This window comes from Salmo trutta, chromosome 14, assembly GCF_901001165.1.
Source record: "Salmo trutta chromosome 14, fSalTru1.1, whole genome shotgun sequence".
Lineage (NCBI taxonomy): Eukaryota > Metazoa > Chordata > Actinopteri > Salmoniformes > Salmonidae > Salmo > Salmo trutta.
The window spans coordinates 75792666-75864754 of NC_042970.1; the positions used below are offsets into that span (position 1 = coordinate 75792666).

The window sequence follows — 72089 nt, forward strand, 5'->3', positions numbered from 1 at the left end:
CGAAAATATTCAGATTACAAAGTTATAATTTTCCTAATATAACTTTCAGATATTTTAATATCTGATCAATTAGTCTTCTAATTAATGAATTATTCTTTACCTCACGTTAGTCTCATTCCAAACGTCGTAAATTGTTGATTATCTGCACGAACCCAGTCTTCACTATGAGTCATTCATACATCAATTGTCTTAAAATCATTTATTTACTAACTAACTAAATAATCACAGAAATGCACAAACAAACAAGTAGATATGGTTACAAAGAAATGATAGGGGAATGTGCCCTAGTGGGCTAAACCGGCATGGCGGCTTGTTAGACAGAGGGACTGAGAAGGGCGCGAAAGATAAGAGACTACAAAGTTGATAATTATAACAATTGAAATGCTAATCCTTTGCACATGAACGCTCACTCATTCAGGAATAATTGCAATCAATATATATATTTACGCTCAGTGTGTCGTCGTGGTCTCTGTTGGAAAGTTAGTTTCTGTTGGAGAGTTTGTCCGCCCTCTCTCTCTCTGCCGTGGTTAGAATGGATAGTTCAGAATAACATTCAGCAATGTTGTTATAGAATAGATGTTTCGGCGGTTGTCAGCCTTTGCATTCACGGGTCTTAATTTCTAGCTGCAGACTAGTAATTAGTATCGAAGAGTAGCTCTTATTCTGTCGGATTGATAGTCTCAGAGTTTAACCACGTGGTATGGTTAAGAATTCAGCAATCTACTCAAACCTTAGCCCTCTCGGTTATCGAGGTAAGCTGGTCTGGGCTCAAACCTTAGCCCTCTCGTAATTGAGGTAAGGTTGGTCTCAAGATAAATTCTGAAGGTGGGGGTTATATATTCGGAAGAGCAGAAAGGGGCTTTCCCATGATGCCAGATCAATGTCTGTGCTCATGGGGCGGGCCAATGACTTAGTTAAACTCCCAAGGGAATTGGAGTTTCCTTCATTAAACAGTTTAAAATCACATTAAATAGTTTTTCATCTTTACTCATTGATTTTATACAACAATTAGATGTAAGCCTCACAACTGAGACTCTTGTATAAAAAGAGTTATGGTAATGTGGCTGTATTGTCTCTCATGAGTTTCACAAAATTGTACAAAACGAACAAGTTCGTAGCTGGCTACTTCACCGACTGTTTATACATTCTCCAGAACATGAATATTGTTCAGTTCTCAAGTTCTGTGATGTGGAAGAAATTCCTTTGTTCTCTCTATGAAAACTCACTCTCTCTTATACTCTGGCCATGAGGAGAGAATCTCCTCCAGGAATTTACGACCTGAGATAACAGCAGCCTGGGTGTAGGAGAGAGAGAGAGAGGGGGGGAAGGCACGCTATACCTAAAGAGGGCCACGTCATGACACCAGAGATGTTCGATTGGGTTCAAGTCCGGGCTCTGGCTGGGCCACTCAAGGACATTCAGAGACTTTTCCCGAAGCCACTCCTGTGTTGACTTGGCTGTGTGCTTAGGGTTGTTGTACTGTTGGAAGGTGAACCTTCACCCCAGTCTGAGGTCCTGAGCACTCTGGAGCAGGTTTTCATCAAGGATCTCTCTGTACTTTGCTCTGTTCATCTTTCCCTCAATCCTGACTAGTCTTTCAGTCCCTGCCACTGGAAAACCTCCCCACAGCATGATGCTGCCACCACCATGCTTCACCGTAGGGATGGTGCCAGGTTTCCTCTAGACGCTTGGCATTCATGCCAAAAAGTTCAATCTTGGTTTCATCAGACCAGAGAATCTTGTTTCTCATGGTCTGAGAGTCTTTAGGTGCCTTTTGGCCAACCAAGCGGGCTGTCATGTGCCTTTTACTGAGAAGTGTCTTCCGTCTGGCCACTCTACCATAAAGGCCTGATTGGTGGAGTGCTGCAGAGATGGTTGTCCTTCTGGAAAGTTCTCCCATCTCCACAGAGGAATTCTGGAGCTCTGTCAGAGTGAACATCGGGTTTTTGGTCACCTCCCTGACCAAGGCCCTTCTCGCCCGATTGCTCAGTTTGGCCGGGTGGCCAGCTCTAGGAAGAGTCTTGGTGGTTCCAAACTTCTTCCATTTAAGAATGATGGAGGCCACTGTGTTCTTGGGGACCTTCAATGCTGCAGACATTTTTTGATACCCTTCCCCAGATCTGTGCCTCGACACAATCCTGTCTTGGAGCTCTACGGACAATTCCTTTGACCTCATGGCTTGGATTTTGCTCTGACATGCACTGTCAACTGTGGGACCTTATATCATGTCCAATCAATTGAATTTACCACAGGTGGACTCCAATCAAGTTGTAGAAACATCTCAAGGATGATCAATGGAAACAGGATGCACCTGAGCTCAATTTCGAGTCTCATAGCATAGGGTCTAAATTCTTATGTAAATGACGTATTTCTGTTTTTTATTTTAAAACATTTGCTAAAATTTATAAAAACCTGTTTTTGCTTTGTCATTATGGGATATTGTGTGTCGATTGATGTGGATACATTTTTTTTAATCCATTTTAGAATAAGGCTGTAACGTACAAAGTGAAGGAGTCACTGTACATGAACGCTGTTACAGTATCTATGGTTCTGTGGGAAAAAAAATCTACATACTGCTCCCTGCTGCCCGTTTAAGGACCAGATAAACAGACATACAATGGAGAGGCTTCCTTATTTTATAGTTACTTCACAGCCAAGTTGGCCAGTGGAGACAAGACAATATACCTATTGAATAAGAACTACACAACTAACTACAGAATAGTTAAAAAGCATAGAATTATATACAATTATAGAATCACTTACGATTCACTCATTCCAATACTATCAAAAGGCCCCTCGCTCTGAGACTCCTGCTCCAAGTCGGCAGTGGTCACGCACCCTCTGGTCTCTTTTTTGCAGACGCTAGAGATGAGAGAGATGGGGCGGGACGGGTACTCGGACACTGAGCCCTGTCACCCAATGCGAATGGACAGGCATGGTCGGACCATCTCCATGCCCCGCCTCTCAGACGACAACCAAGTGAGCACCTTCATCCCCATCATCATCATCATCATAAACCCTCCATTCCTCCTGCTCATCCCTCTGTCCTCCTCCTTTCCCTCGCTCTGACTATCCACTCTGACCTGGGTTTGTTTATTTTTGTCTATTTGGATCCCCATTAGCTTTTGCGGAGGCAGCAGCTATTCTTCCTGGGGTCCACAAAACCACTAAACAAGTAACTAAACAGTGATACACTGATAGAGAAGGACAGCCACACACATTTAAAATACAACCATATACAAACAATACAACTAGAAAAATACAAGTAATAATACATTTAAAAAAAGAATGTGTGTGTGTGTGTGTGTGTGTGTGAGTGTCTGTGTGTATGTCAAGCCCCTGTTTGTTAAGACTATTACTGGTAAAGTGATATGTCTTAGAAACATTTTGGAGTGATGTATCATTTTAAAACTAGTTTCCTTACACTCTTAACAGGGTGGTGATAACAGTGTGGCGCATGCTAATGCTAACTTAAAGAGCTAAATATTAGCATGGAGCTATGCTAATGCTAACTTAAATAATGAAATATTAGCATGGAGATGTGCTAATGCTAACTGAAAGATGGAATCTACAGTAGGGGGAAACAGCCCCATTGTCCGTTGTTATTGATTTTGTTGCCGAGCTGAGGAGTGCAGCAAAAATTCCAGTACATTCTGCCCCCCTTCTATCGCGCATGCAATGATGTCTGAGGGGAAAAAACAGTATTCAATGTTTGTGGTAACTTCTTTGTCGTTGTAAAATTATAAATGGGCGTGTCAGTTTCACCATTAAGGATTCCAGCTTTAAAGCAGCCAGGTCACTCAAGATTCACTTTGAAATTGAACGTCCATCCATGTCCCAAGGATGTTGGGAGATGCCTTCAAAACCTGCCACTAGGGCAACTGTGAGCACCGTTACCAACAAGTAGGCTTGGGTGTTGGGGATGGGTCAGAGGGTCACATGTTCAATCCCAGTGCTAGACACCATTTTTTTTAATGTTGAACTCTATCCCAAACCCTTAACCATTCAAAATGAATGCCTACATTTAACCAGACGCAAGGCACCTTGCCAGGAGGCTCTACCCATCAACCGTGTCAAAAACAATTTAGAAATGTAACGTTTGGACCAACTTGGAAATTTGACGTTTTGAGAAACGTGGATAAACGTCTGAATCTGAAATCAAATTGGTCAAACAGTGAGATCTTGTTGCTTTATAGAGTGAAATATTAGCATGGAAACATTGGGTAACAGAGCAGTCTGGATATGTCTTTCATCCACAAAGCACATACTTGCCTAGCCCTCCTCATCTCACATCCTCCCTCCCCTTCTCCCTCCTTCCCCTAGTGTGCTTCCCATCCCCAATACATCCATCCTATCCATGCTCATTCCCATAGTAGCCTTGGTGTGTCTGTCTGCTGTCTGCTGTGGCCAGAGGTCTTGGTTTGTTGGGAGAGGGTGTGAACTGAGAAGGACAATACAGGTGGTACCTCTTTTACCTCAAACATCTGTCTAATTCAAGAAAAGCTTTCGCCAAAATGTCCCGCAATCCCCAGGACAGAATCTTGCAGCAAAAACACACGCACACACCCACATGGAACTGTTTTGTTTACGTGTTCACAGTACAATAAAGCATCTGGCTGCAGTCGTACACACACATACACTGGCATGCACACACACACACACACACACACACACACACACACACACACACACACACACACACACACACACACTCACCCACATTGTCATCAAACCATGTACTCTCACTCTGGTCTGGTGTCATCAAGTCTGTTGGTTACTGTTAGACTGTAGCAGTGTGTTGTCTGTTGGTTACTGTAAGACTGTAGCAGTGTGTTGTCTGTTGGTTACTGTTAGACTGTAGCAGTGTGTTGTCTGTTGGTTACTGTTAGACTGTAGCAGTGTGTTGTCTGTTGGTTACTGTTAGACTGTAGCAGTGTGTTGTCTGTTGGTTACTGTTAGACTGTAGCAGTGTGTTGTCTGTTGGTTACTGTAAGACTGTAGCAGTGTGTTGTCTGTTGGTTACTGTAAGACTGTAGCAGTGTGTTGTCTGTTGGTTACTGTTAGACTGTAGCAGTGTGTTGTCTGTTGGTTACTGTTAGACTGTAGCAGTGTGTTGTCTGTTGGTTACTGTTAGACTGTAGCAGTGTGTTGTCTGTTGGTTACTGTAAGACTGTAGCAGTGTGTTGTCTGTTGGTTACTGTAAGACTGTAGCAGTGTGTTGTCTGTTGGTTACTGTTAGACTGTAGCAGTGTGTTGTCTGTTGGTTACTGTTAGACTGTAGCAGTGTGTTGTCTGTTGGTTACTGTTAGACTGTAGCAGTGTGTTGTCTGTTGGTTACTGTTAGACTGTAGCAGTGCGTTGTCTGTTGGTTACTGTTAGACTGTAGCAGTGTGTTGTCTGTTGGTTACTGTAAGACTGTAGCAGTGTGTTGTCTGTTGGTTACTGTTAGACTGTAGCAGTGTGTTGTCTGTTGGTTACTGTTAGACTGTAGCAGTGTGTTGTCTGTTGGTTACTGTAAGACTGTAGCAGTGTGTTGTCTGTTGGTTACTGTTAGACTGTAGCAGTGTGTTGTCTGTTGGTTACTGTTAGACTGTAGCAATGTGTTGTCTGGTGTCATCAAGTCTGTTGGTTACTGTTAGACTGTAGCAGTGTGTTGTCTGTTGGTTACTGTTAGACTGTAGCAGTGTGTTGTCTGTTGGTTACTGTTAGACTGTAGCAGTGTGTTGTCTGTTGGTTACTGTAAGACTGTAGCAGTGTGTTGTCTGTTGGTTACTGTTAGACTGTAGCAGTGTGTTGTCTGTTGGTTACTGTAAGACTGTAGCAGTGTGTTGTCTGTTGGTTACTGTTAGACTGTAGGAGTGTGTTGTCTGTTGGTTACTGTTAGACTGTAGCAGTGTGTTGTCTGTTGGTTACTGTTAGACTGTAGCAGTGTGTTGTCTGTTGGTTACTGTTAGACTGTAGGAGTGTGTTGTCTGTTGGTTACTGTAAGACTGTAGCAGTGTGTTGTCTGTTGGTTACTGTAAGACTGTAGGAGTGTGTTGTCTGTTGGTTACTGTTAGACTGTAGCAGTGTGTTGTCTGTTGGTTACTGTAAGACTGTAGGAGTGTGTTGTCTGTTGGTTACTGTAAGACTGTAGCAGTGTGTTGTCTGTTGGTTACTGTTAGACTGAATGCAGTGTGTTGTCTGTTGGTTACTGTTAGACTGTAGCAGTGTGTTGTCTGTTGGTTACTGTTAGACTGTAGCAGTGTGTTGTCTGTTGGTTACTGTTAGACTGTAGCAGTGTGTTGTCTGTTGGTTACTGTTAGACTGTAGCAGTGTGTTGTCTGTTGGTTAGTGTAAGACTGTAGCAGTGTGTTGTCTGTTGGTTACTGTTAGACTGTAGCAGTGTGTTGTCTGTTGGTTACTGTTAGACTGTAGCAGTGTGTTGTCTGTTGGTTACTGTTAGACTGTAGCAGTGTGTTGTCTGTTGGTTACTGTTAGACTGTAGCAGTGTGTTGTCTGTTGGTTACTGTTAGACTGTAGCAGTGTGTTGTCTGTTGGTTACTGTGTGTGTGTGTGTGTGTGTGTGTGTGTGTGTGTGTGTGTGTGTGTGTGTGTGTGTGTGTGTGTGGGTAGCATAGAAGTGTAGTAGTGTTTAGTAGTGGAATATGTTGCGTTATACTGTATCTGAAAAGCTTTAGTGTGGCATCGGTAGTGTCTTAGTATAAGACCACATGGCACCCTATTCCCTTTATAGTGCACTACTTTTGACCAGATACCATACTGTAGAGCTCTGGTCAAAAGTAATGCATTTTGTAGAGATTAGGGTGCCATTTGGAACGCAGGCTAATGGCCTATAGACTGTATAGTATGAAACACCACCACCTGTGCTTTCCTCACTGACTGTGTCTAACACTGCTCTGCCCTACAGAGTGTACACGATGCTGCGGTAAGTGTGCGTGCGTGCGTCTGTGTCAGTGAGCAACGTTTTTTATTGTCTCTCTTTTCCTCACTCTCTCTCTCACCCTGCTCTCTCTTGTGTGTGCTCGTTGGCCCTTCACAATTAACTGGATCTCTCTATTGTTCTGCTCTCTTCTCTTCTTCCTTTTAACCTCCCTCCCCTTTGTCTCATCCTCCCTTCTCTCCTTTCCTCATCATGTTCTTTTTCTACCTCCTTCCCAACCTTTTGACCTTCCCTTCGTCCTCCGTTTCCTATCCCTCCCCTCATTCCTCTCTCCCATACCAACCCCACCTCTCTTTCTATACCAAACCCTTTCCTCCTCCCCATTCATCTTTTTCCCCTCATCCTTCTCTCCCCCCTTCCTCTCTCCATCGCGAACGCTCCCTGGGTCTTGGTGGCTATGCTGTGCCCAATGGCTCTGTCCTCCGGTGCTGTTTGTTTTTGTCTCTCCCTTCCTATCCTCTCCCTTTCTCTCCACTCCCTTCTTCTCCACTCCTTTCCTCTCCCTTCTTCTCCGCTCCCTTCCTCTCCTCTCCCTTCTTCTCCTCTCCTTTCCTCTCCCTTCTTCTCCTCTCCTTTCCTCTCCCTTCCTCTCCTCTCCCTTCTTCTCCTCTCCTTTCCTCTCCCTTCTTCTCCGCTCCCTTCTTCTCCGCTCCGCTCCTTTCCTCTTCTCTCCCTTCTTCTCCTCTCCCTTCCTCTCCCTTCTTCTCCGCTCCGCTCCTTTCCTCTTCTCTCCCTTCTTCTCCTCTCCTTTCCTATCCCTTCTTCTCCGCTCCCTTCTTCTCCACTCCCTTCCTCTCCTCTCCCTTCTTCTCCTCTCCTTTCCTCTCCCTTCCTCTCCGCTCCCTTCTTCTCCGCTCCCTTCCTCTCCTATCCTCTCTCTTCCCATCCCCTCCCTTCTTCTCCTCTCCCTCTCCTATCCTTTCCCTGCCTTCCTTTCCTCTCTGTGGCTTCATGACTGTGTGTGTGGCTCTCTGCTCCTCTCCTCTCTGTGTGCCTGTCTGACTACAGCGGAGACGACACAGGCCCCGCGGACATAACCACCTCAGTGTATGTACCCCTGTCTCTCCCTCTCTGTCTCTTTATCTATCTTCTGTTCATTTTATTTCTCTCTCTATCACTCTCTCTCTTTTTTAATGTACCCCTGTCTCTCCCACTATCTCTCGGTCTCTCTATCTCTCCCCTATCTCTCTATCTCTGTCTTTCTCTAGCTCTCTCTCCCTCTCTGTGTTTTCCCATCTGTCTTTCATCTTGTTTCTATGTTCTCCTGTACTCTCCTCTCTCTCTCTGATCCTTTTGTCCCAGTAATGTTTTGTGCTGCCCCCACCCCACCCCCACCCCACCCCCACCCTCTGTCCTGTATGCCTGTGTTGCAGTGTTGGTCCACACGGTCTAGAAGGAGGGTCTGCTTGTCTGTCTGTCTGTCTGTGATTGTCTGTCTGCTGTCTTTGTATGTTTGAGTTTGCGATTGCCTCTTGCATTGCCTTTGGGTCGACAGCAAATGTTGAAGCATGATATCGCTAGACGGAAATTGTTGACCATTACATAGACATAGTCTTGGCATGTCAGTCACACCGCATGGTTTACCATATTGGATATTGGACGCTCTTTGGAAGCCAATTGTGAGTGTGAGTGTCTGGTTACTGCACATGATATGCCGTGCTTCATAGCTAAGCTACATATGGAAGCCAGTCTGAACCACAGAATGCAGCTTGTGAGCTCAGTGGGTGTGTGTATTTCTGCGTGTGAGTTGAATGTCCAGCTACTTGAGGAGTACGCATGGCTTGTCCTTATACTCATCGGGCTTGTCTGGTCTGGTTTCCCCATTACATGACCGAGGGACTTGTAGACCTGAATGACTTGAAGAGGTCTGCTCCTAGGTCTGCCTGCTGATAAAGGTGGTCTTCATGCTACTAGATAGTGGATAGGACTGTGGGTGTCGGTATTGAATGCTACTACGATCTCTAAAAGATATCATTCTGGATGCATACATGCTTCTGCATACCTGCCATTGGATGCATGTGAGGCATGGTCTAAGCTTGTTCTCTCTCTCTCTCTCTCTCTCTCTCTCTCTTTCTTCTGTCATTCTGCCCTTTATGTCTCTCTCTCTCTCTCTCTCTCTCTCTCTCTCTCATAGTAGGGAAGCATGGTATTGTAGTTGGATGTGCTTGGGGTTGTGGGTTCAGTGAGGTCTGGCTGATAGAGGGATCTTTTGGGATGGTGTACTCTCCCACACAGACACTCCGACACAGACTCTCCCACACAGACACTGCGACACAGACTCTCCCACACAGACACTCCGACACAGACTCTCCCACACAGACACTCCGACACAGACACTCCGACACAGACACTTCGACACAGACACTCCGACACAGACACTCCGACACAGACTCTCCCACACAGACACTCCGACACAGACACTCCGACACAGACACTCCGACACAGACACTCCGACACAGACACTCCCACACAGACTCTCCCACACAGACACTCCGACACAGACACTCCGACACAGACACTCCGACACAGACACTCCGACACAGACACTCCGACACAGACTCTCCCACACAGACTCTCCCACACAGACACTCCGACACAGACAAGTGCATTAACACAAGCAGACACTCTCACACTACACACTACCACCACTACATATTCCTGTACAGAGTGAGTTTTAAACAGTTTGACTTTCTTATTTTCTGCCCGTTCTCTCATTCTCTCTCCCACTCTCTCTTCTCTCTCTTCCATCTCTCTTCTCTCATTTCCATCTCTCTTCTCCCTTTCTACATCTTGCTCTCTCTCCTCCTCCTCTCCTCTCCTCTCCCTCTCCGTTCTCCAGACCATAACAGACACCAGCCCCATGCGTCGGTCCACCTCCTCTCTGGTCCACGGGCGTTCTGGTAGGGAGAGGGGGGTGAGGCTGGATGACTACAGCCTGGAGAGGGTAGAAGGAGAGGGGAGGCACGGTGGGGGAGCAGGAGGAGGACAACGCAGGGACAGGAGGGACAGGAGCCACCGCACCTCTCAGAGGTCCCTGACCAGATACACAGATGCAGACACAGGTGAGAGAGATGAAGAGATGGAGAGACACATGCATGTCACACACACACACACACATACACACACACACACACACACATACACACACACACACACACACATACACACAAACACACTTACAGAGGTCCCTTACCAGATAGACGGACACAGACACAGGTGAGAGAGATGTTAGAGTATTTTGACCAGGTTTCCCATTGACCAAGGCCAGTATTCACAAAGTGTCTCAGAGTAGGAGTGCTAATCTAGAATCAGTTTTGCCTTTCACATCATAATGAACAAAATCAGATGTATGAGATAGAAAAGTCAAGTTCCATCAGATGTTTGAGATAGAAAAGTCAAGTTCCATCAGAGGTTTGAGATAGAAAAGTCAAGTTCCATCAGATGTTTGAGATAGAAAAGTCAAGTTCCATCAGATGTTTGAGATAGAAAAGTCAAGTTCCATCAGATGTTTGAGATAGAAAAGTCAAGTTCCATCAGATGTTTGAGATAGAAAAGTCAAGTTCCATCAGATGTTTGAGATGGAAAAGTCAAATTCCATCAGAGGTTTGAGATAGAAAAGTCAAGTTCCATCAGATGTTTGAGATAGAAAAGTCAAGTTCCATCAGATGTTTGAGATAGAAAAGTCAAGTTCCATCAGAGGTTTGAGATAGAAAAGTCAAGTTCCATCAGATGTTTGAGATAGAAAAGTCAAGTTCCATCAGATGTTTGAGATAGAAAAGTCAAGTTCCATCAGATGTTTGAGATAGAAAAGTCAAGTTCCATCAGATGTTTGAGATAGAAAAGTCAAGTTCCATCAGAGGTTTGAGAGTAGAAAAGTCAAGTTCCATCAGAGGTTTGAGATAGAAAAGTCAAGTTCCATCAGAGGTTTGAGATAGAAAAGTCAAGTTCCATTAGATGTTTGAGATAGAAAAGTCAAGTTCCATCAGATGTTTGAGATAGAAAAGTCAAGTTCCATCAGAGGTTTGAGATAGAAAAGTCAAGTTCCATCAGATGTTTGAGATAGAAAAGTCAAGTTCCATCAGAGGTTTGAGATAGAAAAGTCAAGTTCCATCAGAGGTTTGAGAAATTCAAGGAAGTAGAGTTTCAGAAGAAACTTTATGGCATACAAAATATGTCCCCCCCTCCTCTTGCAGGGTTGGGCACAGACCTGAGCACCACCACCCAGTCTGGAGAACTCCTCCCCAAAGAGCGTGAACGCGAACGCGGTCGAGCCAAAGACCGCAGGCACCACCATCATCACCACCACCACGGTGGCTCCATGGAGAAGGAGGGGCGCTTCGGGCCAGACAGACACGGGCCAGAGCACACCCACAGACACCCCCACGACCGGGGGGACAGACACTGGTCCCGCTCTCCTAGTGAGGGGCCCGACGGACGGGGCCACAGACAGGTGGGCACCACACAGCGACGGACGGGAGATGAGAAGCATAAGCATATACACACAAACATACACACACAAATGCATGTGAAAGTACACACATAGACTGCACATACTGTATACGGCCTCACACACACACACACACACACACACACACACACACACACACACACACACCGTTATTCCTCTCTATAGTATATCTTTCTCAGGGAAGTGGAAGAAGGCCTTCGTCAAGCACCATGGAGAACAGGTGGATTATAATGGTTCTTTCTCCTCATCCCATTGGTGGAAATCGAAAACTAACCAATGGAGAAGCAGCTGGAGTGATCTAACCAATAATCTTTGATTTAGAGTTCTGCCTTGTTGGTTAACTACCACTACTTACAAATATCAATTTCTCTTTTTCTATTATCCTTTTATTTTTATTTCTTTGTCACTGTTTCTCTCTCTGTCCATTTTTCTTGATGTGGCTCTCGTGGCTTCAATGTGTGTGTGTGTGCTCTTTTGCCTCATTGGCGGTTTGGTTGTTATGGTTTTCAATGTTGCTGTCTTTCCGCTTTTCTTTTCTCTCTCTTTATCTCTATCTATCTAACTATATCTATCCCCCTCCTCCTCTCTCTTTATCTATCTAACTATATCTATCCCCCTCCTCCTCTCTCTTTATCTCTGTCTATCTATCTAACTATATCTATCCCCCTCCTCCTCTCTCTTTATCTCTGTCTATCTATCTAACTATATCTATCCCCCTCCTCCTCTCTCTTTATCTCTATCTATCTAACTATATCTATCCCCCTCCTCCTCTCTCTTTATCTCTGTCTATCTATCTAACTATATCTATCCCCCTCCTCCTCTCTCTTTATCTCTGTCTATCTATCTACTATATCTATCCCCCTCCTCCTCTCTCTTTATCTCTGTCTATCTATCTAACTATATCTATCCCCCTCCTCCTCTCTCTTTATCTCTGTCTATCTATCTAACTATATCTATCCCCCTCCTCCTCTCTCTTTATCTCTGTCTATCTATCTAACTATATCTATCCCCCTCCTCCTCTATCTTTATCTCTATCTATCTAACTATATCTGTCCCCCCTCCTCCTCTCTCTTTATCTATCTACCTATATCTATCCCCCCTCCTCCTCTCTCTTTATCTCTGCCTATCTATCTACCTATATCTATCCCCTCCTCCTCTCTCTTTATCTCTGTCTATCTATCTACCTATATCTATCCCCTCCTCCTCTCTCTTATCTATCTAACTATATCTGTCCCCCCTCCTCCTCTCTCTTTATCTCTATCTATCTAACTATATCTGTCCCCCCTCCTCCTCTCTCTTTATCTCTGTCTATCTATCTAACTATATCTGTCCCCCCTCCTCCTCTCTCTTTATCTCTGTCTATCTATCTACCTATATCTATCCCCTCCTCCTCTCTCTTTATCTCTGTCTATCTATCTACCTATATCTATCCCCCCTCCTCCTCTCTCTTTATCTCTGTCTATCTATCTACCTATATCTATCCCTCCTCCTCTCTCTTTATCTATCTAACTATATCTGTCCCCCCTCCTCCTCTCTCTTTATCTCTATCTATCTAACTATATCTGTCCCCCTCCTCCTCTCTCTTTATCTCTGTCTATCTATCTAACTATATCTGCTTCCCCCCTCCTCCTCTCTTTATCTCTGTCTATCTATCTACCTATATCTATCCCCTCCTCCTCTCTCTTTATCTCTGTCTATCTATCTACCTATATCTATCCCCCTCCTCTCTCTCTTTATCTCTGTCTATCTATCTACCTATATCTATCCCCCTCCCTCTTCTCCTCTTTTATCTCTGTCTATCTATCTAACTATATCTGTCCCCCCTCCTCCTCTCTCTTTATCTCTGTCTATCTATCTACCTATATCTATCCCCTCCTCCTCTCTCTTTATCTCTGTCTATCTATCTACCTATATCTATCCCCCCTCCTCTCTCTTTATCTCTGTCTATCTATCTAACTATATCTGTCCCCTACTCCTCTCTCTTTATCTCTGTCTATCTATCTACCTATATCTATCCCCTCCTCCTCTCTCTTTATCTCTGTCTATCTATCTAACTATATCTATCCCCCCTCCTCCCTCTCTTTATCTCTGTCTATCTATCTACCTATATATATCCCCTCCTCCTCTCTCTTTATCTCTGTCTATCTATCTACCTATATCTATCCCCCTCCTCCTCTCTCTTTATCTCTGTCTATCTATCTAACTATATCTGTCCCCCCTCCTCCTCTCTCTTTATCTCTGTCTATCTATCTACCTATATCTATGCCCCCTACTCCTCTCTCTTTATCTCTGTCTATCTATCTACCTATATCTATGCCCCCTACTCCTCTCTCTTTATCTATCTAACTATATCTATCCCCCTCCTCCTCTCTCTTTATCTATGTAACTATATCTATCCCCCTCCTCCTCTATCTTTATCTATCTAACTATATCTATCCCCCTCCTCCTCTCTCTTTATCTCTGTCTATCTATCTACCTATATCTATCCCCCTCCTCCTCTATCTTTATCTATCTAACTATATCTATTCCCCTCCTCCTCTATCTTTATCTATCTAACTATATCTATCCCCCTCCTCCTCTATCTTTATCTATCTAACTATATCTATCCCCCTCCTCCGCTCTCTTTATCTCTGTCTATCTATCTACCTATGTCTATCCCCCTCCTCCTCTCTCTTTATCTTTGTCTATCTATCTACCTATATCTATCCCCCCCTCCTCCTCCTCTCTTTATCTCTGCCTATCTATCTACCTATATCTATCCCCCTCCTCCTCTCTCTTTATCTCTGTCTATCTATCTACCTATATCTATCCCCCTACTCCTCTCTCCTTATCTCTGTCTATCTATCTACCTATATCTATCCCCCTCCCTCCTCTCTTTATCTATCTAACTATATCTATCCCCATCCTCCTCTCTCTTTATCTCTGTCTATCTATCTACCTATATCTATCCCCCTACTCCTCTCTCTTTATCTCTGTCTATCTATCTACCTATATCTATCCCCTCCTCCTCTCTCTTTATCTATCTAACTATATCTATCCCCCTCCTCCTCTCTCTTTATCTCTGTCTATCTATCTACCTATATCTATCCCCCTCCTCCTCTCTCTTTATCTATCTAACTATATCTATCCCCCTCCTCCTCTCTCTTTATCTCTGTCTATCTATCTACCTATATCTATCCCCCTCCTCCTCTCTCTTTATCTATCTACCTATATCTATCCCCCTCCTCCTCTATCTTTATCTATCTAACTATATCTATCCCCCATCCTCCTCTCTCTTTATCTCTGTCTATCTATCTACCTATATCTATCCCCCTCCTCTTCTCTCTTTATCTCTGTCTATCTATCTACCTATATCTATCCCCCTCCTCCTCTCTCTTTATCTCTGTCTATCTATCTACCTATATCTATCCCCTACTCCTCTCTCTTTATCTCTGTCTATCTATCTACCTATATCTATCCCCTCCTCCTCTCTCTTTATCTCTGTCTATCTATCTACCTATATCTATCCCCTCCTCCTCTCTCTTTATCTCTGTCTATCTATCTACCTATATCTATCCCCTCCTCCTCTCTCTTTATCTCTGTCTATCTATCTACCTATATCTATCCCCTCCTCCTCTCTCTTTATCTCTGTCTATCTATCTACCTATATCTATCCCCTCCTCCTCTCTCTTTATCTCTATCTATCTACCTATATCTATCCCCTCCTCCTCTCTCTTTATCTCTGTCTATCTATCTACCTATATCTATCCCCTCCTCCTCTCTCTTTATCTCTGTCTATCTATCTACCTATATCTATCCCCTACTCCTCTCTCTTTATCTCTCTGTCCGTCTCGCTCTGTGTCTGTTTGTCTCTATTTCCTCTCTATCTAATCTCTCTTTCTCTCTGGTCGGTGTGGTTGTGGTCTTGGTTCCTTTGTGGTTGGCTGTGGTTGGTTAATTTTGTGGTGCTTTTTGATTTGCCTTGTCGCCATATTTGCTGTAGGGCAGTAGCTCGGTGAGTGGCAGCCCCGTCCCCTCCACGTCCGGTACCTCCACCCCCCGCCGCGGGCGCCGCCAGCTGCCCCAGACCCCCGCCGTGCCACGCCCCCACGTCACCTACTCTCCAGCCATACGACACCCCAAGCCCACCTACGGAGCAGGTCCCCCTGGACGACTCCGCTCCCCCTCCCCCCGACACTTCTCCCCCCCGGAGCACGACGGAGGGGGGTATCACCGCCCGCCATCACGTCACGTTTCCCCCGCTTGAGCACGGAGGGTCGAGGCACGGGTCTCCGAGATTGGCCCGACACCAGTCGGGGTCTCGTTCACCTCCGCCCCACCATGGATCACCCCGGTCCCCCCGCCACGGGCGTTGGAGCGGTCCCCCTCCCGGGGATAGTCTGGAGAGCGAGGGCGGCCCATTCTATGAGCGTGACTGCGAGTACGAGCGCCAGCATGAGCCGCCCGCCTACGAGCAGAGCCTCAGCAACCCACATCCCCACGGCAACCCCCACCCGCACGGCAACCCCCACCCGCACGGCAACCCGCACCCACGCTCCCCCAGGACTGCCCGGCACGGGGGTGGCGTGGGCCCACCACCTCCACTTGCTCCCCCTCACCCCCGACGAGTCCCAAACGGTTACCGCTCGTCTTCGCCCTCCCCGCACCGGCGAGGGCCCCCACATCAACACCCCCATCCAGGGGACCACCCACCGGTCCCCCCCTCATCACCGGGTCCCCCATGGAGGCCCCAGAGGCCCCCGGAAGGGCCTGCACGAACCCTACAGCGAGACGGACGAGGACGACTGGTGCTAGCACAGCGAAGGAACAGAAGAACGAGGGAGGAGAGGAAGAGAGGAAAAGGAGGGAGGAGAGGAGTCTCTCCGTCTCCCCGTCATCTGTATCTTCGTTTATGCAGACTTGAATGAAGGGTAAAGGGATGCAGAAGGGGGTGAGGAAAGGAAAGGAAAGGAGGAGAGGAGAATTTGGGAGAAGTCTCTCCATCTCTCTACCTCTACACCTGAGACTCAGGCTTGGATGGAATGATGAGGGATGGTTAGAGGAGAGGAGACACAGTGTGTGGGTGTGTGAGACTAAACTCAGTGCAGACATTACAAAGAGAGACCGCTGTAAGGCAGAACTACGCACCTCACCTCTTCTCCTCTGTCTCAACTACCATACCCAGAGTTCTCAGCGTGCCCAGGGGGAGTGGACCGAGGGATGGTGGAGAGGTGCTGACGGAGGTGTGGAGAGGTGCTGACGGAGGTGTGGAGAGGGAAGAAAGAACAAAAGAATGAAAGGAAGGGAGGAGCATGTATACTAAGTTACAAGTGGCCAATGAATGGTAAATAAAGCCCCTCTCCCAGACTGTTTAGGAGATAGGTGGGTTAGTTAAGTTAAGCTAAACCTGGGTGCTCTTGCTGTTCTGTCATTCTATTCTACTAGCCTGATAAGTGTTAGGAGCTAACAGCTAAACGCTAGCTAGCTAACACTGCTCTTGGTCTAACCTAGACGGACATGTTTAAAAAAGAAAAACAACGAAACCCCATGCCAGGACCCCCTATCCTTATACACGCCAAGCTATGCCTCCAGAAAAATCTAACTTGAAGACTAAAGAACAGAAAACAAACTTTTAAAAAAAAGAGGAGAAAAAAAGGGAGAACAACCACTTTAACTTAAACTTTCCTTAAAGGGACCGAACTAGAACCAGGAAGCTCCGCCTCTACTGCAAAAACCAGCCAATGACAGAGCTGGCTGATATTTGATGAGTTTTATCATCTCCTGTTTACTGTTACAGACTCACGAAATGCTGACGACGGACCTGGTGTGACCTCACTTCCTGTGGGTGGGGCCTAGTGTGACATCACGTCCTGTTCCGGTGGGTGGGGCCACAGGGGAGGGGCTGGGGGCAGAGTTATGGACCCTTAGGGGGCGTAGTTTGTTTGCCCCCACTATCTTCTCTCCCCCCTTCCTCTCTCCTCCATCCTGCCGAAAAAGAAAGGACAGGAAAGGAAAGTGATGGGAGGAGGAAAGAAAGAAGGGAAGGGAGGGAAAAGACGATTTCTTCAGTATTTCTTCTATCGATTACTTCTTCTTCTTCTAGTTCTTCTTCTTGGACATTGGCGCTTGGTTCTTCTGTTGCATTCGCTCAAGCCTCTGTTGATCCGTTATGATGCATGAAGGAATTTAACAACAACAAAAATACCTAGAGAGAAAATCTACTGTTGGGGATATGGGGGCATATTGGGTTTATAGAACATTTACATTTTAGGTTTTGATTGAAGAAGTTCTCTTTTTCTGACTCTCTCTCTCTCTCTCTCTCTCTGACTCTGTCTATCATCATGCGTTTGTTTATTGAGTAAATATTTGTTCTATATCACCCTAAGGATCCGATGGACAACCTTTTTTAAGTTTGATTTCCACCCAATAGGGTTTTAAAGCTACCATTTTCTTATCTTGAAAGTACTCCCATGTTCCTGAGATAATCCTAAATTTTACTAAAATACTCCTGTTGTACTAAGATATTCCTGAGTTGTTTTGAGGAATAAGTAAGAATTGAGAGAGCTATGAGGAGAGAGAAAACTTCAACCTCTTTAAATAATTGATTTGTATTGTTAATAATGATGATAGTCCTATAAATACTGATATCAATGTCAACGCTAAACGATGAATGATGATAGTTGTTTGCCGTAGATCTGTTGTCATGTTTTTTGGAGTTTCAATCTGCTGTGTCATCTAGTTTTCATCGTTTATTTTCCTTGGGTTCTGTTCAAACTGCTCCCAAACTGCTCCCAAACTGTTCCCAAACTGCTCCCAAACTGTTCCCAAACTGTTCCCAAACTGTTCCCAAACTGTTCCCAAACTGCTCCCAAACCGCTCCCAAACTGTTCCAAACTGTTCCCAAACTGCTCCCAAACTGTTCCCAAACTGTTCCCAAACTACTCCCAAACTGTTCCCAAACTGTTCCCAAACTGCTCCCAAACTGTTCCAAAACGCCTTTAACCGGGTCCGATACATGCAACACGCATAAACTTTTCAGGGAGGGGTTAGATGTCGGATTGTGATTGTGAGCAACACAGATAGAACTGTGTAGCGTTGTGTAACGCAGCTCTTTACCTCTGATAGGTCCCCCCTCAGTGGTAGACAGAGAACCGGGGCCACGTTCAGTAGCCAAATGTTGTCAAACGTTGCAGATAGAAATGTCATTAACAGAGCCGACATGGTTCTTCATTCTACGTGTAAGAGATGCATGTTTGTTCTAAATAGCATTTTTCTATCCGAGCGTTCCAAAAACATTGTGTCCTACTGAGTGCGCCCCAGTCATAGCCAAATGAACCGGCCAACCAACCAACCGTCAGACCTCCACACAGTATCTGATTTACAGCTGGCTGTGAACCATAGAGTTAGAAAGAGGACTTATACCGGGTTATATCCACCTGTAGCCCTCTTTCTACCTCTATGTTGTCAACGAGCTCCACCTCACATCCCCAAGAGCTCTCCACTAGCTGTCTAGTCTCTCTGTCTTTCTGATTCTCCATCACATGTTTAGCATTGAGCTGCTTGCTTTACCAAGCCAGAGGAGAACATTCTAGAAACATTTTAGAATCTCTAAGACGTTCTAGAAACTCTAGTCTAGACTCTAGAAACTCTAGTACATTCTAGAGCATTCTTTAGAGAGGTTAGCTAACATGATTGTATCCAGATGTTTTGGATTAAAACATATTTATTTTGCTATGATTACAGTTATGTAGATTGTAACAGATATTCCCTATCATAACTCGTAAAATGATAGATACAATATAGATATATAGAGATATAAAAGTTTATATATTATAGAGAGAAAAACATACTTTTATTTACTTCAAACACTCTAGCTACGTAGCTAGAGCTCAGAAACTCTCCATTGAAATCAGCTACACAGATTCAAATTGCACTTTGTCACTGTAGCTCCACACAATATCCCACTACAAACTCTATGCAGATCTATCCAACATTCATTTCTCCTTTACCATTATAGTGCAGAGTAGTTGTGCCATTATAAATAAATGACAATACGTAAGTGAGCACATAGAAATAGAATGTGTAGAACAAGCCTCCCAATTCAAGTCAATGATGGCATATCTACAGATTATATTTCTATGGGTCAGATATAGTGTCAGATAGTGTATATACAACATTTTAATATAGATGGATAGAAGTATATAGATAGAGGGTAAGCCCACATCGTTTTGCTTTTGCACAATCACTCACAATATCCTTATCCTTCATAGCACATCTTTCCTTTATTTTTTACCCTCCTGCAGTGTTTTGTCCTCTCCTGCTCCCTCTATCGTTCTCCCAAGCTGTCCAATCCCATATACCACCCCTGCCCTCCGTATAGGTAGGTCCAGAGAGAGAGAGGGGGGGCCTACATATACCACCCCTGCCCTCCGTATAGGTAGGTCCAGAGAGAGAGGGGGGGGCCTACATATACCACCCCTGCCCTCCGTATAGGTAGGTCCAGAGAGAGAGAGGGGGGCCTACATATACCACCCCTGCCCTCCGTATAGGTAGGTCCAGAGAGAGAGGGGGGGCCTACATATACCACCCCTGCCCTCCGTATAGGTAGGTCCAGAGAGAGAGAGGGGGGGCCTACATATACCACCCCTGCCCTCCGTATAGGTAGGTCCAGAGAGAGAGAGAGAGGGGGGCCTACATATACCACCCCTGCCCTCCGTATAGGTAGGTCCAGAGAGAGAGGGGGGGCCTACATATACCACCCCTGCCCTCCGTATAGGTAGGTCCGAGAGAGAGAGGGGGGCCTACATATACCACCCCTGCCCTCCGTATAGGTAGGTCCAGAGAGAGAGAGGGGGGCCTACATATACCACCCCTGCCCTCCGTATAGGTAGGTTCAGAGAGAGAGAGAGAGAGGGGACGCTACATATACCACCCCTGCCCTCCGTACAGGTAGGTCCAGAGAGAGAGGGGGGGGGGGCCTACATATACCACCCCTGCCCTCCGTATAGGTAGGTCCAGAGAGAGAGAGGGGGGCCTACATATACCAACCCCTGCCCTCCGTATAGGTAGGGTCCAGAGAAAGAGGGGGGGCCTACATATACCACCCCTGCCCTCCGTATAGGTAGGTCCAGAGAGAGAGGGGGGGGCCTACATATACCACCCCTCGCCCTTCCGTATAGGTAGGTCCAGAGAGAGAGGGGGGGGCCTACATATACCACCCCTGCCCTCCGTATAGGTAGGGTCCAGAGAGAGAGAGGGGGGGGGGCTACATATACCACCCCTGCCCTCCGTATAGGTAGGTCCAGAGAGAGAGGGGGGGGGGCCCTACATATACCACCCCTGCCCTCCGTATAGGTAGGTCCAGAGAGAGAGGGGGGGCCTACATATACCACCCCTGCCCTCCGTATAGGTAGGTCCAGAGAGAGAGGGGGGGCCTACATATACCACCCCTGCCCTCCGTATAGGTAGGTCCAGAGAGAGAGAGAGGGGGGCCTACATATACCACCCCTGCCCTCCGTATAGGTAGTTCCAGAGAGAGAGAGGGGGGCCTACATATACCCACCCCTGCCCTCCGTAGAGGTAGGTTCAGAGAGAGAGAGAGAGAGGGGACGCTACATATACCACCCCTGCCCTCCGTACAGGTAGGTCCAGAGAGAGGGGGGGGGCCTACATATACCCCCCCTGCCCTCCGTATAGGTAGGGTCCAGAGAGAGAGAGGGGGGGGCCTACATATACCACCCCTGCCCTCTGTATAGGTAGGTCCAGAGAGAGAGAGGGGGGGGGCCTACATATACCACCCCTGCCCTCCGTATAGGTAGGTCCAGAGAGAGAGAGAGGGTGGGCCTACATATACCACCCCTGCCCTCCGTATAGGTAGGTCCCAGAGAGAGAGGGGGGCCTACATATACCACCCCTGCCTCCGTACTAGGTAGGTCCAGAGAGAGAGGGGGGGGGGGGGGGGGCTACATATACCACCCCTGCCCTCCGTATAGGTAGGTCCAGAGAGAGAGGGGGGGGCTCTACAATAACCACCCCCTGCCCTCCGTATAGGTAGGTCCAGAGAGAGAGGGGGGCCCTACATATACCACCCCTGCCCTCCGTATAGGTAGGTCCAGAGAGAGAGGGGGGGGGCCTACTATACCACCCCTGCCCCTCCGTATAGGTAGGTCCAGAGAGAGAGGGGGGCCTACATATACCACCCCTGCCCTCCGTATAGGTAGGTCCAGAGAGAGAGGGGGGGGGTGGCTACATATACCACCCCTGCCCTCCGTATAGGTAGGTCCAGAGAGAGAGGGGGGGGGCCTACATATACCACCCCTGCCCTCCGTATAGGTAGGTCCAGAGAGAGAGAGGGGGGGGGCTACATATACCACCCTGCCCTCCGTATAGGTAGGTCCAGAGAGAGAGGGGGGGGCCTACATATACCACCCCTGCCCTCCGTATAGGTAGGTCCAGAGAGAGAGGGGGGGGCCTACATATACCACCCCTGCCCTCCGTATAGGTAGGTCCAGAGAGAGAGGGGGGGGCCTACATATACCACCCCTGCCCTCCGTATAGGTAGGTCCAGAGAGAGAGAGGGGGGCCTACATATACCACCCCTGCCCTCCGTATAGGTAGGTCCAGAGAGAGAGAGGGGGGCCTACATATACCACCCCTGCCCTCCGTATAGGTAGGTCCAGAGAGAGAGGGGGGCCTACATATACCACCCCTGCCCTCCGTATAGGTAGGTTCAGAGAGAGAGAGAGAGAGGGGACGCTACATATACCACCCCTGCCCTCCGTACAGGTAGGTCCAGAGAGAGAGGGGGGGGGGCCTACATATACCACCCCTGCCCTCCGTATAGGTAGGTCCAGAGAGAGAGAGGGGGGGGCCTACATATACCACCCCTGCCCTCTGTATAGGTAGGTCCAGAGAGAGAGAGGGGGGGGGCCTACATATACCACCCCTGCCCTCCGTATAGGTAGGTCCAGAGAGAGAGAGAGGGGGGGCCTACATATACCACCCCTGCCCTCCGTATAGGTAGGTCCAGAGAGAGGGGGGGGGGCCTACATATACCACCCCTGCCCTCCGTATAGGTAGGTCCAGAGAGAGAGGGGGGGGGGGGCTACATATACCACCCCTGCCCTCCGTATAGGTAGGTCCAGAGAGAGAGGGGGGGGGCTCTACATATACCACCCCTGCCCTCCGTATAGGTAGGTCCAGAGAGAGAGGGGGGCCTACATATACCACCCCTGCCCTCCGTATAGGTAGGTCCAGAGAGAGAGGGGGGGGGCCTACATATACCACCCCTGCCCTCCGTATAGGTAGGTCCAGAGAGAGAGGGGGGCCTACATATACCACCCCTGCCCTCCGTATAGGTAGGTCCAGAGAGAGAGGGGGGGGGGGGCTACATATACCACCCCTGCCCTCCGTATAGGTAGGTCCAGAGAGAGAGGGGGGGGGGCCTACATATACCACCCCTGCCCTCCGTATAGGTAGGTCCAGAGAGCGGGGGGGGGGACCTACATCAGAGTGGTGTACCTACATCAGAGGGGTGTTTATCTACCCAGAAGCCCCAGTGCCTCAGTGCCTTCTGTTTTCAGAGTCACATCTACCCTTCCCAGCTCGCCCCTCACCATCCCCCTCGCCCCCTCCTGTGGTTGATCAACATCAACCACACTACGCCTTAAAGAGTCCTAGTCGCTGTCTGTGGGCAGGTAGCAGTTGGGAGCAAGGCAGTAGGGACTGGGCTTTGCTTAGTTGGTTGGAACAGTGAGTAAAGCGCAGGAAGAGAGGGGAATGGAAACTACTTTTGATATGGCGGCCATTTTGGGGATCTCCTTCGCCCAGTTTCACACAGTGTAGTGAGATACTGTTATTGCAGGGGCGAAAAGGCAATGATTTGTTTACTTCTCAGGTGTCTCTAGAGATAGATAGCTAGATAGATAGAATCTACACTATATAATAGGCACGCTAAGGCAGTTAGTCAGTTATATCATATAATATGATATAAATTTATAAAATCACATGAAGAAATATAAGCCTAGGGTTTGAGTTACTGTATGGTTTGTTATCTGGCATGGGCATTTGTAATGTCTTCCCTTCTCCCCTTAACCTCCATTACAGACCACCTACCATTCATCATGAATCTGCCGCTGAAAACTACTTGCACTTGACACTGTGGGTGTCCACTTATCAGGCAGGAAACTGATTACTCCATTTCGGCTCAACAACACCAACATGCTTGTCCAGAATTGTAACTGCGGATCCAAAATGGCCGACATCGACACACAACACTGCCGTTGAATTAAAGCATGTTGTGTGGATTGTGTGCTCCAACCATTATAAAATGAATGACCATTTTAAGGGGTTTATTTTCTTTATAAAAAAAAAAAATCCAGAAGATTTGTGAAAAGGAGGATTTACGAAGTTTCTAGTTTACTCTCAATCATTCATCCATCCTACGTTCCTATCCATTTCTTTTTTGTCTTTCCTTTCTATTTCTGATGTGACTTCTTGATCGACTCATCCGTTTGTCTCTCGTTCTCTCTATCATTTTTTCCTCCTCTTTGAGACAACAGACGTCCTCCGAAAGCCAATCCAACCCCATTCACTCAATCAATCAACTGTTGTGCGTTTGTGAAATGATGTAAATGATTGGTGTGTGAGGCTAGTGTGTGTTGAACCAGAAATAAGGGCTCTCCTAACAAACTAAAGGGGTATTATGTGCAGGTACAGTAGTGCTGCCAAAAGTCATCTGTATGTATCTCAAACCATACAGTGGTGTGGTCTCTCCCCTTGTACAGCACTAGGTGTGTGCATGCGTGTGTGTTGGGGTCAAAGGGTTAGAGGTCAAAGGTCAGGGTGAGAGAGTCTATGTGGGGGTGGGTGGGGGGGGGCACAGCAGGGGGTACGTTCCGCTGAGGTGAAACGTTCTGGAAAAGAACAGATAGAAATGTAATGAATAGAGCTGACACGACACCCTTTTCTGTCAGACTGACAAGCATATCCGTTCTACTTGATGCATTTCTATCTGAATGTTTTCTGTAACATTTGCACCCTCCTGAACAGAACCCGGTTAGAAGTAGTGTCACAAGTCACATTATTTCACAAATGGCACTGGAACGTTCTTGGATCATTTTCTAGCTCCGCCTTCTTCCGCTTGCCAATACAGCCTTCATTATGATGTCATCAGCTGCCATTTTCTCATTGACCTCCACCTGCATCCCCCAGCTCATTTTGGAGTGGAGGGTCACCAACCTCATCAGGGATGGGTTTACTGGCATGACAGTGAGACATTCCTCTGTGTCTGTGTGTTGTGTTCGTGTGTGTTTGCTACGTGTGTGTGTGTGTGTGTGTGTGTGTGTGTGTGTGTGTGTGTGTGTGTGTGTGTGTGTGTGTGTGTGTGTGTGTGTGTGTGTGAGTGAGAGTGAGAGTGTGTGTGTGTGAGTGAGAGAGAGAGTGTGTGCGTGCGTGCGTGTGTGCGTGCGTGAGTGCGTGTTCACACCTCATCTACAGTAAGTTATCTTCAGTGCCTTACACTGTACAGTAGGAACCAAATCTTCTTTGTAGATAGACAACACACACAGCACTGAATAGCGCTTTCATAATGTTTCCATAACGTTTTCTCTCCAACTGTACTCTTCTCTCCATCCAGTATTGCCTCACCTCACCTACCATCCTATTCCTTCTCTCTCTGTGATCGACGAGTAAGGTCTGGAGGGAGGGCATGGGTGAATTAATAGGTGATCGTTGTGTTGGGTCTGTCATCATTCTCTTTCTCTCTCTGTACATTTGCTCTGTAAACTCTTCTTGTGTACATCTTCCATAAACTTTCTGAAACAATCAGACCATGTCCATCTATTTTCTCTTTTATCGCCGCTCAATTTATTTTTCAACATTTACATTTCAATCATTTAGTAGATGCTCTAATCCAGAGCGACATAGTGTCTACAACATCACTCCCACTCTTCAATTGTGCTTGAAGTCTCACTCAAGTAATGTCCATGTACATGTTATACCATACATGAACACAAGGTGGTGCACTCGTGCTTTAAACACAGTGTACATTGGTCGACATAACGTAACATTCAAAGGCCAATGTGTATGTTGTCATTACATTGTTTTCGCAGGAGAACGGGTGAGTATCGTGTGTGCATGTGCATGTTTGGAGGCTTCAGTGAGTGTGTGTGTGTGTGTGTGTGTGTGTGTGTATCTTTACGTGACAACACACACACAGCGACAACACCAAGATTCTTGACGACCGTGGGTGTGATTGATTCCCTAGATATGTGTGGAGCGTCTTCTACTGTCACCATGGAAACCCTCAAGGCCTGTCACTCTTCATTCCATAAAGTCTCCCAACCATCACATTATAATATCACAATACCATCAATTTGTCCCATAGACACTGATATGAGATCCGTTTTCAGTGTTAACCTCCTTATGGTGAAGCATAGGAGTGAGGTGGGGTGAATCTACAGTAGAAACCATACCATATCAGTCCAGTGCCACAGTAGAGAACCATACAGGACAGGAGTCATTTTAGGAAGCAAGAAGAGAAAATACACTACATAACTACATGGCAATTTAAGATAAAAAGACAAGTATTTAAATAACAGATTTGCATGTGCAATGTGCATGCCACTACGTGGGGTTAAATAAGTCAACTTCAGGAATAAAATTTAAAAAATAATATAAAGAGAAAAAATAAAGTATATATATGTATAAATATATATAGATAGATGTTTTTAAGAGCAATGTGTTCCTTTTTCTTCTATTTTTAAAAACAAAAAACTGGACAAAAAAACTTGGACAAAAAAAAATAGATAGAAAATCTTTAAAAAGAAGAAGAACTTTGGTGATGTAATCAAAGAATGTTTTTGTTTGTTACTTGCCAGTTATTTCACTAAGGAGGGGGAACTGCGACGGCGGGGCGGTAGACGATTTAACACTTTAAACAAAATGTTGAAACATTACATTACAACAACAAAAATGAAGAAAAGATAAATAAAAGATAAACATGGAATGAAGGAATACACTTTTCCTTAAAGAAAAACAAAAATCCCTTGATTGAGAGTCTTGAGAGCTGCCTCATGATTCTATTTCTGATTTTACCCGTTTATTCCGGCTATGAAATCTCTTTCTCTCTCTATCTCTCTGCTATTTCTACCAGTGCATTTTGTTACTCCGAACAGAACTCTTCCTAAGGAACCTGAATAAAACCAGAGAGAATGCATTCTACCTGCCCTCTGACTCCTTAATGTGTCTGTGTATAGCACACACACACATACGCACACGCACACACACAGAGAAAATGCATTCAATCTATCCTCTGTATCCTTCCTTAATCTGCGTATAGAACACACACTGAACGATTTCAACCTATATCCTCTGTTTCCTTCCCTTCTTCCTTGGTTCCTTCTTCTCCTCAAGAAATGAATGGTTTGGTTTATGGGAAGTCCAAAATACACACAAACACACCTATAGAGTATGGTACTTCCTCACATTGTGCAGCACATACACACACCCATTCAGTGAGGCTTCCCCAACCACTTTTTGCTGTGTGACTCCACAACCCCCACCCACCAACACCCTCCCTCTTCCTCCTTCCTCTATCCTCACATGTTATTGACATCGTCCCTCCTTTCCTCCCCCTCTCCCTCTATCATTCTGTAATGTCCTTCCTGCTCTCCTGTCCTTTTTCTCCCCCTTTCCAGTCTACCCCCTCCCTTCCTCCTACGTAGGCGCTCGTTGGACAATTACCTCGGTGTACACTCACACACACAGCACAGCACAGCACAGCGGGGGAAGCCATGAGTGATGTCACATAGTCATAGAACATAAAATATTCACAGCTTTGTCCACTCAATTTTTCTCTCTTATCTTCTAGGTCCTTTACTCTCTCTTTCACATACTCGCAATCTCTCCTGTCAATAAATCGATCTCTTCTCCCCCTCCCTCTCTCTCTCTCTCTCTCTCATACTGTACGTGCACACACACATTCAGAATATCTCCCTCTATCAATAAATCTCTCCCTCTCAAATTCAAAATAAAAAAAGGTGTTATCTAGAACCTAAAAGGGTTCTTCGGCTGTCCCCATAGGAGAACCCTTTGAAGAATCCTGGTTGGTTCCAGGTAGAAACCTTTTGGGGTTCTAGATAGAACCTTTTTTACTTTGAATATGAGATGGAGAAAGAGAGCGAGATTTATTGATAGAGGTAGAGATTCTAAATGTGTGTGTGCATGTATATGAGAATGAATGAGAGAGAGAGAGAGAGACAGACAGAGGGGGAGAAGATATTTATTGATAGGAGAGACTGCGAGTGAGTATGTGAAGACAGGGTTCTACCTGGAACCAAAAAAGGCTACCCTATGGAGGACAGCCGAATAACCCTTTTGGAACTGTTTTTCTAAGAGTGTGGCATGAACGACACACACACACACACACACATCTCCCTTCCCCCTCCCAGTCCCACAGTTCCAGATGTGTTGAGTGTTTCTGCCCTGCAGCAGTCGAGTCTTAAAATACACTCCACCTACGCATTCCACCACTGCGCCCCCCGCCTCTACGCATCACTTCCTGTTTCTCTCACTCTTCCCGCTCTGCTCCTCCCAACTGCCTGCCTCAGCTACATCACACATAATCACCACACAAAGAACATATCATATACACACACTCACATGAACTCATACACCCTGCACAGTCACTCACACAGACACACACACACAGTCACAGTCAGTCACTGTGCAAACTGTTGGGATTCATACATACGCATAGACTTACTCACATAAACACACATTCTGTCTCTATCTGTCACATATGTGCGCACACAGTCACCACTGTACAAAGAAGACAACACAGTCAGCATGGTGCAACGGCAAACACACAAACTCACATACTGTTACTATATCATAGTCATATAAACTCACATACTGTTACTATATCATAGTCATATAAACTCACATACTGTTACTATATCTTAGTCATATAAACTCACATACTGTTACTATATCATAGTCATATAAACTCACATACTGTTACTATATCATAGTCATATAAACTCACATACTGTTACTATATCATAGTCATATAAACTCACATACTGTTACTATATCATAGTCATATAAACTCACATACTGTTACTATATCATAGTCATATAAACTCACATACTGTTACTATATCATAGTCATATAAACTCACATACTGTTACTATATCATAGTCATATAAACTCACATACTGTTACTATATCATAGTCATATTAACTCACATACTGTTACTATATCATAGTCATATAAACTCACATACTGTTACTATATCATAATCATATAAACTCACATACTGTTACTATATCATAGTCATATTAACTCACATACTGTTACTATATCATAGTTATATTAACTCACATACTGTTACTATATCATAGTCATATAAACTCACATACTGTTACTATATCATAGTCATATAAACTCACATACTGTTACTATATCATAGTCATATAAACTCACATACTGTTACTATATCATAGTCATATAAACTCACATACTGTTACTATATCATAGTCATATAAACTCACATACTGTTACTATATCATAGTCACATAAACTCACATACTGTTACTATATCATAGTCATATAAACTCACATACTGTTACTATATCATAGTCACATAAACTCACATACTGTTACTATATCATAGTCATATAAACTCACATACTGTTACTATATCATAGTCATATAAACTCACATACTGTTACTATATCATAGTCACATAAACTCACATACTGTTACTATATATTAGTCATTAACTCACATACTGTTACTATATCATAGTCACATAAACTCACATACTGTTACTATATCATAGTCATATAAACTCACATACTGTTACTATATCATAGTCACATAAACTCACATACTGTTACTATATCATAGTCATATAAACTCACATACTGTTACTATATCATAGTCACATAAACTCACATACTGTTACTATATCATAGTCATATTAACTCACATACTGTTACTATATCATAGTCATATAAACTCACATACTGTTACTATATCATAGTCTCATAAACTCACATACTGTTACTATATCATAGTCATATTAACTCACATACTGTTACTATATCATAGTCATATAAACTCACATACTGTTACTATATCATAGTCACAAACTCACATACTGTTACTATATCATAGTCATATTAACTCACATACTGTTACTATATCATAGTCATATAAACTCACATACTGTTACTATATCATAGTCATATTAACTCACATACTGTTACTATATCATAGTCATATAAACTCACATACTGTTACTATATCATAGTCATATTAACTCACATACTGTTACTATATCATAGTCATATAAACTCACATACTGTTACTATATCATAGTCATATTAACTCACATACTGTTACTATATCATAGTCATATAAACTCACATACTGTTACTATATCATAGTCATATAAACTCACATACTGTTACTATATCATAGTCATATAAACTCACATACTGTTACTATATCATAGTCATATTAACTCACATACTGTTACTATATCATAGTCATATTAACTCACATACTGTTACTATATCATAGTCATATAAACTCACATACTGTTACTATATCATAGTCATATTAACTCACATACTGTTACTATATCATAGTCATATAAACTCACATACTGTTACTATATCATAGTCATATTAACTCACATACTGTTACTATATCATAGTCATATTAACTCACATACTGTTACTATATCATAGTCATATAAACTCACTCACGGTTACTATATCATAGTCATATAAACTCACATACTGTTACTATATCATAGTCATATAAACTCACATACTGTTACTATATCATAGTCACATAAACTCACATACTGTTACTATATCATAGTCATATAAACTCACATACTGTTACTATATCATAGTCATATTAACTCACATACTGTTACTATATCATAGTCATATTAACTCACACTGACAGTCATCAGGGTGCTAAGAAGAGGAATGGTGAGTGGTAAAGTAATCATGACGCGCGCACACACACACACGATCCTTATACACTGAGTGTACAAAACATTAAGAACACCTTCCTAATATTGAGTTGCACTCCCTTTTGCCCTCAGAACAGCCTCAATTCGTCAGGGCATGGACTCTACAAGGTGTCAAATGCTTTCCACAGGGATTCTGGCCCATGTTGACTCCAATTCTTCCCACAGTTGTGTCAAGTTGGTTGGATGTCCTTTGGGTGCTGGGCCATTCTTGAAACACTCGGGAAACTGTTGAGCGGCAGGTAGCCTAGCGTTTAGAGCGTTGGGCCAGTAACCGAAAGGTCACTGGTTTGAATCCCCAAGACGAATAGGTTACAAATCTGTCTGTGCCCTTGAGCAAGGCACCTAACCCTAACTGCTCCTGAAAGTCACTCTGGATAAGAGCATCTGCTAAATTAATAAAAGGTTCAGTGTGAAAAACCAAGCTGTGTTGCAGTTCTTGACACACTCAAGCCTGGCACCTACTACCATACCCTGTTCAAAGGCACTTCAATCTCTTGTCTTGCTTGTTCATCCTCTGAATGTCACACATACACAATCCATGTCTCAATTGTCTCAAGGCTTAAACATTTTTTTTTTACCTGTCTCCTCCCCTTCATCTACACTGATTGAAGTGGATTTAACAGGTGACATCAATAAGGGATCGTAGCTTTCACCTGGATTCACCTGGTCAGTCTGTCATGGAAAGAGCAGGTGTTCTTAATGTTTTGTACACTCAGTGTATATCACAGCATGCATAATCCTTTTACATTATCCATGAAAAGAAGGGCAGGGTGGGCGGTGTAATAATGATGCACATCACATCCTGATGCGTACATCATCCCCTCCCTCACCCCAGAGATGAGACCACGCGTCACTGCAGATCTTAATATAGCCGTCGGCTGGCTGGGAGATAAAACACGTCACTGTCCATGCCTCTCCGTAGTATTACGACTGTACTTCACATCATAGTGTACATCTGAAATGACACCATATTCCCTATATAGTCCAACACATGCTGATGTGGCTATAGTAGGCTTACATATTGTATAAGGATTTCAACCCATCCGTCATGGTAGTAAGGCCTACTGATCGATAGAGATAAATAGGACATAGGCTCTAAAGAGTGCATTTTGTCAATGCACTGCAAGTTAGTTGGTCTTGATGAATGATGATTCAGGGCTGTTGCACAATTTAGAGCCCTTGAGCAGACCAAATGAACGGCTCCAGCTATTTATGTATTACATAACTCCCATTAAACCTCATGGAACTGTCAATTAAGGTTATGAGAGGAAGTGAATCAGAATTATGTCACAATCCACCGGATATTGGTGTGTGTGTGTGTGTGTGTGTGGTAGCTGCTCTACCTACTCTTATTATAATCATTTGAGCCTGAGGAGTACTGCCTAATGCGGACCTGGACCACACATTGGGAAATATCTGTGTGGTTCTGTGTTATCTATCAGCTAACTCTATTTGCCCTAGATAAATGAGACCTGTCTGTGTGCAAGCTTTTCAATACTATTAGACGAGAGAGAAATAGAAAACCAGATCAACAACTAAATACATTTTTAGAATGTTTATTACAACTCTGATAAAGATTTGAGGTCATAGTAAAAAAAAAAAATATATATATATATATATATATATAAAAATAGCTTATTTCACAGTTCATACAACAGTTCATGTAGGCTACTGCTCTGTAGTTATCACATTTGCATTGTCAGTGCAGTATATTGAACAGGGGAGACTGGTGTCACTACTAAACATTGTTTATATGTTACATATGCCATTTGACAATGTGACACTGCATGTTGAGCACCATTTCAGTACAGTCTCTGGCACAATCCCATTCATAGTCATTGATCAAAGTCCAGTGGGTGAATGTGTTCCTTCCCCAGCAGAGTGGGTTATTTCCCGGTGTGTTGACTGTTGACACGTCAACTTTAAACATCTGTTATCAGTTTCGTGCTGTATGAGTCATCCCTCCACGAGCTATGCGTCAGGAACTAACTGCCCTGGAACTTTTCCACTGAAACACTTTTTCTGTCTGAGTTTCACCACTTCCTCAAACTTTCCAAACACAGTCACTGATCTGCTCGAGTCTGGTCTCGTTCTAGTTTGTTTCTTCTTTCTCTTGTTCTCTCTCTGTTTCTTCTTTCTCTTGTTCTCGTCGAGCCACGGCTGAGACCCAGTTCTAGGGTGTAGCCTAACCTGGTCGCCGTGAGGCCGGAGACATCGCACCCTGGCCCCGATAATCCCATTGTCCCGCGGGCTCGCCAATGTAGGTCAACTTCCTCCTGACCCGTCCCGTCCTTTAAACCTGGATTTAAACCGGCCTCTCCACCGGTTACCGGAGGTTAAGATCAGTTAGATCATAGCCTACCAACAACAAAGCTCCATTCAGAGCCGTTCTTACAGTTCAGAATGCTGCAATGGCCCGGTTTGAGTTTAGGGACAGGGTGGTGAAAGCGTCCCCGGCGCGGCAGCAGGTCCTTCGGCCGGTTCTAGGCACCCTCTCCTCCCCCAGCTCCAGTGAAAGTCTCGCCCTCTTGCTGGGGAGGAAATCGGGCGCGACGGACGCCTTCCCCCGGCGTTTCCTGGAATGCCTGTCTGGGCTCACAGGGCTCCGGTTCTCTTTGTCCTCTACCGTCTCCTTCCCAATAAATGTCCTGGTCTTGCATGCGCCCTGAGCGGCCTCAGAGTCACTAGACATGGGCTCCTGGATAGTTGGGATCAGCGGCGACTCAGGCTCTGGCTCGACCTGTGACATCTCCACCTCGACTTGTTCCCCGCTGGCAGTAGTATCCATCGCATTCTCCTCTGGTGTGACCGGGACCAGGTGTGCGGTTCCCAGCTCCTCTCTCTCCTTGGCCAGGCAGGCGGAGTGGTACAGGTCCCGGGCGGAGCGCATGACCACGGAGAGCAGCAGGCTCCGGTGTAGCCTCATACCTCCTCGCTGTGCTCGGGAGGCGTACAGTTTACTAATGGACACTGCCATGATCCGTTTGGCTTCAGCGCTCACGTCCATAGTTCCTCTTCTTGGTAGATAACCGTCAATTACGCACTGTTCGGTTAACCCTTGGAACAATAACTTAGAGCGTCAAGCTTTAGAATACTAGTCGATACTATTCATACAATAGTATTCTATCTATAAATGAATCTGTACTTGTGTGTTGAGTTCTTCCTTGGTTTACAACTGTCACCAGCTGGTGCACAACAAGATAATGAGAAGTCCAGAGTAACAGGGCGGTGTTATATTTCCACTCTGACGTCATGAGGCTCGAGCTGCTTCATTCCTCCTTGGTGACAGGATAAACACGCCCTGCCCAGACCTTCCTGCTCAAGCTCAGTTTCCTGCAGTAGATACCATATGGCTGTCTACCTTACAGCATTACATGTATGTAACCTAGGCTACCTCCTATTGTAGCAACCGGTTATAGTAAGCGTTTCCCGGTATAGTCTACACCTGTTGTTTTCGGCGTGTGTGACAAATAACATTTGATTCGATGTTTTACCTGTGTTGTTGGAAACGCAGAGATCAATATGCTGTTTGGGATTTCAAGAAACTCAATAAAAATAACAAGATGTTATTCTAGTAAATTCATTGTAATAATAATATACTAGACTACCTGTGTTGTTGGAAACACAGGTAGCCTATGTCATCACCAATATGCTGCGTGAGACTTCAAGCAACTCAAAAATCAAAGTAAATAACATAACCTGTCTATTCATATAGAATACGATTTTATTGTAGTCAATTTATATGAAGCTGACATAAAATAGAATTGAATAGACTTCATTAATTGTTGTCAGTGCAGCAACATAAAAACAGATAGTGATCCTACAGTAGAAAACAACAACATGAAATGTCCCTAATAGTCCAAACATATTGCTCTGTTCCCGTTTAGAGGACTATTGTGGTGTTGTTTTCTATCAAACCCTGCAATATGTATCAAGGTTCAGTTACACTATAATTAGCAATTCTCAGAAGTCTGTGGGTGGTAAAATATGTAGCTGTCTCCGTGTTTCCAGGGGGTTTCATTTTTTCTTTTTTTCTCTCCCTCTCTATATTTTTTCTATCCAACGTCACCCTCAAACATCCATATATGGCCCATCCGCCCTGGCTGTGAGTTCCCCAGGGGCGCGCAGTGGAAAAGCCATGACGTGAACGCGCAGCCACGTAACCGCAGCGCACAGCGGCACTTCCCCCATCTAGACCCAGCGTTTATCAACGCACAGCGGTAGCATCGCAGCCGATCGTCATCGCCACAGCTTCCAAATATGGAATTGTCACCGGTACAACAGCACAGCGCCAGTACCTTGCGCGTCGGGGCTGGTTGCTTGCAGATGTACTTGGTTTAATAGGAAGAGGCACGATTGAGGTTAAACAGCAGCTGTCAGTCTAGTTTCTAGAGCTGCGATAAGAGGTCACAACGTCTATAAATAGAACTCGGGGGAAATCTGTGACTCAGTAAACTCCAATCTATTATTTGTTCTCTAACTGTTCACTGTCTGTGTGACTTCCTTTGTTCTCCTATTGCTTTCATTCTTCTAATTGGATTGAAGTACTAATGTGGGCTGTGTGGGATAGTCTCATGCCCTTCTGAACAGTGATACGACTCACTGTACACTTAATAGAATTACACATCTCTATGGCACACAGATTCTATTATACTCAGAGGTGGAAATGGAAAAAAGTAACTCTGGGAACCCACCAATGTAGCCTAGTAAAATCCTTGAATGCACCTGAAAAAGCTCATTTCACATGTTAGAATGGTTTCGCTCCCAGACCTGGTTCGGGTTTCCCCACCTCTGATTGTAGGTAGGCCTGTAGATGTGTAATAATACATTATAGACATAGTCTGTTCCACTAAAGACTTGTTCTAACTTGTCATTCCCCAAAACAAAACCTCTTGATCATCCAGTGAGTCAGTCAGTGTTCATGTCAAGTGATCATTTCTCCATTGGACTGGGATCCAGCAAGGTGCCAGCCCAGAAGTGTGTGTGTGTGTGTGTGTGTGTGTGTGTGTGTGTGTGTGTGTGTGTGTGTGTGTGTGTGTGTGTGTGTGTGTGTGTGTGTGTGTGTGTGTGTGTGTGTGTGTCTAGTGGACTTGGATCCAGCAAGGTGCCAGTCCAGAAGACCAAGAATAAACATTTGTCGGAATAACCATTTAACTGTGTCAAGATTTCCATCCCACTGTAAAAATAGTCTGCTATGTGTGCGTTGTGAATGGCACCCTATTCCCTATAGTGCACTACTATAGGTCCCGATCAAAAGTAGTGTACTATATAGGGAATAGGGCGCAATTTGAGACAAAGACATTTATTGTTTTCCGGCCTTAGTGCATTCCATCCACTGAGTGAGTGATGTATGTTTGACGTGCAATGTGTGTGCGTGTGTGTGACGTTTGAGATCTGTGAATTTTCACAGTGTAAAAGGGGAGGAAAGGGGAGGAGGGGGGAGAAAAGGAGTAAACAGGACAGAGACAGAGACAGAAAGGAAGGGAGGGAACAGGGTGTGGGAAAGGAAGAGAAAACATAATGGACAGGGCAAAGGGGAAGGGGAGGAGTCAGAACAGAGGGCAAAGGGGAAGGGGAGGAGACAGAACAGAGGGTATGAGAGACAGACTCCGAGGAAAGGGAGGGATAGGTAGAGAGAGAGAGAGAGATGTATGATCATATGTATGACCATATGCCAAATGTATGACCATATTAGAGTAACATATTTTCCTCAGATTACACAGACCCACAAAGAATTTGAAAAAACAAATCCAATTTTGATAAACTCCCACAGCTATTAGGTGAAATACCACAGTGTGCCATCACAGCAGCAATACTTGTGACCTGTTGCCACAACAAAAGGGCAACCAGTGAAGAACAAACACTATTGTAAATACAACCCATATTGATGTTTATTTATTTTTCCTTTTGTACTCTATTTGTACATCATTACAACACTGCACATAGCCATATTCCTTTGAGACTTTTGTGAGTGTAATATTTACTGTTCATTCTGATTGTTTATTTCTATTTTGTTTTATCTATTTCACTTGCTTTGGCAATGTCAACATATGTTTCCTATGCCAATAAAGCCCTTTCAATTAAATTGAGAGAGAGAGAGAGAGAGAGAGTTGGAACGATTTTATGTGGGGGAAGAGGTGTTGGACTCAACACATTTTGGCTCAGTCAGAGAACTTGGCTCTTTCATAGACAAGTCTGTCATTGGCCAATTCTTACACAATGTCCCTCCTGTCAGCAATACAGTTTACTTTAATTTCAATAAACTTAAAGGTCCAATGCAGCTGTTTTTATCTCAATATCAAATCATCTCTGGGTAACGATTCAGTACCTTACTGTGAATATTTTCAATTACAATGGTCAAAAACAAACAAAAATAGCTTCTTGGGCAAATATCAATTTCTCAAGCAAGAATTTTGCTAGGACTGTCTGGGAGTGGTCTGAGTGGGGAAGGGGGAACTCTCTTTGTTATTGGTCTATTAACTCATTTACCACATGGTGATGTCACCAGCTAGGCCATAACTCCATCCCACCAAAACATGCTGACATTTCAGGCAGTCTTTTCAAACAGCTCTTACTCTAAAAGGGCATTATCACAATTTTTACAGTATTATTACAACCACATATTGTGAAAATATAAAACACAGTAAATCACGTTTTTGACTGCACTGGGCCTTTAAATGAAATAAAAGTATGTTATTGTTAGGATACCACTATTCCTGAAAGAATGTGTTTCCTCATAAAGCAATTGTTAATTCTATATGATGAGGTGGACTAGCATAGAGCAGGGCATGCATGAATGACAAGCTAATATTTCTGTGTTGTTCAATAGGTATAAATACCACAGTACTGCACTACACTTTTTGGAGCAGGTGTATACATGCAACTGTAAAGGGCATGCATCCCTTATTCAGGGGATGCCTGGATTTAGGAGCACTTAACCAATAAGTCATGCTGTTCTATTCTATTCTGAATGAATATATAATATGCATTTACATCTCTGTTATATCATTACAAAAGCAGAAATGGACAATCCTGACTGTCTAGCTTTGACACAGTACAGTCCATGGCCACATGACAGCGGATCTACGTAGAGGAGCTCGGTGCATCGTGCTTCGGGGTCCCAGCGCGCATGCGTCAGGTCTGGCGTTGAGGTATCCAATATGTCGCTGGAAGATCCGTTCTTCGTAGTCAAGGGGTAAGGAAGGGTTTCTAAATAAACTGTCAACCAACTTCTCTGCCGTTTACTTACAGGACAAGTTGGATGTATATGACGTTTGGGGTAGTTTCTTTTGATAACGTGGCGTTTAGAAGTTATCACCCCGTCTGTGGCAAGCTAATTTGTTAGCTAATGCTACAGGCTAGATTCTCAATCAACGTGCAGGTTGATGTTGACATTAAGGTAGCGACTTCGCGTTGGGGTGTCAAAGCTGGGTTGCCAGTTTGGGTCTATTGCAACGGGGCAGTTGACGGAGTGTTGTGAAATTGACAGGGATGTGCGGAGTGTCCACACAGATTTGTTTGGGTCAAGTTAGGGCGTTACTTTTCCGCGTTACCTAGAAATGTAGGCTAACGTTACATGCCGTGTAAGAAGCTTTGATGGTGTGTGTGTGTGTGTGTGTGTGTGTGTGTGTGTGTGTGTGTGTGTGAGTGAGAGAGAGAGAGATTGTTGTGTCAGGAGTAGAGAGCATGCAGCTTCGCCAGCTTGCGACATTTGTATCATCAACCACAAAGCTAAACTTGGGATCAGTGAATAGATACATTGAATCAAATTGTATTAGTCACATGCGCCGAATACAACAGGTGTAGTAGACCTTACAGTGAAATGCTTACTTATGAGCCCCAAACCAACAATGCCGTTTAAAAAAAAATACCAGTAAGAAATAAAAGTAAAAAGTAATTAAAGAACAGCAGTAAAATAACAACGAGACTATACACAGGGGGTTACTGGTACAATGTGCGAGGGCACTGGTTAGTTGAGGTAATATGTACATGTAGGTAAAGTTTTTAAAGTGACTATGCGTAGATGATAACAGAGTAGCAGAGCTGTAAAAGGGAGAGGGGGGTGCAAATAGTCTGGGTATCCATTTGGTTAGATGTTCAGGAGTCTTATGGCTTGGGGGTAGAAGCTGTTTAGAAGCCTCTTGGACCGAGACTTGGCGCTCTGGTACCGCTTGCTGTGTGGTAGCAGAGAGAACAGTCTATGACTAGGGTGGCTGGAGTCTTTGCCAATTTTTAGGGTCTTCCTCTGACACCGCCTGGTATAGAGGTCCTGGATGGCAGGAAGCTTGGCCCCAGTGATGTACTGGGCCATACGCACTACCCTCTGTTAGAGGTCGACCGATTATGATTTTTTTCAACGCCAATACCGATTTATTGGAGGACCAAAAAAGCCGATACCGATTAATCGGGCAATTATTCCCCCCATTTTTTTACAATTAATTTATTTGTAATAATGACTATTACAACAATACTGAATGAACACTTATTTTAACTTAATATAATACATAAATACTATAAATTTAGCCTCAAATAAATAATGAAACATGTTCAATTTGGTTTAAATAATGCAAAAATACAGTGTTGGAGAAGAAAGTAAAAGTGCCATGTAAAAAAGTTAACGTTTAAGTTCCTTGCTCAGAACATGAGAACGTATGAAAGCTGGTGGTTCCTTTTAACATGAGTCTTCAATATTCCCAGGTAAGAAGTTGTCGTTATTATAGGAATTATAGGACTATTTCTCTCTCTACGATTTGTATTTCATATACCTTTGACTATTGGATGTTCTTATAGGCACTTTAGTATTGCCAGTGTAACAGTATAGTTTCCGTCCCTGTCCTCGCTCCTACCTGGGCTCAAACCAGGAACACATCGACAACAGCCACCCTCGAAGCAGCGTTACCCATGCAGAGCAAGGGGAACAACTACTCCAAGTCTCAGAGCGAGTGACGTTTGAAACGCTATTAGCGCTCACCCGGCTAACTAGCTAGCCATTTCACATCGGTTACACCAGCCTAATCTTGGGAGTTGATAGGCTTGAAGTCATAAACAGCGCAATGCTTGAAGAATTGCGAAGGGCTGCTGGCAAAACGCACAAAAGTGCTGTTTGAATGAAAGCTGACGAGCCTGCTGCTGCCTAACACCGCTCAGTCAGACTGCTCTATCAAATCATAGACTTAATTATAATATAACAAACACACAGAAATACGAGCCTTAGGTCATTAATATGGTCGAATCCGGAAACTATCATTTCAAACAAAACGTTTATTTTTTCAGTGAAATACGGAACCGTTCCGTATTCTATCTAACGGGTGGCATCCCTAAGTCTAAATATTCCTGTTACATTGCACAACCGTCAATGTTATGTCATAATTACGTAAAATTCTGGCAAATTAGTTCGCAACGAGCCAGGCGGCCCAAACTGTTGCATATAACCTCACTCTGCGTGCAATGAACGCAAGAGAACTGACATAATTTCACCTGGTTAATATTGCTTGCTAACCTGGATTTCTTTTAGCTAAATATGCAGGTTTAAAACTATATACTTCTGTGTATTGAATTTAAGAAAGGCATTGATGTTTATGCTTAGGTACAGTCGTGCAACTATTGTGCTTTTTTCGCAATTGCGCTTTTGTTAAATCATCCCCCGTTTGGCGAAGTTGGCTGTCTTTGTTAGGAAGTACGCAACGAGCCAGGCGGCCCAAACTGCTGCTTATACCCTGACTCTGTTGCAGAGGTGACACATTTTCCCTAGTTAAAAGAAATTCATGTTAGCAGGCAATATTAACTAAATATGCAGGTTTAAAAATATATACTTGTGTATTGATTTTAAGAAAGACATTGACGTTTATGGTTAGTTACACGTTGGAGCAATGACAGTCCTTTTTCGCGAATGCGCACCGCCTCGATTATATGCAACGCAGGACAGGCTAGATAAACTAGTAATATCATCAACCATGTGTAGTTAACTAATAATTATGATTGATTGTTTTTTATAAGATAAGTTTAATGCTAGCTAGCAACTTACCTTGGCTTCTTACTGCATTCGCGTATCAGGCAGGCTCCTCGTGGAGTGCAATGTAAAGCAGGTGGTTAGAGCGTTGGGCTAGTTAACCGTAAGGTTGCAAGATTGAATCCCCAAGCTGACAAGGTAAAAATCTGTCGTTCTGCCCCTGAACAAGGCAGTTAACCCACCGTTCCTAGGCCGTCATTGAAAATAAAAACGTGTTCTTAACTGACTTGCCTAGGTAACATAATATTATTTAAAAAAATATGAAAAAAAAAAAATAGAAGAATTCGGCAAATCGGTGGCCTAAAATACCGATTACCGATTGTTATGAAAACTTGAAATCGGCCCTAATTAATCGGTCGACCTCTACCCTCTGTAGCGCCTTGCGGTCGGAGGCCGAGCAGTTGCTATACCAGGCAGTGATGCAACCATGCAGGATGCTCCCGATGGTACAGCTGTAGAACCTTTTGATGATCTGAGGACGCATGCCAAGTCTTTTCAGTCTCCTGAGGGGGAATAGGTTTTGTCGTGCCCTCGTCTTGGTGTGCTTGGACCATTCTAGTTTGTTGGTGATGTGGACACCAAGGAACTTGAAGCTCTCAACCTGCTCCACTACAGCCTCGTCGATGAGAATGGGGGCGTGCTCGGTCCTCTTTTTTCTGTAGTCCACAATCATCTCCTTTGTCTTGATCACGTTGAGGGAGAGGTTGTTGTCCTTGCACCACACGGCCAGGTCTCTGACCTCCTCCCTATAGGCTGTCTCGTCGTTGTCGGTGATCAGGCCTACCACTGTTGTGTCATCGGCAAACTTAATGATGGTGTCGGAGTCGTGCCTGGCCGTGCAGTCATGAGTGAACAGGGAGTACAGGAGGGGACTGAGCACGCACCCCTGAGATGCCCCTGTGTTGAGGATCAGCGTGGCGGATTTGTTGTTACCTACCCTTACCACCTGGGGGCTGCCGGTCAGGAAGTCCAGGATCCAGTTGCAGAGGGAGGTGTTTAGTCCCAGGTTCCTTAGCTTAGTGATGAGATTTGAGGGCACTATGGTGTTGAACGCTGAGCTGTAGTCAATGAATAGCACTCTCACATAATGTTCCTTTTGTCCAGGTGGGAAAGGGCAGTGTGGAGTGCAATAGAAATTGCATCATCTGTGGATCTGTTTGGGTGGTATGCAAATTGGAGTGGGTCTAGCGTTTCTGGGATAATGGTGTTGATGTGAGCCATGACCAGCCTTTCAAAGCACTTCATGGCTACAGACGTGAGTGCTACGGGTCGGTAGTCATTTAGGCAGGTTACCTTAGTGTTCTTGGGCACAGGGACTATGGTGGTCTGCTTAAAACATGTTGGTATAAAAGACTCGGACAGGGAGAGGTTGCTACATTGTTGTAGCTAACGTCGTTAAATATAACATAGCATTTTTCACTGTCTCTTTAACAAGGACTTGTTTAAAGTGTGTGTCAGGGAAATGCAGAAAGGTCTTGTTAAAAGTGTGTGATGTGTATTTTTATGATGTGTATCTAACCCAGGGCTCTCCAACTCTGTTCCTGTAGAGCTACCATCCTGTAAATGATCATTCCAAGCCTAATCTAGCACACCTCATTCTAATAATTAGCCTAATCTAGCACACCTCATTCTAATAATTAGCCTAATCTAGCACACCTCATTCTAATAATTAGCCTAATCTAGCACACCTCATTCTAATAATTAGCCTAATCTAGCACACCTCATTCTAATAAATAGCCTAATCTAGCACACCTCATTCTAATAAATAGCCTAATCTAGCACACCTCATTCTAATAATTAGCCTAATCTAGCACACCTCATTCTAATAATTAGCCTAATCTAGCACACCTCATTCTAATAAATAGCCTAATCTAGCACACCTCATTCTAATAATTAGCCTAATCTAGCACACCTCATTCTAATAATTAGCCTAATCTAGCACACCTCATTCTAATAATTAGCTGGTTTATAAAATGAATCAGGTTAGTTACACCTGGGATTGGAGTGAAAACGTACACATGGGTAGTTCTCCAGGAAAAGGGTTGGAGAGCCCTGATCTTTTTATATGTATTTATTTAACCTTTATTTAACTAGGCAAGTCAGTTAAGAACACATTCTTATTTACAATGATGGCCCACACCGGCCAAACCAGGACGACGCTGGGCCATTTGTGCGCCACCCTATGGGACTCCCAATGACGGCCGTTTGTGATACAGCCTGATCTAACCGTTGTGTGTTGTCTCAGGGAGGTCCAGAAGGCGTTGTCTCGTGCCAGGAGCCTTTATGAACGCTGGGAGGAGCTTCTGGAGGAGGGCACTCAGGTACGCACACACACACACTGGACACACACGCCTCTTAACTGCATTTCTACTGGAATGTGTGCAGCCACAGCATGTATAACAACAGCTTGGAATGTGTGCAGCCACAGCATGTATAACAATAGCTTGGAATGTGTGCAGCCACAGCATGTATAACAACAGCTTGGAATGTGTGCAGCCACAGCATGTATAACAACAGCTTGGAATGTGTGCAGCCACAGCATGTATAACAACAGCTTGGAATGTGTGCAGCCACATCATGTAAAACAACAGCTTGGAATGTGTGCAGCCACATCATGTAAAACAACAGCTTGGAATGTGTGCAGCCACAGCATGTATAACAGCTTGTCATCATCAATCTCTGATTTACTAGTGTAGCCTGTTCAGTCCCTAGCTACCTGATATGTACTCTTACTGTTATCTGTAACTGTACTCTATAATGTACAGGTGAGCATTGACTTTTCACTGTGTTCGGTCTCATGTTTGACATGCCTAAATGTTTTTTTGTTTGTTGTGCAGGTGAGCAAAGATGAGCTGGACTGGAGCACCAATGAACTGAGGAACTGTCTCAGAGCCATAGACTGGGACCTGGAGGACCTGAGTGAAACCATCAGTATCTTTTTCTCTTTATAAACATAACGCTTACACACACAGAGAGAACGAGGGAAAGAATGTAAGATGAGAGTATGCTAGATGAGGGCACTTCCATGTAAATGGACCAATGAGCACCAACGTCAAGTTCATAGGATCACATCGAATGTTATTTGTCACGTGCTGAGTACAACAGGTGTAGACCTTACTGTGAAATGCTTACTACAAGCCCTTAGCCCTTAACCAACAATGCAGTTCAAGAAATGGAGTTAAGAAAATATTTACTACATTTAAAAAAAAAAAAAACAATTAATACAATAAAATAACAATAATGAGGCTATATACAGAGGGTACCGGTACCGAGCCAATGTGTGTTGGGTACAGGTTAGTCAAGGTAATTTATACATGTAGGTAGGGGTAAAGTGACAATAAAAAAAAATGTAATCTTTATTTATCTAGGCAAGTCGGTTAAGAACAAATTGTTATTTACAATGACGGCCAAACCTGGACGACGCTGGGCCAATTGTGCGCTGCCCTATGGGACTCCCAATCACCGCTGGATTTGAAACAGCCTGGATTATGCATAAATAATAAGCAGGGTGTTAATGTAAATAGTCTGGGTGGCCATCTGATTAATTATTCAGCAGTCTTATGTCTTGGGGGTAGAAGCTGTTAAGGAGCCTTTTGGACCTAGACTTGGCGCTCCGGTACCACTTGCCATGCGGTAACAGAGAGAACAGTCTGTGACTTTGGTGACTGGAGTCTTTGACACATTCTTGGGCCTTCCTCTGACACCGCTGAGTATATAGGTCCTGGATGGCAGGAAGCATATCAAATTGGGTGTAAAATTAAAGCTAAGAGTCCATATTTTTGGGAAATGAAGGCATATATACATCTTTTAACCATTTTCCATCTTAGAAATGTTGCATAATTCAAGGCTTTGATTTCAGGATAAACAGATGGAAAAGGGGTCTTTAGAAAAAATCTACCTGAAAAAGTCTTCAAGGTATCAGAAATGCATCAAAACACAGTAATGTTAATGTAAAGACCACTGCCATCCCATATCAACATGTATATTTCATTTAGGAGAAATTCTTTGCCCTCTGTACATTTAAGAATATTGCCTTGTGCCTTGTAATCCCGTTACCAAAAAACCTACATACAGCGCCTTTGGAAAGTATTCAGACCCCTTGACTTTCTTCACATTTTGTTATGTTACAGCCTTATTTTTAAATGGACTAAATAAAACAATTTCCTCAGGAATCTACACACAATACCCCATAATGACAAAGTGAAAACAGTTTTTTATTTTATTTTAAAGGTTAGCAAATGTATTAAAAACATAAATACCTTATTTACATAAGTATTCAGACCTGTTGCTATGAGACTCGAAATTGAGCTCAGGTGCATCCTGTTTCCATTGATCATCCTTGATGTTTCTACAACTTGATTGGAGTCCACCTGTGGTAAATTCAATTGATTGGAAATGAGTCGGAAAGGCACACACCTGTCTATATAAGGTCCCACAGTTGACAGTGCATGTCAAAGGAATTCTCTGTAGAGCTCTGAGACAAGATTGTGTCGAGGCACAGATTTGGGGAAGGGTACCAAACAATTAATGCAGCATTGAAGGTCCCCAAGAACACAGTGGCCTCCATCATTCTTAAATGGAAGAAGTTTGGAACCACCGAGATTCTTCATAGAGCTGGCCGCCCGGCGGGGGGGAGAAGGGCCTTGGGCAATCAGGGGATCAGGGGATCAGGACTTTATGGTAGAGTGGCCAGGCGGAAGCCTCTCCTCAGTAAAAGGCACATGTCAGCCTGCTATGAGTTTGCTAAAAGGCACCTAAAGGACTCAGACCATGAGAAACAACATTCTTGCGTCTCAAGAAACCAAGATTGAACTCTTTGGCCCGAATGCCAAACATCATGTCTGGAGGAAACCTGGCACCAGCCTTACGGTGAAGCATGGTGGTGGAAGCATCATGCTGTGGGGATGATTTTCAGGGACTGGGAGACTAGTCAGGATCGAGGCAAAGATGAACTGAGCAAAGTACAGAGAGATCCTTAATAGAAATCTGCTCCAGAGCACTCAGAACCTCAGACTGGGGCGAAGGTTCACCTTCCTACAGGACAATGAGCCTAAGCACACAGCCAAGACAACACAGGAGTGGCTTCGGGACAAGTCTCTGAATGTCCTTGAGTGGCCCAGCAAGAGCCCGGACTTGAACCCGATCGAACATCTCTGAAAATATCTGTGCAGTGACGCTCCCCATCCAACCTGACAGAGCTTGAGAGGATCTGCAGAGAAGAATGGGAGAAACTCCCCAAAAACAGGTGTGCCAAGCTTGTAGCGTCATACCCAAGAAGACCCGAGGCTGTAATTACTGCCAAAGGTGCTTCAACAAAGTACTGAGTAAAGGGTCTGAATACTTATGTAAATGTATTATTCCAGTTTATTTTTAATAAATGAGCAAACATAACTAAAAAACAGTTTTTGCTTTGTCATTATGGGGTGTTTATAGATTGAGGGGGGAAAACTATTTAATACATTTTAGAATAAGGCTGTAACCTAACAAAAATTTGGAAAAAGTCAAGGGGTCTGAATACCTTCCGAAGGCACTGTATCTTTAAGATATTTTCAAATTTCTTCCTCATAAGGAGGGAGGATGATGAAAGTTCACAGAAGTAACAAGTAAAGGTAGACCTACCACTTTAGTTAGTGTTTTTACTGATATCAGTTTTGTTTTGGAATTGTTATGTGATTAAAACTCATAATTCCGTTACCAAATATGTAACGGAATTGCTGCAACTGAATTGGCTACAATGGGAAATTATAATAGTCACAAACCACTGTTCTCCCTTCCACTGACATACTGTTATGTTCAGCTCATAGTGTCTCCTGTTACTGTCCTCTCTTCCACTGACATACTGTTATGTTCAGCTCATAGTGTCTCCTGTTACTGTCCTCTCTTCCACTGACATACTGTTATGTTCAGCTCATAGTGTCTCCTGCTACTGTCCTCCCTTCCACTGACATACTGTTATGTTAAGCTCATAACTGTTTCTTTGTCTTTCTGTTGTCTGGTTGTCAAACCAAGAGTGTTAAAACAGTCTGAGTCTGGAAAACCCCTCCCCCTCTCTCTCTTCCTCTCTCTCTCCAGTTAATGTCACCTCTCCTAGCTCTTACCCATGAGCCTCTTCTCTTTCCATTTACTGTAACCAGCATCCTCATCCACTGAGCACCGACCGACACCGGATGTCCATGGACGTTGAAGAGTAGTTGAAATTTGGTCAGTCCAGCCTGGCCTTGATTTCAACGTCCACAGACGGACCGGACTGGACCAAATCTGAATCTATTAAAGAATTATGTTTGGATAGTACAGTCCAATACAAAATAATAGTGGAGTACAGTAAAGAAAAGTATTGTATTGTACTGTACTGAACTGTACTGAACTCTACTGTACTCTACTCTACTGAACTGTACTCTACTGAACTGTACTCTACTGTACTGAACTCTACTCTACTGTACTGAGCTCTACTGAACTGATCTCTACTGAACTCTACTGTATTGTAGTGAACTCTACACTGCTTTGGTCTGCTGCGGTGTGATGTCTAAACTTGTGAAACATGAGAATGACATCCATAATTATGCAGTTTCTGTGTAGTATAGGGGACCCATGATGTAATTCCGTTACCGTAAATGCGTTACCGTGTGTAAATTCACTTACTGTAGTTCAATAACCAACTCAAGGTGTGATGTCATAGCTGACCCCATTCTTTCTGCAGACATCTTTGAATGTTAATTCTGAGCAGGTATTTAAGAGTTTTTGGAAAACGTGGTCGCATAAACACCTGAGGGAGATTTTACCGTGATTCCGTTACCAAAGTTTACATCTGCACAGTTCTTCCACTAAATTAGTTTTTTGTAAAATGTTCTGTGTAAATTGTTAAATGTAGTACTTGTGCATGGAGTTGTATGGTTGGTTAAACTTTGAAAGGTTTTTTGTTTGGCATACATTTTTAAAGTGAAAAAACTGAGTCAAAGGGGAATTGCCCATGAGAGAGAAGGGAATGAAAGATGGGGAGGTGGGTTAGAGATATGGAACTGTCCTTCCTCATAGAGAGATGAGGCTTGTGTGTTTCTAAACATAGATGTTACACACACTTCCACACGAAAGAAGGTGTGAGAGATGGTGGAGTGGTAGTGATATAGTCTGTCCTTCCTTATAGAAAGGGGGGATATTTATATAGTCTGGCCTTATAGAAGGAGGGGGATATATATATATATATATATATATATATATATATATATATATATATATACTGCTCAAAAAAATAAAGGGAACACTTAAACAACACAATGTAACTCCAAGTCAATCACACTTCTGTGAAATCAAACTGTCCACTTAGGAAGCAACACTGATTGACAATACATTTCACATGCTGTTGTGCAAATGGAATAGACAACAGGTGGAAATTATAGGCAATTAGCAAGACACCCCCAATAAAGGAGTGGTTCTGCAGGTGGTGACCACAGACCACTTCTCAGTTCCTATGCTTCCTGGCTGATGTTTTGGTCACTTTTGAATGCTGGCGGTGCTTTCACTCTAGTGGTAGTATGAGACGGAATCTACAACCCACACAAGTGGCTCAGGTAGTGCAGCTCATCCAGGATGGCACATCAATGCGAGCTGAGGCAAGAAGGTTTGCTGTGTCTGTCAGCGTAGTGTCCAGAGCATGGAGGCGCTACCAGGAAACAGGCCAGTACATCAGGAGACGTGGAGGAGGCCATAGGAGGGCAACAACCCAGCAGCAGGACCGCTACCTCCGCCTTTGTGCAAGGAGGAGCAGGAGAAGCCCTGCCAGAGCCCTGCAAAATGACCTCCAGCAGGCCACAAATGTGCATGTGTCTGCTCAAACGGTCAGAAACGGACTCCATGAGGGTGGTATGAGGGCCCGACGTCCACAGGTGGGGGTTGTGCTTACAGCCCAACACCGTGCAGGACGTTTGGCATTTGCCAGAGAACACCAAGATTGGCAAATTCGCCACTGGCGCCCTGTGCTCTTCACAGATGAAAGCAGGTTCACACTGAGCACATGTGACAGAGTCTGGAGACGCCGTGGAGAACGTTCTGCTGCCTGCAACATCCTCCAGCATGACCGGTTTGGCGGTGGGTCAGTCATGGTGTGGGGTGGCATTTCTTTGGGGGGCCACACAGCCCTCCATGTGCTCGCCAGAGGTAGCCTGACTGCCATTAGGTACCGAGATGAGATCCTTAGACCCCTTGTGAGACCATATGCTGGTGCGGTTGGCCCTGGGTTCCTCCTAATGCAAGACAATGCTAGACCTCATGTGGCTGGAGTGTGTCTGCTGAGTTCCTGCAAGAGGAAGGCATTGATGCTATGGACTGGCCCGCCCGTTCCCCAGACCTGAATCCAATTGAGCACATCTGGGACATCATGTCTCGCTCCATCCACCAACGCCACGTTGCACCACAGACTGTCCAGGAGTTGGCGGATGCTTTAGTCCAGGTCTGGGAGGAGATCCCTCAGGAGACCATCCGCCACCTCATCAGGAGCATGCCCAGGCGTTGTAGGGAGGTCAAACAGGCACGTGGAGGCCACACACACTACTGAGCCTCATTTTGACTTGTTTTAAGGACATTACATCAAAGTTGGATCAGCCTGTAGTGTGGTTTTCCACTTTAATTTTGAGTGCGACTCCAAATCCAGACCTCCATGGGTTGATAAATTAGATTTCCATTGATTATTTTTGTGTGATTTTGTTGTCAGCACATTCAATTATGTAAAGAAAAAAGTATTTAATAAGATGATTTCATTCATTCAGATCTAGGATGTGTTATTTTAGTGTTCCCTTTATTTTTTTGAGCAGTGTATATATGTCAGTCCTTCCTTATAGAAAGAGGGGGAGATTTATATAGTCTGTCCTTTATAGAAAGAGGTGGAGATTTATTTAGTCTGTCCTTCCTTATAGAAAGAGGGGGAGCGAATATACAAACACAAACTGGCCCAAAGACCAAGTGAGTCCTAGACTATGATATCTGGAGCAGGACAGCTGATATGAATGTGGTGTGTGTGTGTGTGTGTGTGTGTGTGTGTGTGTGTGTGTAGAGCGTAGGTCTGTGTGTGTGTGTGTGTGTAGAGCGTAGGTCTGTGTGTGTGTGTGTGTGTAGCGCGTAGGCCTGTGTGTGTGTAGCGCGTAGGCCTGTGTGTGTGTAGAGCGTAGGCCTGTGTGTGTGTCTAGAGCGTAGGCCTGGGTTTGTGTCTAGAGCGTAGGTCTGGGTTTGTGTCTAGAGCGTAGGTCTGGGTTTGTGTCTAGAGCGTAGGCCTGTGTTTGTGTCTAGAGCGTAGGCCTGTGTTTGTGTCTAGAGCGTAGGCCTGTGTTTGTGTCTAGAGCGTAGGCCTGTGTTTGTGTCTAGAGCGTAGGCCTGTGTTTGTGTCTAGAGCGCAGGCCTGTGTTTGTGTCTAGAGCGCAGGCCTGTGTTTGTGTCTAGAGCGCAGGCCTGTGTGTGTGTCTAGAGCGCAGGCCTGTGTGTGTGTCTAGAGCGCAGGCCTGTGTGTGTGTCTAGAGCGCAGGCCTGTGTGTGTGTCTAGAGCGCAGGCCTGTGTGTGTGTCTAGAGCGTAGGCCTGTGTGTGTGTCTAGAGCGCAGGCCTGTGTGTGTGTCTAGAGCGCAGGCCTGTGTGTGTGTCTAGAGCGCAGGCCTGTGTGTGTGTCTAGAGCGCAGGCCTGTGTGTGTGTCTAGAGCGCAGGCCTGTGTGTGTGTCTAGAGCGCAGGCCTGTGTGTGTGTCTAGAGCGCAGGCCTGTGTGTGTGTCTAGAGCGCAGGTCTGTGTGTGTGTCTAGAGCGCAGGCCTGTGTGTGTGTCTAGAGCGTAGGCCTGTGTGTGTGTCTAGAGCGTAGGCCTGTGTGTGTGTATGTGTAGTGCGTAGGCCTGTGTGTGTAGTTACAGGTGTTCAAAAACAAATCTCTTGAGTCCAAAAGGGGGGCACTGCCCCCCTCCGGGCCTCCCCCCCACCGTACTCGGCAGAACCACATTCCTAACAATTCCTGAGGAGAACCCTGAGATCTGTGTGTGTTGAGCCTTGACCCTCTCCCAGGTATCGTTGAGTCCAACCCGGGGAAGTTCCGCCTGGGGGAGAATGAGCTGCAGGAGAGGAGAGACTTTGTGGAGCGGACACGGCAGGCCGTACAGGTAACACGGTGTAATATCACTACCTGTCTATCACTGCCAGGTAGCCTAGTGGTTAGAGCGTTGGGCTAGTAACCGAAAGGTTGCAGGATTGAATCCCCGAGCTGACAAGGTAAAAATATGTCCTTCTGCCCCTGAGTAAGGCAGTAAACCCACTGTTCCCTGGGCGCCGAAGACGTGGATGTCGATTTATGGCAGCCCCCCGCACCTCTCTGATTCATGGGGGTTGGGTTAAATGCGGAAGACACATTTCAGTTGAATGTATTCAGTTGGACAACTGACTAGGTATCCCCCCTTTCCCTACCACTATAACTGAAAAGAAAAGGGGATTTCTGCAGCTACATTTGATTGGATTAAATCTACGGTGTGTAATCTGTTGTTGTCGCTACTGTAGCTAACACTGTGTGTTGTTGTCGCTACTGTAGCGAACACTGTGTGTTGTTGTCGCTACTGTAGCGAACACTGTGTGTTGTTGTCGCTACTGTAGCGAACACTGTGTGTTGTTGTCGCTACTGTAGCGAACACTGTGTGTTGTTGTCGCTACTGTAGCGAACACTGTGTGTTGTTGTCGCTACTGTAGCGAACACTGTGTGTTGTTGTCGCTACTGTAGCGAACACTGTGTGTTGTTGTCGCTACTGTAGCGAACACTGTGTGTTGTTGTCGCTACTGTAGCGAACACTGTGTGTTGTTGTCGCTACTGTAGCGAACACTGTGTGTTGTTGTCGCTACTGTAGCGAACACTGTGTGTTGTTGTCGCTACTGTAGCGAACACTGTGTGTTGTTGTCGCTACTGTAGCGAACACTGTGTGTTGTTGTCGCTACTGTAGCGAACACTGTGTGTTGTTGTCGCTACTGTAGCGAACACTGTGTGTTGTTGTCGCTACTGTAGCGAACACTGTGTGTTGTTGTCGCTACTGTAGCGAACACTGTGTGTTGTTGTGTTGTCGCTACTGTAGCGAACACTGTGTGTTGTTGTCGCTACTGTAGCGAACACTGTGTGTTGTTGTCGCTACTGTAGCGAACACTGTGGGTTGTTGTCGCTACTGTAGCGAACACTGTGGGTTGTTGTCGCTACTGTAGCGAACACTGTGGGTTGTTGTCGCTACTGTAGCGAACACTGTGGGTTGTTGTCGCTACTGTAGCGAACACTGTGGGTTGTTGTCGCTACTGTAGCTAACACTGTGGGTTGTTGTCGCTACTGTAGTTAACACTGTGTGTTCTGTGTAGGAGATGAAGGAGCAACTCTCCAGTCCCTCTGTTGTGGCCCAGGCAGAGAAGAAGAACAGACAGGTTTGTTTGCCTGTCTACACACTATTTCTCTCTCTCGCTCTCTCTCTCTCTCGCTCTCTCGCTCTCTCTCTCTCTACACACCTTTATTTTGATACACGTTGACTTATGCAGGCATCTCCTCTGTTTCACACGTAACATCAGTTGGTCTCTGTCTATCTCAGGCTCTGATGGCTACATCTGGGCAGGACAGGTCTGATGGTCTGGAGTCTCACCTGGTGTCAACCAACTCCAGATACATCCAGGATCAACAGGAACAACAGCAGGTAGGATGGAGGGAGGGAAGAAGATTAGCGTGAGGGTTTCTGTGTCTGGTTGATATTGAAGGAACAAGATGATGGTTCATGTGATGATGGGTCAGGGCTGCGGTGTGGACATGAAGCTACGGTTGGGGTTGGGAGGAGGAGGAGGATGATGATGATGATGATGATGATGAAGAAGGTGTTCTCCACAGTTGATCATGCAGGACCAGGATGAGCAGTTGGAGCTGGTGACAGGAAGCATCAGAGTACTGAAAGACATGTCAGGACGCATCGGAGATGAACTAGACCAGCAGGCTGTGTGAGTATACACACACACACACATTTGGTGGTGAGGGTCAAGGGGAGTAATGGGAAGGGAATAGGGGTTGGAACCTCTCTATTTGCTGCCCTTAAGGGACCGGACCTCCCTCTTCCACTGGTTATCCTGACTTAAATAGCCGCCTCATATGTGCGTGTGTGTAAGGAAAGGAGATACCTAGTCAGTTGTACAACTGAATACATTCAACTGAAATGTGTCTTCCGCATTTAACCCAACCCCTCTGAAATCAGAGAGACGCTGCCTTTAATCCACGTCATCGGCGCCCGGGCAGTTGTTGTTGAGCGTTAACTGCCTTGCTCAAGTGTGTGTGTGTGTGTGGTTTTAAAGGGTTCAAGGAGCCTCTGTGTGTACTGAACGTTTACATGGGAATTCCATTGTTGTCATGTAATCTCACAGTATACTTCCCATGCTGAGACGTGTGTGTTTGAAGGGTTCAGTGAGTGTGTACTTTACGTGTGTTCATTGTTTGTGATTCTCCTGTATGTTCCAATATTTTAGGGGTGTTTTAGACCTTTTACTGTGTGTGTCTCGATGGTCTAAGTGGGCCTCTCTGTGTGTGTATGTGTAAGCAGCAGGCAGCCTAGTGGTTAAGAGCGTTGGGTCAGTAACCAAAAGATCACTGGTTTGAATCCCTGAGCCGACTAGGTGAAAAATCTGTCTGAGCCCTTGAGCAAGGCACTTAACCCTAATTGCTCCTGTAAGTCGTTCTGGATAAGTATCTGTTAAATGACTCAAATGTGTGTGCCTAACACCTATTTTGTCCTGTATGTTCCAGTATGCTAGGAGAGTTTGGAGAGGAGATGGACCAGACGGGTTCTAGGATGGACTCTGTCCTCAAGAAGATGGAGAAAGTCTCCCACATGACCAGCAGTGAGTTAACACACACACATACATACGCTCCATCTCTCAGTTCTTCTCTCTCACACACATAGATGACAGGTACAACACCAAGTCAAACTCCCTCTCTTTACCTTAATATCACTCTCTCTTCCTCTGTCTCCCACTCTCTGTGTCTCCCCCCCCTCTCTGTGTCTCCCCCCCCTCTCTGTGTCTCCCCCCCCTCTCTGTGTCTCCCCCCCCTCTCTGTGTCTCCCCCCCCTCTCTGTGTCTCCCCCCCCTCTCTGTGTCTCCCCCCCTCTCTGTGTCTCCCCCCCCTCTCTGTGTCTCCCCCCCTCTGTCTGGTCTCTCTCCCCCTCTGTCTGGTCTCTCTCCCCCTCTGTCTGGTCTCTCTCCCCCTCTGTCTGGTCTCTCTCCCCCTGTCTGGTCTCTCTCTCTCTCTCCCTCTCTCTGTCAAGTTTCACATTCAAGCTGCTTTATTGACATGAAAAACAATGTGTCTATATTGCCGAAGCAACAATGTATACAATATACATTGTAATACAATAATGAAGAATAATAATAACACGGTAGTATATAATACAAATAAAGAAAATAACAATACCATGGTAACAGTCAATAGTAGAAATAAATATAAAAGGCTCAACATGGAAAATGAAACGATAACTAACTTATAACTGTCATCCTCACTATTACATCAGTACTACAACTACCACCATCATTACTACTACCACCATCATTACTACTACCACCATCATTACTACCACCACCATCATTACTACTACCACCATCATTACTACTACCACCATCACTAAACTGATATCATTACCATCACCCCTACTACCACCATCACTAAACTGATATCATTACCATCACCCTACTACCACCATCATTACTACTACCACCATCACTAAACTGATATCATTACCATCACCCCTACTACCACCATCATTACTACTACCACCATCACTAAACTGATATCATTACCATCACCCTACTACCATCATCATTACTACTACCACCATCACTAAACTGATCTCATTACCATCACCCTACTACCACCATCATTACTACTACCACCATCACTAAACTGATATCATTACCATCACCCTACTACCATCATCATTACTACTACCACCATCACTAAACTGATATCATTACCATCATCCTACTACCACCATCATTACTACTACCACCATCACTAAACTGATATCATTACCATCACCCTACTACCATCATCATTACTAATACCACCATCACTAAACTGCTATCATTACCATCACCCTACTACCATCATCATTACTAATACCACCATCACTAAACTGATATCATTACCATCACCCTACTACCATCATCATCATTACTACTACCACCATCACTAAACTGATATCATTACCATCATTACTACTACCATCATCATTACTACTACCACCATCATTACTACTACCACCATCACTAAACTGATATCATTACCATCACCCTACTACCATCATCATTACTACTACCACCATCACTAAACTGATATCATTACCATCACCCCTACTACCACCATCATTACAACTACCACCATCATTACTACTACCACCATCACTAAACTGATATCATTACCATCACCCCTACTACCACCATCATTACAACTACCACCATCACTAAACTGATATCATTACCATCACCCTACTACCACCATCATTACTACTACCACCATCACTAAACTGATATCATTACCATCACCCTACTACCATCATCATTACAACTACCACCATCACTAAACTGATATCATTACCATCACCCCTACTACCATCATCATTACTACTACCACCATCACTAAACTGATATCATTACCATCACCCCTACTACCACCATCATTACAACTACCACCATCATTACTACTACCACCATCACTAAACTGATATCATTACCATCACCCCTACTACCACCATCATTACTACTACCACATCACTAAACTGATATCATTGCCATCACCCCTACTACCACCATCATTACAACTACCACCATCATTACTACTACCACCATCACTAAACTGATATCATTACCATCACCCTACTACCATCATCATTACAACTACCACCATCACTAAACTGATATCATTACCATCACCCCTACTACCATCATCACTACTACTACCACCATCATTACTACTACCACCATCACTAAACTGATATCATTACCATCGCCCTACTACCATCATCATTACTACTACCACCATCACTAAACTGATATCATTACCATCACCTTACTACCACCATCATTACTACTACCACCATCATTACTACTACCACCATCACTAAAATGATATCATTACCACCATCATTACTAATACCACCATCATTACCATCACCCCTACTACCACCATCATTACTAATACCACCATCACTAAACTGCTATCATTACCATCACCCTACTACCACCATCATTACTACTACCACCATCATTACTACTACCACCATCACTAAACTGATATCATTACCATCACCCCTACTACCACCATCACTAAACTGATATCATTACCATCACCCTACTACCATCATCATTACTACTACCACCATCACTAAACTGATATCATTACCATCACCCTACTACCATCATCATTACAACTACCACCATCACTAAACTGATATCATTATCATCACCCCTACTACCATCATCACTACTACTACCACCATCATTACTACTACCACCATCACTAAACTGATATCATTACCATCGCCCTACTACCATCATCATTACTACTACCACCATCCCTAAACTGATATCATTACCATCACCCTACTACCACCATCATTACTACTACCACCATCATTACTACTACCACCATCACTAAACTGCTATCATTACCATCACCCCTACTACCATCATCATTACTACTACCACCATCACTAAACTGCTATTATTACCATCACCCCTACTACCACCATCATCATTACTACTACCACCATCACTAAACTGATATCATTACCATCACCCCTACTACCACCATCATCATTACTACTACCACCATCACTAAACTGATATCATTACCATCACCCCTACTACCACCATCATTACTACTACCACCATCACTAAACTGATATCATTACCATCACCCCTACTACCATCATCATTACTACTACCACCATCACTAAACTGCTATCATTACCATCACCCTACTACCATCATCATTACTAATACCACCATCACTAAACTGCTATCATTACCATCACCCTACTACCACCATCATTACTAATACCACCATCACTAAACTGCTATCATTACCATCACCCCTACTACCACCATCATTACTACTACCACCATCAATACTACTACCACCATCACTAAACTGCTATCATTACCATCACCCTACTACCACCATCATTACTAATACCACCATCACTAAACTGCTATCATCACCCCTACTACCATCATCATTACTACTACCACCATCACTAAACTGCTATCATTACCATCACCCCTACTACCATCATCATTAAACTGCTATCATTACCATCACCCCTACTACCATCATCATTACTACTACCACCATCACTAAACTGCTATCATTACCATCACCCCTACTACCATCATCATTACTAATACCACCATCACTAAACTGCTATCATCACCCCTACTACCCATACCACTACTATTTGGAGTGATTTTAAGTAAGTTACTGCTTACTATGCAGATGTTATTATTCAGTGGCCTTCAGGCTATGGCAGGCAAGTACTTATTAGCATCTCTAGCCTATACACTGGTGATTTTCACGTGTGTGTGTGTTCTCTCAGGTAGGAGACAGTGGTGTGCCATCGGAGTACTGGTGATTTTGATGTGTGTGTGTGTTCTCTCAGGTAGGAGACAGTGGTGTGCCATCGGAGTACTGGTGATTTTGATGTGTGTGTGTGTGTGTGTGTGTGTGTGTGTTCTCTCAGGTAGGAGACAGTGGTGTGCCATCGGAGTACTGGTGATTTTGATGTGTGTGTGTGTTCTCTCTCAGGTAGGAGACAGTGGTGTGCCATCGGAGTACTGGTGATTTTGATGTGTGTGTGTGTGTTCTCTCAGGTAGGAGACAGTGGTGTGCCATCGGAGTACTGGTGGTCATCATGGTAGTTGTTCTCATCCTCTTCTTCACCCTCTGAGTACGGACCTCTCTTCACTACACCACTCTACCACACTCACCCACTCCTTCCTGGGAATGAACGATGGATGAAGGCAACGATAAAGGAACCGGGGTATCCAATCCAACCCTCGTCTTTCCTTTGTCATAGAGGGGAATTCAGTCTCTGAATAATCTCTTTCTATTACTCGTCACTTGATCTGTCTCTGTGTGTCTCTCTGTCGCTCTCTCTCTGTTTCTGTCTATCCCCGTTTCCCTCTTTCCCACCTCTCTCACCACCCATATCAGAGGAGTGAACAGCAGTGAGATGACGGTTACATTATATATTCAGGCAAAGCTAAGATGTCTCTTATGTGTGTGAATTATGGTACAGACTTGGAATGATGGGGACGAGGGAGATGTCAATGTTGCCTTATCTATTTTTATATGTCTATGAGATGATCTATGGTCTTCATCCCAAATAGAACCCTATTCCCTACATAGTGCACTACCTAGGATTGGTGAAATCACCTAGATCCTAGATCAGTTGTTAGGTCAACTTCTACCTTGTTCCAAATCATCTGGCCTGTTGGAATAGCTTTATCATAGGAGGTAGAAGTTACCCCTAGACACGTTTTATGTAGTTTCCCCTTTATGGATAAAGGATTTGAGGCTAGTGATCTGATCCCAGATCTGTGGATATGGGAAAGTTCAAGCCTATGGTGATAGCTTTACCATAGTAACAGTTGGAGTTCTGGGTTGCTGGGCAGGAAATTAGCAGCACAACAAGTTAATTTGAAGCTCTTTCACCCCCTAGCGGACATTTATGGCCATGTCCACGTTTCATAATGTGATGGCCCGTTTTCAGAGTTTTGGGGAGTGCTGATATAGGATCAGTTTTTCCTCCTACTCTGAGACGCTTTATGAATATGACCCTGAGGTGCATTTTATAATATTGTGTAAATAGATGTGATGCTTGACGTGCTTGACATTGTGGGATGTAGACTTATTTAGCCTTTCTCAAGACATCTCTCTATGTGAGAGTTTCCTGCCTGGTGTCTTTTGGTTGGCACTGCCACCTTGGTCCCAATGATACCCGTTTGTGTGGGATGGATGGTTTAATCTGTTCATTTGCGATTGGTTGTGTATTTAGGGCTCCCGAGTGGGGCAGCGGTTCACTACAGACCCTGGTTCGATTCCAGGCTGTATCATAACCGCCCGTGATTGCGAGTCCCAGAGGGCGGCACACAATTGGCCCAGTGTCGTCCGGGTTAGGCCGTCATTTTAAATAAGAATTTGTTAACTGACTTGCCTAGTTAAATGTATTTACATTGTACTGATTGAATCACTCAAGTATTTTTCCATGCTGTTTGAAAGGTTGTGGCTCTGTTCTACTGGTTTCCCTCTATCACATTCTCCAATGATTTAGATTTATTAGGAACTCTCTCAGGGTGCATTGACTGGTACAATAGGCCCTGTTCTAATACCTTCTTAATGCATCCTTCCTTCCACCGATCTAACTTTGTCAGATCAGTGATTGTGCACAAACAAGGTTGCATTAAAGTGTTTGAACAGGGCCTGATTCTTCCAAGTCAAAAAGGAAAAGGTTAGCTAGCATTTATCCACTTCAATGAAGCACTATTCAGTTCACCAGTGTTTCTCATGCGATGGAAATGACTTACCATTCAGGAGTTATTGCTAGATGCCTCGTGGGAAGAATGTATTGTGTAAATAGCATACAAAATGTCTACCTTCCTGCTTTTGTTTGCTTGCAGTGCACACCTGTTAACATTTCCATGTTGTTGAATGGGAGTTTAGAACTGTATTTTGTTGCCATGTGAGTGCAGTAAACATTGGTGAAAGGTTGGTTTCCTCACTCATCTCTTTATTTCAAGTTCTACTGTTGCTATTCATTTCTAATGTTTTCCAAAGTCTATCAATTCTATTTGCCTCTTAACCCCAAAAACATACGTTGTCGGTCACCCTGTGTATGAATGAACATGGAAGTCATTTCAAACGCTTTACCGTATTATCAGTCTGAAACAAGTAAACACTCCTTTTTTGTATGTAGCCCATCCTAAAGACTATGACAAATGTTTTGCCGTCATTGTAGTTTCTTGATGAAAATGAACACGTTAATAAATCATATGCTTTTAAAGTGTTTGACTCTTAGTGCTGGTGTTGAGGTAGTTCAGTGAGCCACCTTGGCAGGATTCAAGCCCATCAGCCCTCGTTCACGGTTAACACATGTTGGCTCAATTGGAAATAACCTTCAAATATATTACGCTGATCTGATTGGGAGACAGGCTTTTAGACTGGAGTATTCAGTTGAAGACTTTACACGGGAATGAGCTATGATCATCATGACCTACCCAATATTCCAGAATACTTTCCATGCCATAAAGAGAGCTGTCCTGAGTACTGTAGCGCTGGAAAAAGCGTGTGTGAAATGTTTGCGTCAAGCATACCATAAACTAATAGCTATAAACACGAGAAGCATGCAACAGGCTTTGGTACAGCTGTTGGAGGTCTATACATATAAAAGTAGTGATACATTTTACGTGATATTTCCAAACTTACAAAGACGAGTACAACCAGAGATGTGTGTGGCTTTGGTACAAGTACATAAGATTGAATCCACTGGATAAGACAAGCCAGGAATGTTTTATACATGTGGTATACATGTCTCAGTTGTGATTCCTAACTCTTCAACTTGATATTTCCAAACCATGAAGACGACAGCACAACTACATAACGTACAGTAAAAACCACACGTATGTTACAAACCTTTTATTAAGATATTCAGATTGTTTTTCATAATGTCTTTTTACAGTAGTTAATGTGCAATGATCTTTATTACTGGGTCACAGTTAGGATTTCACAAAGTTATTGGCACTTGGAACACGGAAAAAACACTGGCATGTACATGGGTAGGGATCAGGAAGGGGGGGGGGGTTAACACGGCATGTACATGGGTAGGGATCAGGAAGGGGGGGGGGTAACACGGCATGTACATGGGTAGGGATCAGGAAGGGGGGGGGGGTAACACGGGATGTACATGGGTAGGGATCAGGAAGGGGGGGGGGTAACACGGCATGTACATGGGTAGGGATCAGGAAGAGGGGGGGGGGGGTAACACGGCATGTACATGGGTAGGGATCAGGAAGAGGGGGGGGGGGGGGTAACACGGCATGTACATGGGTAGGGATCAGGAAGGGGGGGGGTAACACGGCATGTACATGGGTAGGGATCAGGAAGAGGGGGGGGGGGGGTAACACGGCATGTACATGGGTAGGGATCAGGAAGGGGGAGGGGGGTAACATGGGATGGGGTCGTCGGGAGGAGCATTAGCTTGGATATTATCAGTAGTATATCTTTGACAACACTACTGCATTAGGTTGTATTTTATATCCCAAAAAGCTTTTATTTCTTTTTTAGTCTGGGTTATTTTTTTAATCATAACTCATGCTGCAAGTGAACAACTAACAATCAAACTTCAATAGTGCTTCTATGTATTGTAAGAATGTACAGTTTAATATACTGTATTATAGTGTGAAAAGAAATCTGCAACAGGGAAAGACCTCGACGGCACCAGAGACAGGAAACCAAATCAAAAAGAGAGAAGAGTCATTCTCGGTTGCTGTCATATCTCTCTATGTAACTGAGGTAATAACTTTCACAAAGCATCCCACTTCACAGCCAATACCGTGACTGTATTCTATTCATTCCATGTCAATATGAGACTTGAGCTATTTTAATTGTTCTGGTCTGTCTGTACCTGAACTAACTGTACTGTAGCCTTAACGTCTCCTGGGTCGTATTCATTAGGGCGCACCGTAGCGAAACGTTTTGGAACGGGGAGAAGAAAAAAAAACATGAGCGTCTCTTATTAGACACGTTCATGCAGTCCCTCCCCATTTTCAGTCCGTTCTGTGCCTAATGAACACGACCCCGGTACTTATGAGGTTAGTAACGGTCTGAGGCTATGGCTGACGGCATAGGAGGTAAACTGTATCTGTGTAGTTGTAAACACATTAAAACGGGACACTTTCAGTGAGCAGCCATGCTGTGTGTGTGGTTTGTGTATCTCTGGTGCGTCAGGGTCCTTATAAGGAGCGGTAATACTAGTAAATGTATCTCTGGAATAGACGTTTAGAAGATTGCTGTCAGTCAGCGGTTGCAGAGAAAAGCACAGATTGGAGTCAGACCTGGGATCAAACACTATTTGAAATCATTTCAAATACTTCATCTGGGATTGATTGAGCTCGTCTGGCTTAATGGACCCAATAGAATTGTCCTAAAACGGCATACCCGGCCCATCAGATTCTCCAGGAGGGCTAGAGCTCCAAAGTATTTTAAACCCAGGTCTGATTTTAACTGCAAGGAAACATACAAGGATTGACAGGCCACAATGCAAGCAGAAATGGCCTTGTCCCTTACCACTGGTCTAAGGTCAGATCTTGGTAATAGGGTCATCTGGTTCTAGAGCTGTGGTAAAGGGGTTTACTTCTACCTATAGCCTGCCATGCAGAGAGGACCGGTTGGGAGGGGGGGCTACCATAGTAATAGAATGGCTTCCCACCCCCTCTCCTCCCTCTGCAGAGAAGAGATGTACAGTCTTGGTCACTAGGACCCAGGGTGTTACATGACCACGTGACCTGACCAGGGGGATAACCTCCCTCCGCATTGATTGGTTGGTCACCACCCCCCAGAACCTGCCGGGGGGGGGGGGGGTACAGCAACAACAAATGAACACCAAATAAAAATACAAAATGAATAATAAAAAATACAGAAATAAAGGAAACTACAAAAAAATCATCCTCACAAAGAGTAGATTTCCCCCGCCTTCATTCCCACACCGATTCATTAGTAGACAGCGTAGCAAATCATTTCGCAACAGACAAAATTTCGCAGCAAAAACTAGAGCTTCCTATTGGACAAATTCGGTTAGTCCCTCCACGCTTGTCAGTTTTCCACCGTTTGGTGCCTAATGAACACAACCCTGGATCCATCGAAACAGAACGGGCTTGGAACCTCTAACCCCCTCAAACTCAACTCTGGACCTGGAAGCCAGTTCCACTGAATGTTTTCATTGTTCCCCTCTAAAACCAGGAACTGATTTAGACCTGGGTCACCAGGTGTGTGCAATTAATTATTAGGTAGAACAGGAAACCAGCAGGCTCGGGACCGCGTAGGGTAAGAGTCGAGTACGCCTGCCTAACCCATTATGCCATCATTGACTTGAATAGGGAGGTCCGTTCTATAGATTCTATTTCTATGCCTGGATCACACTTCTGCCACCAAATACCACTCCCCAGACCGTTCTAGAGGGACTAAATAGAGAGCGTGTTGACAAGGTGCCGAGGCGTTGGCTAGCGGTCTCTACTATACCGGACCGTTAGCGCTCACCCAAAGGTGCTTTAGTAAAGATTATTTCACCCTCTCTATTTCCCTTTTATTCATCTGTGGTGCCGAGTGTAACCAGGTAGCGACAAGAAGCAACCCAGTGAGCACAAGACATTGAAATTGCGTATTATAAACATCATTTCAACGTCTTTTGCTCATGGGAAGACAGACGGGTAGATACATGGAGCATGACGAAGAAAAGAAGCATTGTATTCCTGTCAGGATATAGGCTATGAATAAGTATTTACTTGTCGCTGTGTATTGACTCCAGCAGAGCTTACGTTAGCTATGGGGATGAACTGACCAAATATTTGGTCTTAAACACAATGGGGACTCCATCCCCAAAGCAAATACTGACAGGTCTTTTTGAATGTAGAATTAAAGAATACAAGACAAGTCGAGACAGAAAGCCAAGCTCAACCACTGTCTCACTGATGTAACATTTCAAGTGATGTAACATTACACTGCCCTCTATCGGTAGGATGATGGTAATACCAGGCAGCGCAAGAAGTCCCCCCCTTTCTGAGTTGTAGTACCAACACCAGACACTAGGTGGGCGAGCACTTTATGAGCATCACAATCCAGCAATTCTCCTGTGGACAAACAATTTCAGCAATAATGTTACTTCTGGGTAACCGAGATTACAATCCAACCACCATTTCCCTGGCTGGCTTTTATCCAAAGCGATTTAGTCATGCGTGCATACATTTTACGTATGGGTGATCCCGGGAATTGAACCCACTATCCTGGCATTGCAAGCGCCATGCTCTAACAACTGAGCTGGACCACATGAGCCAAGAGCCAAGCACAGTCAAGTGAAGGCAGAAGCTAATTAACTTCCAGGGAATTCTGGATTTCAAGGAAATGTACAAGAACATAAAAATGTCTGATGGATATTATAAATGGTTATTCCTAGTAAGGAATTTACGAGATATAGTCCCTTAGGAGAGACTGGCATACCAGCTAGTGGTGCTCCCACAGTCCATCATCCGTCTGTCTGTCTGGAAACCAACCAACCCTGTCTCCCTCCCCTCCCTCCCAAAAGTACAAAATGCAGTTTCAGTACGGTATTCACCCCTTCTCGTGTCCAGCATCAAAACTGCCCTCTCCCCTTCATTACAGCACAATGCAAAAATATGTGGATCTCTTTCCCTAGCTATTTTACACTTTCAGAGTTCGACCTCCTCTTAATGACAGAACACTTGGCAAGTTTGTAAAACGTGTTAATGTTTGAATTAGTAATCAGGACCTAAAACACTACAGTACATAGCTTCTCTTAGCAACACTAGTATTTACACACTAGTGTTGCTAGGAATTAGCTTGCAAAAATACGGAATAATCAGCCGGAAGTGAAATAAAATGACATTTCAACTTACTCTGCCGATTGTCTGTAGAGTTGGTCCTTATGCAGGGGGGAAATTAAGCAAAAAACATTTAGTAGAACATAACTTCAACCCTGTCCAAACGTGGGTCTGTAGTCCCACTTCCTCTCTGCTTACCTCACGTCAAAATAAAAGTCTGGCACGTGCCCCATACCTGCACAAAAAAGCAAGCACTTGTGAGGGGCTTTTATTTTGACATGAGGTAAACAGAGAAGACCTGAAGTCCCTGAGGAACTGCATGGGGTCTACAAACAGACCTTTAATTATAGGTTCCATCCCCCCCTGCATAAAGACCAACCCTACGGACAAAGTTGAAATTGACTTAACTTCTGGCTTCCGGTGGACTATTCCGTATTTTGCAAGCTAATTCCTAGCAACGTTAGTATGTAAATACGAGCGTTGGTAAAAGCAGCTATACAGTACACTATTTAAATCTGTAGAAATAAAAACATTGGTAAGTATAAACAGAAAAACAGCAACGTAATAATAACATTTCCTACAAAGCTCTTTTCTAAAATATGGTCTCTAGTATTTTTTTAAAATGTCATTTCTGGCCCCGTGAAACAACTTCCAGCCGCATTTAGAAATGGTTTGCTTGGCCAGTGTTTCTACATGATTCCTCACTCACTCGTCCTCCTTTTCCTCATTCTCCTGTCCCCTCTCTCAGTAGCATTGGACTTGATAAAAGTCATTCAAAAACAGACAAACATGGATGCATCTCAAATGGCATCCTATTCCCTATTTAGTGCACTACTTTTGACCAGAGCCCTATGGACCCTGGTCAAAAGTAGTACAGGGAATAGGGGATTGATTTCAGCCTGACGACTCACTACATACCTCAGTCAGACAGCCATCGTTGAAGTCGGTTGTGGTGACGTCACAATGAGGGGTGTTGTACAAAACCAAGTCATTACCGATTGGAGCATCTCGAACCAATCAGAGTAAGCCAATGACACATTTTGAAAACGCAGCTTTACTCACGTGTGTTCTGGCTCTGGCCCAACCCATTGCTTTCTGGGACCAATCACAACTGTTTGAATGTGTTTGCGTTCTAGAAATCGTCAGATCCATAGCGTAGCATTTGGCCGGAGCAAGGAGTCTGGGTAGCCAGGAAAAGGCTACGTCACCCCGCCCCTTACATAAAGAAACAACAAAATATTTATCTTTGTTGCAAAAAGGCCATGGGACGAGGATCTTCTCCCTCTCTTCAGTTGTCTTGACTGCAGTTAACTACCAGAGGCCTGCCACAATGGCTCCTACGTCCTCAGACTTTAAACAAGCAGGAAGAAAGAAAAGCACCACACCCCCCTCTCTCTCCCCCCCTTCTTCCCACCATCCGCAAGAGGTAGGGTAACAACCATGTATCTAGGAACACATAGAATAACACCCCTCTCTATCCCTAATTCCCTCCCTCCGCAAGAGGTAGGGTAACAACCATGTATCTAGGAACACATAGAATAGCACCCCTCTCTATCCCTCCGCAAGAGGTAGGGTAACAACCATGTATCTAGGAACACATAGAATAACACCCCTCTCTATCCCTCCGCAAGAGGTAGGGTAACAACCATGTATCTAGGAACACATAGAATAGCACCACTCTCTCGCTCCTTCCCTCCCAACTCCCACTCCCTCCCATCTTCCCGCTCAAGTCTAGGGATTTCACATAAAAATAAAGTCAGTTCACTTGGAATAACAACAATCTTATTAGTATAAACATCTAAAATGGACTGTGTCTCTCTGTATTAATATTTAGATAGAGAGACCATCGACAGGGAAATATAGACCATCTTCAACATCATCCTAGTCTTAGTCATCACTGCACTTTTATAAACAGACACATTGTCAGCCTGCAGTCTCCTAAAGGGAATGGACGCCTGGTTGGTTGGTTAGACACATGCATTGCCCGATGCCGAGACATATATACAGTACCAGTCAAAAGTTTGGACACATCTACTCATTCAAGAGTTTCCTTCAATATTCCAGGTGAAGCTGGTTGAGAGAATGCCAAGAGTGTGCAAAGCTGTCATCAAGGCAAAGGGTGGCTATTTGAAGAATCTCAAATATATTTTGATTTGTTTAACACTGTTTTGGTTACTACATGATTCCATATGTGTTATTTCATAGTTCTGATGTCTCCACTATTATTCTACAAATAAGGAAAAGCCCTGGAATGAGTAGGAGTTCAAACTTTTGACTGGTACTGTACACACACACACACGGTCATCCACACATGACTGTCACACCAGCACACAGGCAAGAAAGGACACTCCTGGACCGACACACACACACACACACACACACCAAGTCATCCTATCAGGCAGTCCCATCTGTTGTTTAGACAGTTACCACACCAAACACCCCCCTCCTCCTGCCAAACAAACATTCGCTCTCACACACACACACACACACACGAGTCATTCATATACACAACACGGCCGCCATTTGCAGACATTTAGCTTACATCCTAAACGGCACCCTATTACCTACATAGTGCACTACTTCCTTTGGGACAGAGCCATAGACCTGGGTCACAAAGTGGAGGCTGAATTGAATCAGAATAAAGTGAAGCAGTGAAGCTGAATGAGATCAGGACTCTGAATGGGATGTAATGCTTTGTTTAGTGAACAGTTTGATGCTGTCCCCTCCCTCCCTCCCTGAGCCAGTGTTTCATCTATATTCATTTTGCAGCGGTGGCCCACCACTCCTACATTATTGCCACAGAGGCAAAATATGTAATTTTATTTAAAAATTAATTATATATCTATCTATATATCTATCTATCTATATATCTATAGATATATATATATTCCTGCAAGACACGCTTTTAAATGTTGGCTCAATGACTGGAAGTCTATGGGAACAGCTAGCATGTCATTGTGCTAATGCCAGTAGCAATGCTGTGTGTGTGTCTATAGGCTTCCTTCCTCTCCAGACTAGTACTGTATGTCTCTCCTACTGAGTCAGACAAACAGTCTCCTCTCATTCTCCACCGCCGCACATACCACACACACACACTGCTGGCAGAGCCGCGTACCCAAACCACCCACACACACCAACATGACATGCGCATTCGCCACTCCAAAACCCAGACACACACACGTATGCAGCACATAGAACCAGACACAGACTCACTCACCCTGGCACAGACATGCGCATTCCACACACACACACACACTCTCTGTCTTCCAGTCAAAGGCGTTAGCGTGAAGAGCTAGAACTTAACACGCATGACTCCATATATGGCAGCAGAGAGAAATGGGGAGAAACTGCGCGCACACACACACACCAGTACACATGCATGCTTTTATACAGAGCCAACCAAGCGTCCCTCCCTCCCTCTCCTCCCCTCCCTCTCTCTCCTCCCTCCAGAGACAGACTGTCCTCCTCTCTGTCTCTCTGTTCTGTCAGCCACTCACTATTTTTTTCCGTTAAGGCAGCGCTTGACAAATGCATAAAAAAAAGTGCAAATTTCTCATACTACTCACTTCTCTCTGTCAGTGATAGAACTTGAAGTCCCCAAGGATCATACCATGTGGTTAACAAAAGGAGGGGTGGGCTCCAGACCCCCCCACCCCCCCAGGCCAAATGGAAAGGTCCACTGGAAGCTCTAGTAGTGCCTTCCCATTACACTTTTAAACCCTGGGCTCTTCTTTGACAGTTAGCCTTTTATAGAAACACTCCAAAACCTCAAAATATATATATATATATTTCAAAAAACTACAAACGTAAACAACATATGGCCTGTTTTAAAAGCCAGGCCTAAAAGCAGATACTTAGATAGCTCTGATCTAAAAAAAACTAAAAAAACAATGGTAGTTTCCAGATATAAAAACAACTGGATGGCTTTCTTTTGGTTGGTTGGTTGAAAGGGGGCGTTACAATGACAAGCCTATATTTGACCCAGGTTTATGTATAGTTGTTTGTTCTATACTCTGTTTAGGCTCACAGTCAGAGGGTGGGGGAAGTGTTACGATTGATTAAACCTCAACTCCAAAGCAGTGTGTGTGTGTTTTAGTGTGTGTGTGTTTTAGTGTGCGTTTCTACCCCAAACACACAGCAGACCACCTCAGTAACAGTGCAGTAACACACAGCAGAACCGGCCTGACAATCACAACAGAACCCACCGCCGGCTCTTACACCAACTGCATTACAAGGTGCTTCACTAACCTAGCCTGGGTGCCAGTCTGTTTCTACTCCCTTGTCAACTCCTTATGGAAGTGTCACGCAATGAGTTACAAGGTGGCGGCAAGATCCTACAAACAGATCTGGGACCAGGCTATCACTAACAACTGTTTCTATAGCAGTAGCATGTCTATGCTCACTTCTGCTCCGAGTAACAAACCCCTCGAGCACTGATCTAGGATCAGCTTGCCCTACCCCCAAACCCTAACCTTGACAACTAGCGGGAAAACGCAAACATGACCATAGATCAGTGTTTAGGGGCAACGGGTTCTTCCTCCTTGACACACCATGATTCTACTGTATGATGGGATACTGGCGGTGGCGTCATTGGCTCCCTACTGGTACTGTGATAGATGGGAACTGCCACAGTCATCTTTCATCCAATCACTGATGAGCTGTAGCTAGAATGACAGTTGGTCGTTATTCAAGGCTTGTCACGGTCCATCTCCTCTCTGTAGTTTCTCACAAGGTGTGTTCAACAGAGCTTTACAGGGATGTTTATAGGCTGGCAGTGTGCTGCTGCTGGATCAGTCTGGGTGCACCGGAGTGTGTGTGTGTGAGTGAGAGATGCAGCATCACACACACCAGAGTGATGGATGAATGAGTCAGCCAAGCGTGTGTGAGCACACTCCGTCTGGGATCTCACTCTCTGCTGCATGTGACAACACACACTTCTGTCACCATCCACACACACTGACACACATAGTGTGTGTGTGTCGTATTACTTTAATTGGCACCATTGTATCCGCCCAGGATGTATAGGGATTAGTCCTCCAGGGTACTTTAATCCGTGTGTGTGTGCGTGTGTGTGTGTGTGTGTCATGAATGCCTCTTAGCAGGATACACCAACCCTCCCTCAGTCCATAACGAAACCAAATACAGAATAGGTCCACCCTGTGTACACTACACACATCTAACATAATGCCTCTACAACCCAGCCCCTACACCCTAGCCCACAGCTTCATGCTTGGTCAAATGGAGACGATTCTAGTTTTTGGATAAGACTTGTATTATAGTATTATAGTGCAAGACAAGTACATTATTCAGTTATTACTTGCTTAATAGTGCGAGACAACAAATGTCACTTTCCTTCGAAATGTGAATATGGGGCGTGAGCTGACATGATTTTAAAACGGTCCCTTACTCCTCTCTCTCTACACAGAATTCAGTAGACGTATAGGAAATCATACCGCATCATCAACATGGATACCAGATCAGAGCATCTTCTTCCTCGTCCAGTCACCAACTGTTCAACCACCTTTCAGTAACACGGCTCCTCTGCTTTTCAGGGAGTCTTGGCAACAAGTCAAAGGTCACACACACGGAGAGAAAAACAACTATGAGGAGAGAGTCACAAATTAAAAGTGAAAAAAGTAGGAATGAAAACCGCCCTCTAAATGGTAAATTTCAGGGTCAAGGGGGGTGGGGGGGGAGAAGAGGGTTGGGGGGGTCCAAAAGTCCTGCCAATATACAGAATACATATACCTATTTCAACCATTAAACCTTTACGTACCCCCCCACAAATATCAACCCCCTCCCCATAAAATAGCCTTCAGTAGGACTTCCAGAGTCTCTATATAAACTGATTAATACAATCTAATCAATCGATCGATTACAATCTACTGTCCACAGACAATACATACAGGTGACTTGACAACGCTTCACGACCGATACATTCATTATCAAAACAGTGTTATTAGACCGTCAAGAGGAGACCCCCCCCATTACCCCTCTTACCACAAAACCAGCCATTACTACCCCATTCAACCCCGACCCCCATCCAACCCAAAAGGTCCCTCCTCCTAGGGAATGTGTTTCAGCGATATGGAAAGGAGAAAGGGCCTTTGCCTACCAAAAAGCAAACATTAAAACAAGAAAAGATTCTACAAATGGGGATCAGGGAATATTTCTAGGTTAAGCCCCCCCCTTACATTACAAACCTCCCCAGTCTTTCTTTCTGCACCTCTATCCCGTCATCTTTTCATCTCTCTCCCGCCCAAAAGGGGGCAGACACTATGTACATGGGTCCGGGACGGCGAGAGAGAACAAGGGATGTAACAGATGGATATAATAAATGAAATTCCAAGTATTAAGGGAAGAGATTAAGATATGGAAAAGTGACATTAAAAAACAAACTAAAACTGAGGGAGGAAGTATCGCCGAGAGCAATGATCAAAGACCATCGACCAATAAGATCACAATAAGCCCACTCACTTTAAAACAAAGTGCTGCCGTCTCCGCCCACAACGCCTTGTAACCCCTCCCCCGAAGAAGGTCCCGCATCGCTATTGGCTGCCGCCGCCTCTTCTGCCAGGGAGTTGGGGTCGAACCCATGCTCCGCCCCCAGGGCGTCAGCCTCCATCTTGACAGCATCTGATTGGAGGAAAGCGGAGTAGGCGTCACCCTCGGCCATGAGGAGCTTGAGCTTCGGGATCCAGGACTTCCTGACGACCCGGCGGGCATTAGTGCACATGTCAGCCGCGATGGCGTTCATCTCGCTCTCCTTGAAGCTCGGCGCAAAGTTCTGGCAGTAAACTGTTGAGGGGAGAGAGACAGTTAGGTGCTGCGGACAATATAGATGCGCTGGAATGATGTGAAGAAATGCAGGTATATGACTACAACACGGTGTAGCACTGAGTGTGTGAGTCTTGTCCGGTGTGTATGAAAGCAAAGCTGTGCACTGAGTGTGTGAGGCTTGTCCGGTGTGTGTGAAAGAAAAGCTGTGCACTGAGTGTGTGAGGCTTGTCCGGTGTGTGTGAAAGCAAAGCTGTGCACTGAAGTGTGTGACACTCACACTTGACGGCGTGCAGTACTCTGCTGTCCAGGGGCTTGCGGCTGGGGTCGTTGGTAGAAGAGCGGATCCCCGTCCCACAGCTGTTAGCTAGAGTACTCCTGATAGGGGATGGAAAAGATACACAGTATCATTTTACTGTATGTCAGAACAAACAAATATTATGCTGCCTGAAGCGCATGCACCGATGCACAAAAGCAAGCACACAAAATGCACACGCTTCCAACGGTCAAACAAACACACACACAAACACCCTCCCCTCACCTGTCGAAGAAAGAGGCCAGCAGCCTCCTCAGTAGGACCTTGTGCCGCGTGCCGGCGCTGACGTGACAGTTCATGAGCTGGGCGCGGGAGATGAACACGGAGGTGCCTGTCACCAGCTCCAGCCTCTCTGCAGGGTCACCCTCCTCGTACAGCCGCGGGTGGCACCGGTTACCTGCACCAACCAATCAATCCAGTCAAATGTATTAAAGCCTTTTCACATCAGCTGCAGGTGGTTGCCAATCAATTCATAAAATCAATCAATACAATAAGTGTTTTTACAGTAACAGTAGCCTGGTCTAAACGCAGGTGGCAGCCAGCTATGAATAAATGAATGGCTGAACTCAGAACGTCAACGTGTATAGAGTTGCCTCAGACATGCGAGTACAACAGTACATTTCAACTATAGTATTACTTTAGAAATAGAAAACGGCCAGTATAATATTACAACCTAAATGAAGTCTGTGTGTGTACCTATCTGGGTGATGAGTTCGGCAGGTAGCGAAGCCAGGTCCTGGCGTAGCCTCACCCCCCTGCCACCCCGGGTCTCTGCCGTGAGGTGCTCCGGTAAGGACTCCACACGCTCGCCCGCTACTGGGGTGGTACAGAGAGGACATACGTTACGCATGAATACACACAGCAACATTAAACACGCGGCTACATTAACACACACATATACACTGAACAAAA

The 72089-nt window shown here is 44.6% G+C and overlaps 3 protein-coding genes, 1 long non-coding RNA gene and 1 pseudogene across 7 annotated transcripts in view; 3 read left to right on the forward strand and 2 right to left on the reverse strand.

Annotated features, from left to right (window-relative positions):
• LOC115147876 (voltage-dependent P/Q-type calcium channel subunit alpha-1A-like) overlaps nt 1–18054 on the forward strand; it is a 184189-nt pseudogene extending 166135 nt beyond the window's left edge.
• A 2005-nt stretch (nt 18055–20059) lies between these two features.
• On the forward strand, nt 20060–20959 carry LOC115147419 (uncharacterized). The gene is made up of 3 exons (XR_003866333.1): nt 20060–20277; nt 20512–20625; nt 20745–20959. It is a non-coding gene; the product is annotated as an uncharacterized LOC115147419 (long non-coding RNA).
• An 11621-nt stretch (nt 20960–32580) lies between these two features.
• Nucleotides 32581–33656, reverse strand: LOC115147421 (immediate early response gene 2 protein-like). The gene has a single exon (XM_029689658.1). The coding sequence runs from the start codon at nt 33454–33456 to the stop codon at nt 32848–32850; it is 609 nt and encodes a 202-aa protein (XP_029545518.1). The 5' UTR covers nt 33457–33656; the 3' UTR covers nt 32581–32847.
• Nucleotides 33657–37541: 3885 nt separating this feature from the next.
• LOC115147422 (syntaxin-10) lies at nt 37542–59535 on the forward strand. 2 transcript variants are annotated; one of them, XM_029689660.1, is made up of 9 exons: nt 37542–37644; nt 42704–42779; nt 43296–43389; nt 50489–50583; nt 51809–51871; nt 52033–52134; nt 52323–52429; nt 53226–53320; nt 57344–59535. In XM_029689660.1, the coding sequence occupies exons 1-9, from the start codon at nt 37610–37612 to the stop codon at nt 57418–57420; spliced, it is 744 nt and encodes a 247-aa protein (XP_029545520.1). In that variant the 5' UTR covers nt 37542–37609; the 3' UTR covers nt 57421–59535. The 2 variants fall into 2 exon arrangements, with proteins under 2 accessions (XP_029545520.1, XP_029545519.1); XM_029689659.1 differs by lacking the exon at nt 57344–59535 and adding an exon at nt 57070–57326.
• An 8048-nt stretch (nt 59536–67583) lies between these two features.
• Nucleotides 67584–72089, reverse strand: part of LOC115147425 (nucleus accumbens-associated protein 1-like) — a 14135-nt gene continuing 9629 nt past the window's right edge. For 2 of the 3 annotated variants that reach the window (XM_029689667.1, XM_029689665.1), the window contains exons 5-8: nt 71874–71993; nt 71403–71574; nt 71142–71239; nt 67584–70882 (exon numbers count right to left, since the gene is read on the reverse strand). In XM_029689667.1, coding sequence (XP_029545527.1) covers nt 70563–70882; nt 71142–71239; nt 71403–71574; nt 71874–71993 — 710 coding nt within the window. In that variant the 3' untranslated portion in view covers nt 67584–70562. The remainder of the gene's footprint in view (nt 70883–71141; nt 71240–71402; nt 71575–71873; nt 71994–72089) is intronic. The other variant, XM_029689666.1, reaches the window with a different exon arrangement.

Bases quoted from the DNA above. Each gene is read 5' to 3' on its own strand.
- LOC115147421 (XM_029689658.1), bottom strand. From the start codon at position 33,456: ATGGACGTGAGCGCTGAAGCCAAACGGATCATGGCAGTGTCCATTAGT.
- LOC115147422 (XM_029689659.1), top strand. From the start codon at position 37,610: ATGTCGCTGGAAGATCCGTTCTTCGTAGTCAAGGG. The intron at 51,872-52,032 runs GTTTGTTTGCCT...TGTCTATCTCAG, and splicing joins CAGAGAAGAAGAACAGACAG to GCTCTGATGGCTACATCTGG. The intron at 53,321-57,069 runs GTGAGTTAACAC...GTGTTCTCTCAG, and splicing joins AGTCTCCCACATGACCAGCA to GTAGGAGACAGTGGTGTGCC.